The sequence below is a fragment of the Mirounga angustirostris genome, unplaced genomic scaffold (genome assembly GCF_029215605.1).
Source record: "Mirounga angustirostris isolate CCGP_5_RB_7025 unplaced genomic scaffold, mMirAng1.0.hap1 SCAF_12, whole genome shotgun sequence".
NCBI classification, from domain to species: Eukaryota; Metazoa; Chordata; class Mammalia; order Carnivora; family Phocidae; genus Mirounga; species Mirounga angustirostris.
In genome coordinates, this window is record NW_026991720.1 from 21,969,589 (window position 1) to 22,039,857 (window position 70,269).

Here is a 70,269-nt window from a genome sequence, read left to right on the forward strand (position 1 = left end):
AAACAACTTAGACCAAAGGACAAAGGGTTATTGTGTTGTTCTCCCATGTAAAAGTAAATTTTGATGAATTTGGTGGGACATTTTGGAGCCAAAGTCAAACTGTGTGTGTGATTGTCTTGTAAAGGTGCTAGGACTTAATTTTCAGATCTGGAATAAGAACAGGTGGCAGCTGATGGCAGGAGTCACAATGGTTTCCATGACAACGGGACTGGATCTTAGTCATCCTCCCATCCTCCACAAAACCTACTGCAGCTTTTCTCATAAGGTGCTTATTAAATATTTGTTAAATGAATGATGAATCACAGAATAGTGTGTGCGCTTTGCAATTAAGGCTGCCGTCCTCTAGCTAGCTAAAAAGCTTTTAAAGCTACAATAATTACTGTACTTACCCATGATATTTTGCATAATTTGCATATTAACTTAACCCGAAAATAATAAACTACAAATTCCCATTCTTGCTGAACCACCCTGTCTCGCATCTTTACCCTATTGTAGAAGTAGCCCAGATGTTTGCTTAAGATGGCCTTAGGAGGGGAGGGTGCCCCCTGTGTCATATACGTGCCTGAACATTAACTAGAAAGACCTGTTTCCCCCTTGAAGTCCCCCTCCACCGCCTTCTGCTCTCCGGCCCTTCCCCCTCCCTGGGCTCCGCGCATCGGCTCCGCGCAGGCGCTAGCCTGCCCTTCCCCCGCGCCCCTCTTCCCGCGCTCCGGCAGCAGCCTGCGGGGCCCTGCCGAGAGCACAAAAGGCCTCGGCAGCTGGCGTCCCCCCGTTGCCTGTGGCAACCATTGAGCGGCGTCTCGCTCTCCCTTGACCTTACAATGAGTAAAAAGGGCCTCCATTGGCTAGCCGGAGAAGGGAGGCCAATCGGAGTAGAGGTTGTAAAGAGGCGGCCGAGAGAGGCTGTGGGGGTAGGAAGCTAGGGTTAGAGGCTGCCGGTGAGGCTAGAAAGCCCGCGTGGTCGGTTGGAGGAAATATGTCTGTCCGGAGGCACATTGGGAATCCTGAGGTGAGGGCCAGGTCCGGATCCGAGAGCCGGAGGGGGCGGGCGCACCGGAAAAGGCTCCACGTGGGCAGGGAAGAGCAGCTAGCGACTTCCGCCGGCCGGAAGGCGGGAAGCGGCCGGCGAGAGGAGGGGTCTGGAGAGCGGCGGGAGGCGGGGCGGGCCTGGGGGTCTCGAGCCGAGGCCGTTATCCGGTGGTGAGAGGCCGCTCTCCCGCACATGCTCGCTGTGGCCTGGCATTTGTCGCCCAGAGGAGCAGCCAAGTGCACGAAGACACAGCCCCTTCCCTCAAAGGGCTTACAGTCTAGGCGTGGCAGTTACACAACATAACGAACATATGCATGAACGCCCCGAACACGAAAGGAGCAAAATCAAAAGGAGCCATCATTTCTGATTATGGGGATACGGGAAGAGTGGGAATAAGCAGATCAAGCCATTTGGAAAGGACGCAAAATATGACCTTAGTTTACCCTCTTCCCTGTAGGACCATTTCCTTTCTTGTCTGTTTCACCCCTAGGGCCCTGCTGCGTTTGTGGCAATTAATTTCAACAAATGTTTATCGGACCCTTACACTGCAGTACGTGCTAGAAATACAACGAGAGTAAGACAAGGCATTTGTCCTTTAATAAATTCAGTCTAGTGAGGGAGACTTTTAAACAGAATTTGAATGCGATGTGGTTGGGGGACAAGTTGAGAGAGCACAGAGGAAAGATTGGACTCAAGGAAGTGAGGGAAGGGTCCTGGAGATGGCCTGAAATGGCAAGGCGGGTAGCCAGGTGAGGAAGCATCTCAAGTAGAGAATAGCATGAGCAAAGATGAGGAGGTGCGAAACGTGGGAGTGGACAGTTCCCTCTGGAGAAGCTGGAGTAAAGCGTGGAAGGGCCTTCTGTGCCTTGCTAAAGTACTTGGCCTTTATACCGAACAGGAGTTGCACATTATTTCGTTTCATGGTGGATGTCTATGTGCTGTGTTGAGGAAAATTGTGAGGCTCTGCAGGAGAGTACCATGATCAAATATAATCTCGACCATGAAGGTGGGGGAGGTAGGTGTGGAGAGTGGCAATTTGTCACATATTTATCTTGCCTGCTGGTCTGAATTTAAGAAGTTTTGAGGAGTTTTAAGTAACCGAGTGATGTGGTCAGATTTGCATTTTAGGCAGAGGGCTGTAGCCACGTTGTGGAGAAAGGAGGAGGCCAGGACTGGAGGTAGGCAGATTGGGTAGGTGGTATTTACGATATAGACCTAAAGGAAGGTCATGGAACGTGGGACAGAAATGAGAAATATTTAGGTAATTAAATCATTAAGACTTCATGATTAGCTTTGAGAAATGAGATTGGAATGGATGACTTAGTTTCCCAGCTTGGGCTACTCATCAGTGCCCATGTCATTAATGAGATCAGGAATGTGGGAGAAAGAGGAGTATAGGGGGATAGGAGCTGGGATGCTCTGTGTGGTCATACATTTGTGTCCTAGAGGAAGATGTCCAACTTTCTTGTGTTGATGGAGCATATTGTCCAGTAATTTCTTGAAACAGAGTGCATGAGAAATAACTTTTTTATTTATATCTAAAATGTTAGGCATGTCTGAAAATGCTGTTATTCTGCCTTCACATTTATTTCCCTGCAAGTTGGGTGGAGTATAGAATTCTTGGTTGGAAACCATCAGCGTTTTGAAAACATTGCATTATAGTTTTCTAGCATCCAGTGTTGCCGTGAAGTCCAAAGCCATGCTGTACCTTTGTACTTGACTTGATTTTTCCTTTTTAGAAGCTTGTAGAATCTTCTCTATGTTACCAGTGTTGTGTTTCACAAAGATATTCCTTGCTATGGGTCTCTTTTCACTCATTTTGGTGGGTACCAGAAATGCATGTCTTTCTATTCTGTGAAATTTTGTTGAATTATTTTGTTGTTAACTTCTCCTTCCTATTTTCTCCATCCTCTTTTTCTTGAATTCATTATTTTCATGTTGCTTCTATAAGACTGGTTCTCTAATTTTCTTAAACTTTATTTCCTGTTTTCCACATCTTTGTCTTCTTGCTCTCTTTCGGAGATTTGTTTATCTTCTAATCCTATTTAATTTCTGCTGTTGTGTTTTTAATTCTTTTTTTTTTAAGATTTTATTTATTTGCGAGAGAGAGAGAGAGAGAGAGTGAGAGAGAGAGTGCACGAGAGGGGGTAGGGTCAGAGGGAGAAGCAGGATTCCCACTGAGCAGGGAGCCTGATCCGGGACTCCATCCTGGGACTCCAGGATCATGACCTGAGCCGAAGGCAGTTGCTTAACCAACTGAGCCACCCAGGCGCCCCTGTGTTTTTAATTCTTAAGACCTCTGTTTTGGACTCTGATGTCCTTTTAAAAAAACATTTTATTTTGATGGGGCACCTGGGTGGCTCAGTTGTTAAGCGTCTACCTTCAGTTCAGGTCATGATCCCAGGGTCCTGGAATCGAGCCCCGCATCAGGCTCCCTGCTCTGCGGGAAGCCTGCTTCTCCCTCTCCCACTCTCCCTGCTTGTGTACCCTCTCTTGCTGTGTCTGTCTCTGTCAAATAAATAAATAAAATCTTAAAAAAAAAAAATAGACATTTTATTTTGAAATAACTGTAGATTCACAGGAAGTTGCAAAAATAGTAGTCCCATGTACCTTCACCCAGTTTCCCCCATTGATTATATTTTATGTAAGTATAATACAATATCAAAGCCATAAATTTGTACAGATTGACATTTGTAAAATGTGTGTATAATTCTAGGCTATTTTTTCACATGTGTAGATTTAATATAATCAAGATTGCATGTGTTTAGATTTATAATCAAAATACAGAACTATTCCATCACCAGAAATATCTCCCTCATACTACCCCTTCCTAGTCATTTCCACTTTCCTCTGCCTCACCATCCTAACCCCTGGCAATCACTAATGTGTTCTCCGTTTCTGTAATTTTGTCATTTGGAAATGTTACATAAATGGAATCACATGATATGTGACCTTTTGAGATTGGCTTTTTTCACTCGGAATAATGTCCTTGAGACACATTCAAGTTGTTGCCTATAGCAATAGTTCATTCCTTTTATTGCTGATTAGTATTCTGCGGTATGTATGTATAACAGTTTGTTTAACCATTCAACTATTATAGGCTATTTTGGTTGTTTTCAGTTTGAGGCTATTATGAATAAAGATATGAACTTTTGGGTACAGCTGTTTGTATGGATGTTAATTTTCATTTCTCTGGGATAGATGCCTGGGGGTGTAGTTGCTGGGTTGTATGTGAGCTTACATTTAGTTTTTTAGAAACTGCCAAACTATTTTCCAGAGTGTACCATTTTAGATTCTCATTACCAGTGGATGAGAGATGAGTTTTTGCACATTCTTGGCAACATCTGGTATTGTCAGTATTTTTATTTTAGTTGAGTTTTTTTGGTTTTTGTGGGGTTTTTTTTGTGTTTGTTTTTAGAGAGGGAGTGAGGAGGGGGGAGGGAGGGGCAGAGGTAGAGGAAGAGAGAATCTCAAGCAGGCTCCACGCCCAGCACAGAGCCCAATGTGGGGCTTGATCTGATGACCCTGGGATCATGACCCGAGCCAGAATCAAGAGTTGGACGCTAACTGACTGAGCCACCCAGACGCCCCTATTTTAGTTGTTTTAATAGGTACACTGTGACATCTCATAATGGTCTGAACTTGTATTTCCCCAATGGATACCGAGGTTGAACATCTTAAATTTTTTCATGTGCTTATTTGCCATACATATATCCTCTTAAAAAAATATCTCTTTGTATCTTTTGCCTAATTTCTAATTGGATTTTTTTACTGTTGTTTTGTGTGTTTGCTTGTGACTGTGTAAATATTGATTATTGCCAAAGCAGTGATCATTACAGTTACATTTTCTTTCTTATTACTTTCTGTTTTCCTTGGAGTTCCTATCTACCTTTATTTTTATTCTATACTATTTCTAAATTTTTATAAACAATGTAGGAAAATTTTCCTACATCACTATTTATCATTTGTTTCCAGTTATCTTTTCCAAAATGTTCTCTGTGCATTTGTGTGTGTGTATGTGCGCACTTGTATGTGTCGAGAGAGTTTTATTTTGTGGTTTTCTTTTACCCAAATGTTATAACATTATATATATGGCTTTTTGGTTTGCTCTTTGTACTTAACACTAAGTCTTGGAGATCTTTCCATGTCAGACAAATATAGGTCAACTTAATTCTTTTCTTTTTAAGGGTAGCAAGTATTGTTGTTGTTTTTTTTAAAGATTTTATTTATTTATTTGAGAGAGAGAATGAGATAGAGGGAGCATGAGTGGGGGGAGGGTCAGAGGGAGAAGCAGACTCCCTGCTGAGCAGGGAGCCCGATGCGGGACTCGATCCCAGGACTCCAGGATCATGACCTGAGCCAAAGGCAGTCGCTTAACCAACTGAGCCACCCAGGCACCCTAATTCTTTTCTTTTAACTCTTACATAAGTACTTGGTCTGGTTGTAGAGCAAAAGGTTTTTTTTAATTTTTGTTACTTGTTAAATTTTAATGTTTTTACTAACAGCATTATGAGATATAATTCACCCATCTAAAGTATACAATTCAGTGGTTTTAATATATCACAGAGTTGTGCAATCATCACTAATTTTCATTACACCGAAAAGAACATTTTCATTACACCAAAAAAATTCTGTAACCTTTGGCTGTCATTCCCCAATTTTCCCATTGTCTCCCCTATCTAGTCTTGACAATCACTAATCTACTTTGTCTCTATATTTGCCTGTTGTCTACATTTCATATAAATGAGTCATGCAAAATGTGGTCTTTTGTGACTGGCTTCTTTAATTAACTTAGAATAATGTTTTAAATTATAATGTTATATCATGTCTTCGTACTTCATTCCTTTCTACTGCTGAATGATATTCCTTGACATAGACATACATATTTTATTTGTTCTTTCTGATGGACATTTGGGTTGTTTCTACTTTGGTGGTATAATGAATGATGCTACTATGAATATTCATGGACAAGTTTTTGTGTATGTGTGTTTTCGTTTCTCTAATGATAGTTTTTTGAAATATTTTTTTCCCCTGCATAGTCTATTTCCTTCCTATTGCTATTTTTCTTTTTATTTTGTTGGAGATTAGTATTAGCTAACTCAGGCTGCCATAACAAAATGTCACAGACTGGGTTGCTTAAACAACAAATTTATTTCTGGCAGGCAGTTTTGGAGTACTGGAAAGTTCAAGATCAAGGTGCTGGCCAGTTTAGTTTCTGGTGAGAGGTCTCTCTTGCCTTGCAGATGGCTGCCTTCTCATTGTGTATTTCTAGATTTCTTTCTGTGTGTACTTGTAAAGAGGGGGAAGCTCTTTGGTGTCTCTTTTTGTAAGGACACTAATCCTATTACACTTGTGCCCCACCCTTATGATCTTCTTTAACCTTAATTACCTCCTAAAGGCCCTGTCTCCAAATACAGTTACACTGGAGATTAGGGCTTTGTGTGCCCCCAAAATTCACAGCAATGTTCTGAGGCTTCTTTTAATCCTAAATTATTAATTTATGTTTTTGAGTTAGAAACTTAAACAGGTGATTGGGATCTGTGTATCTGAGAGGGGCTTGCTGATGGTGAGCCTAATTACAGGAAGATCTCACTGGGCCATGATTTGGGCGACTATCCTCCCAAATCTACACCTTCAGCTCTTTTCTCTTAGGCTGGTGATTTTCCTCAGAGAATTCCCTCATTCTCCTGAGAGTAAAAGCCTAGCTGAATTCCTGGAGGAATTAGGGCTAGGAGCTAAATCTCAATATTAGTTTGCATCATTCACTTAATGCCCCTATTTTCAGTAATGATATCTCTACCTTTCTCTGTCTAAAGACCTCCCAGTCCAGAAATCCTTCTCAGGGAATAAATCTATAGATAGCTACCGTGGTGGGGGAAGGGCAGTCACCCAGTAGCACACAGGGGACAGGGATTTGGAGATCAAGTTGCTTCTCATCAGCCTTCAAACAATCTTCCTTATTTCAGCCACTCCTTTTGCTCCCCACTCCTGGAGGTGCTTGAGGCTGTCAATTCCTAAGCCTTTTAAGAATTGTTCTTGGCTTTCCCTTGAGTCAGTCAAGTCATTTTCACTGTTGATCTGCTTTCTAGAATTCAAAAATCTATTGCTGTCACTTCTCCCGCTCTCTCTGGTTTTTTGAACTCTATGTCCTTAAAATAGAAGACAAAATTGAGGTTTTGGAAGGAAGTGATTTTAAATGCATGTGTTCAATATGCTATCTTCACCCAGTAGATCATGATCGGTAATTATTTTATTTGTAATCTATAATTATTTGCTTATTTCTGGCATACTTACAAGAACATAAACTAGGGTCCTTGTATGTATTGTCCCACTGCCTGGCATGCAGTAAACATCTGTTGAATGAGTAAATGAATATATGCCTGAGCTGGGAGGAAAAGTCAGGCCATAGTTCCCTACTTGGATATCAAGCATATAAATGGAATTAAACCTAAGTGTGTGGCTCTCAGAGAACCTGTAGATTGAGAAGATGGAATCCTGGGGAACACAGTGTTTAAGCAGCTGACAGAAATGATCCATGTGTCATTGGAGAATCGGGGAGAGAGAGATCACTAAAGGCAAGGGAGTGGAAACTGAAGAAGGTGGGGCTGTATGACACTGTCAAAAGGTACAGAAAGGTGAAGTGAGTTAAAGAATGGAAAGTCACCATTATATTCAGCAATTAGGGGATTGCTGATGTTGGCGAGCTGCCACAGGAACCATACTAGAATGGTGGGGACAGTAGCCATGTTGCAGTGGATTGAGGAGTAAAGTGCAGATACCCGGAAGGCATTCCAATTATATATTAGAAAATATATTCCAGTTATATATTGATTCATTGCGAATCACCTCATGTTTAGTGACTTAAAATAATAGTCATTTTATTATGATCTCTATGGTTCTGAAGGTTGGCCAGGCTCCATTAGGTGCTGCTTATTTGGCATCTCATGTGGTTTTGCAGGCAGACAGAAGCTGGGGCTAGAGTGATCTTGAAGGCTTCTTCAAGGCCATTGATACAGCCTGTTGGCAAGTACCTCAGCGGGGGCCGTCAGCCATACCACCTACAAATGGCCTTTTCCATGTGGCTTGGCCTTCCTCACAACATGGTAGCTGAGTCCCAAAAACAAGTGTCCCAGGAGAACCAGGTGGAAGCTGTATTGCCCTTTATGATCTAGCCTCAGAAGTCATAAGGCAGCATTTCCATCCAGATTCAAGCAAGGGGAGGAGTTTCAACATCACAGCGTAAATGAGATGGGAGATTCTCTTGCAAACATCTTGAAAAATACAGTCCGCCATAGGTAGTAGCTGCTAGCGAAGCAGGGGCTGCTACATGTGCATACAGGGTCAAGGTTGGTGTTTGAGATCAGTAGAATTGGACCAGATTAAAATTGCCATTTAAAAAAAAAAATGTTCTCCTTTCAAAGACCTATGTTAAATGTAAGATTGCCTTAAATGAGATTCTTTTCAAGATTGAATTCATTTCCGGGGCGCCTGGGTGGCTCAGTTGGTTAAGCGACTGCCTTCGGCTCAGGTCATGACCCTGGAGTCCCAGGATCGAGTCCCGCATCAGGCTCCCTGCTCGGCGGGGAGTCTGCTTCTCCCTCTGACCCTTCTCCCTCTCATGCTCTCTGTCTCTCATTCTCTCTGTCTCAAATAAATAAATAAAATCTTTAAAAAAAAAAAAAGATTGAATTCATTTCCTTCATTTTATGGACCTCCTGTCTATACAAAGGAGATAAGTAGGGAAATTCTGAACAAAACGGCATAATGGTATTTTTAAAAATCCTTTAAATGTAAATCTTATTATATATGTTACAGTTGAAATACAACCAACCTTGGGAGTTTCATTTTGAGAGAGGTGGGAAGTCAGAAAAGCACATTCATGTTTGAACAATTTGAGATTCAGACTATCTCATTCATTTTTTAGTGATTTGCTTTCAGAAAAATCCCATTGTTGACTTCTCATTCTTCTCCCCTCTCCGACATCCATGTATTCAATAAAGCCCGGTCTTACTTTGCATATGTTAGTAATCTGCCAAAATACTCTTGCAATGATACGGCTCACAGCTCAGTATTTTTGTTACCTTCTGTTGTCCTCATGGCCTCCTCCAGACCCTCAGTGTACATTCAGTCTTCTCTACTTGGAGCCTACGTGTCCATGTCCTACCGTACAGCACAGGATTTCATATCACCCCCGGTGTATGAATGCTCCCTATGCTTCAGATTCCTAGAGCATCCCTTGGTGCCGGCGTGCGCACCGTGTGCTGCTCAGGGCCCAGAGCCATCTTCATCCTTTAGGCTGTCCTTACTGCTCACACTGGTGGGAGGCCCTGCAGCAGGTAGAGAGATCCAAGAGGTTGAGCCATGTCCCAAGCGCAGGAAGGGAGGAGAGTGATTCGTACAAAGTGCTGCCATAGTCTGGGCAGGAAAGAGATTTCCATCTGCCCGGGGCCTTCACAGTAGTCTTCTCGGAAGGTATGTCTGTGCTGGGTCTTGAAAGCCGAGTAGAAATGAAGTCGCTGGGATGTCATGGGTAGACAGGGAGGACATTATCTTTGGACCCTTTCTAGGGATGTAAACCCTCAAATGGTCTTTGACATTTTTCATTGCTCACTGATAATACCACAGACATGAACCTTCTCAGCCTCCTCCCTCCTCCTGATAAACTTCATCATGACCACCTATCTGATATCTTTACCTTAAATACATAACCAAAGCTGAACCTTCCACCTGGGCTCTGGGCCTCATCCTCTCCCACTCCCTCCTTTCCATACCTTCCTGCTTCATTTCCAACGCCTCCTATCTAGCCTCTAAACATCCTCAAATCTCTCCTTTCTTCCAAAACAAAACAAAGCAACAACAAAAACTAATTCCTTCGCAACTCTCAAGGAAAAAAAAAGGCCATCTGGCTACTATCTTCTTTCCTCCCTCCCCGTCTCATACAACCTGCTGTTTTTGCTTCTGCTTCTGTCAATTTACTGTAACCTCATCCACCAGGGTCGTCAACAGTGTCCTGCTTTGTTCAATCCAAACTTACTTTGTTATTCTCTTACTTGACCTGCATTCTTGCTCACTTGTTCATGTTTGACCTCTTGTTCTCAGACTTGACAGCATTGATCACTGTTGACCACTCCCTTCTTCCTGAAACTCTTCTTTAATTTTCATTACCCACTTTCTTTTGGCCTCTCGTGAATCTCATGCACAGTGCTTTTCTCTACCTGACCTTAAGTGCTGGGGTTTTTTCTTCTCCGTCTTACACAATCTCTGATGGTGATTTTGTCCAACAACCCCCAGATCTTATTTCTGCAACCCCAGATTTCTCTCCTGATCTCAGACCCAAACAGCCAGCTTACCACTTCCATTTTGGACAACCCGCAGATACCGCATACTCAACATGCCTCAATGTGAAAAACATTATGTTTTTCAACTGATGCTTCCTCCTTAAGTCCCTTTTTTGGGGAATGATATCACTGTCCTCCCCTTGTTCTACCAGTCAGTTTTCAATCATATTGATTTTACATCTTTAAAGATTTCTTAAAACTGTCTCTTCTTCCTCATGTCTACTGTCACTTCCTTAGCACCACAGATGTTTCTTAGCACAACTGCCTCTTAACTGATCTTCGTGCCTCCATCCTTGACAATGATCCTATTAGTTCTCCAGAATGCTGCCAAAGTGAGCTTTCTAAAATGGAAAGATAATCCCATCACTTCTCCTTAAACTTTCTTCGATGACTCCCCAATCATCTGCACTAGGGTTTCTCAACTTCGGCACTATTGACATTTGGGGCCAGCTCATTCTTTGCTGTGGGGGACTTCCCTGTCATTGTAGGATGTTTCGCAGCATCCCCACCCTCTACTCACTGGATACCAGTAGCATCCCCACCACCACCACCCAGTTCTGACAACCTAGAATATCTGCAGACACTGACAGTCGTCTCCGGGAGCAGGGGGAGCAAAATTGCCATCTACAGGAAAAAAATCCTGGTTTCTTAGTGTGGATACAAGGCCCTTTAGGAACTGCCCTCCCTGCCTCTTCAGCCTCATCTGACCCCATGATGCCCTCTATGCTTCAGGTCTACCCAGAAACCCCGCCGCTTCCACCCATTACTCCTTTAGTCTGACTAATTCTCTTGGCCATCAGATTTCGGCCCAGAAGTCAGTGCTCAGGACATAGTTCTTGACTCTTTTACTCAGGATCAGGTCCCGATCCCACAATCTCCTGTTGCACTCCCTGCTTCCCTCTCCTTTTCATCATGTAGTGTGGTATCTCTTTGTTGGCTTGTCTTCCTTCCCAGCACCACCAAGAACTGGATGGCTGTGTGTCCTCGGCAGAGCGGCTCACTCCTCCAGTAAATGTTGCCCGAATGGTTAGTGCTCAATAAGGCTTTGTTGAATGAATGAATAGTCCTCGAAACAGCTTCTTTTCTCAGCTCTTTCACTTTCCACCATTCCATCCTGTTTATGTAATTGAAAAAAGCCAGTTGGTCAGTAGGTCAAGAAACAGTCACCCCCAAAGCAAGAATTTTAAGGAAAAAAGTATGGCAGTTCCATAAAATCTATGGTAGTCTGCTTAGAGTGAAGCACCAAGTTTTACGTTGTGGTTGGCACTAGAAGGTCAGGAACAAGGAGTGGGTCCAAAAGGGGAAAATGGAAAAGAGACACTACATTTTTCTACTTGCAGCATATGGATTTCTCATTAGTCTCTGTAAGGGAAAACCGGGGGCAGGAAGGGCCCAGCGACTGCAGCTGTCCACACTCTCTCCCCCCATCATTCTGCTGCCACCACACCTGGTCCCCAGAGACATCCTCACTTCTTAGCTATGTTGGCTTAGGTATGGACAAATCCCCTTGGTTCAGCAGAGACTAGCCTGGAGTTTTTCAAAAGACACTTTGCTAGGAAACTAGTGGAAAACAAAACAAAACAAAAGTAAAAACAGGAAATAGCATATAGAAATTATGAAAATACAGAGTACAAAAAAAAATTAAAATCCCTTAGCCTAAGATAACGGAATTCTACTATTAGCTTTTCTTGACTCAGTTTACCAGATGCATGTTTTCCCTGTTTTTTTTGTTTGCATTTTTGGGTTTTTTAGATTTGATTTGCTATGATATTGTCTTCCTCTGGGGGATCTTATTCTAAAGTTCCCCTTTTCAGTCTTTAAATATTTCCCTTCTCTCACTGAAGAATCTTCTGTCTTCATCTAGGAAGGAGTTGGAATTGATGTTAGAGTCGATTTCTCTTAAAGACAGCAGGTTACTGGACAGATGGAGACCGGAGTTTTCCAGTCTTTCTCTAGGAATGAAATAGCTCAGGGTTTCCACACACATACACACACACATCTGAGGCCCAATGCTAAGTATTCACTTGCCTGGAGTGAAATGGAAAACACAGACAATGTCACGAGTTTTTTAATAACACTAAAGGACCAATCTTTTTATTCTGGGATTTTTTTTTCTTCCTTACTTTTTAGGTATTAAAATGGCAGGTGCTAGTTATGAGGTTTTGTGCTTTTTTTTTTAATGTCCTTTCTTGGCAAAATTAAAAGTTGTTTTTTCTCTATAGGTGCCCCCAGTTTTAAAAAATTCTTCCTGGTCTCTGAAATCTAAAACTCTGGCCAGCAGGACATGCTGTAGTTAACTGTGTTTTCAAGGGCAAATGATACGGGTTTTAAAGTTTGGTGTTCTCCACCTGATTTTTTTTTCTTCTTCTTTCTTTCAGCCAGTAGAGCAAATGACTCTTAATCTCGGGGTCCTGAGTTCAAGCCCCACATTGGGTATAGAGATTAGTTAATAAATAAATAAAAAGAGTTTTTGAAAATAATAATAAAGTTTGGTGTTCTCTTCCAAGGAACCAGGTAATTACTATAAGATACTCTGCACTCTATATTTTTTTAAAGATTTTATTTATTTATTTGTCAGAGAAGGAGCTCAGCAGGCAGAGGGAGAAGCAGGTTCCCTGCTGAGCAGGGAGCCTGATGATGTGGGGCTCAATCCCAGGACCCTGGGATCATGACCAGAGCCGAAGGCAGACGCTTAACTGACTGAGCCACCCAGATGCTGCTATACTTTGCATTCTAGATACTCACTTGTTGACTCCATATCAGTAAATGTGCCTACCACATACTAGGTCCTGGGTGAATACAGATATGCATAAGTCATTGTCCCTGCCTTCGAGGAAATCTAGAGAAGCAGCTCGGGGTGTAAACAATAGTATAGGGTAGTCTGGGAGCCAGGGAGAAGAAATGCCTGATTCCACCTCGGACAGCTTACAGAGAAAGTAAGGTTCTGCCCAAGGACAAGTCAAGGAAAGGCATTCTAGGCAGACGCTTGCTAAGCCTTGGAGACTTGAGTGAGCGCAGCAAGTTAGGGAAGCGCTCAGGCAACGTCAACATGGGAACGTGTGTGAGGGACGGGAGATGAAGCCAGAAATGTATTGGCCAGTTTTAATTTCATATTCTACAGCTGCCTATGACTGAGCATATGATGTTCATCCTTGTAGGCCAGAAAAGGCCTGAGCAAGAAAGCTGTATCTTGAAATGTCAATTCACCAGCCTTCCCTCACTTGAATGGCTTTCGCCAATGCCCCTGAAACTTAATATGTGTAAATGTCTTGTGCTTGGACTTAAGAGTTCACTCCCTGAGTACAGGACAAGGAGACCTGACATAGCCATTTTTTGATGACCACAAATTCACCCTGGGCCTGTGATGAGCCTCGGCTGCCCCGAGAGCAGATGCCATCATGGTGACATCTGTGGGGCCTCAGACTCCAGGCAAGCAGCAGGGGAGGACTGCCAAACCGGGTCCTGGCCCGGCGGCATCTGGGCATGGTGCTCAGGTCTGGGTCCAAGTGCTACTTTTCAGGGCAGATGTGGATAAAATCTAGAGCGTGTCCAAAGGAGATGGCCTAGAAATTGTTGTGCAAAGAGTAAAACTAAAAAGAAGGGTGAGAGAGCTGTCTTTAGTTATTTTCACAGATTTCTTGAGGCAGGGGTGTGGGGGGGGCGTGTCTTATTCTGGGTTGTCACAGTGGATTGGATGGAACTTAGAGGGAGACTAATTTGGCTCAATGTCAGAAATAATTTTTTAAGAGTTTTTTTTTCCCCCGAATTACAGTGTGCTATGATTTTATTTTGACAAAAAATGAAAATATTTTGACAGAAACAAGATAACCATCTTCACCTGTGGAAATGCTGACGAGTCCTCGATTGAGGGGACAGTTGGGCCTCTAGAGCGCCTTCCTTCTTTAAACTGGATGAAATTTTAGCATCTGTTCTATTTTTTAAATATCTGATTCTTTCCCACCTTTGTTGCCCTTATTTTTACATTAACTCAATTAATTGTGAATTTTCTTATTTTTTAGTATCTGACCAAAAGAATACCACAAAATCCAAGGTATCAGCATATCAAGTCAAGACTGGATACTGGTGAGTAAATATTAGAAAATTAAAACTTAAAAAAAAAAAAAAGATCCAGTAACGAATTACTGGCAAGAAGCAGGCTGTGACGCCTGCTGTCAATCAAAGCTCAAAGTTTCTCTGTTCTCACCCCCTGGCCTTCCAGGCTCAGGCTTTATCTTTGAAAGCTTTTTTTTTTTTTTTTCAGATTATCAGTAAAAGTTTCCATTTACATAACTTAGCTTCTTCTAAATCGAGAAACTGATGAAAACCTTGTTCAATAAGTTAAAAGGCTGAGGCTAAATAAATATCCGGGGGTGGGGGAGTGGACCTCTCTTTTGGAGCATCTTAAATATATTCCTTTAAACTCTGAGTAATAGATAATATTTGTACACATTTGTTCAATTCAGTATTTGCAGAGTGCCAACTACATGCAAAGTTATGGACTAGGGGACGTAGAAAGATGAGTGTGAATTGTGACTTTTGCAGTCAAAGAGCTTATTTTCAAGTGCAGGCAGACAGACCTGAATGAGTAACTAAAATATCAGAGAAAACTCAATTCGTGCTTCAGTTCAGGTAAAATGAAATTTAAGAGGCGCATTGCTTATTTCCAAGCTCTTAACATTCTTCAGTGTCATGATGCAGACCACTCCCCAGGTCCCTAGTGGATCTGCAGGCCTGTGAGATTTTGATTTCTTATTCGTTTCGTTTTTCAACCGTTTAAGGTCTGCTGTGGCGAATCCATTCTATTGAGATGGTTTTGCTAGTGGATTGGGGCACCACATGCCTTTGGTAATGCTGAACTTGCCACCAGTAACCTGAGGACAACTGAGGAGATACAGACGAGATACTGACTTGGTTTAAATCTCATTCATTTTGTCTTTCTTTCCTCCAGTCTCCTTCGAAATTACTGTCTTCCATTATGCAAGTTTGCTCATATAAAATGAACTTCAATGGAATGTTTTAAATGAACCACCTTTGCAGATACAATTTCTTGGGACCTTTCTTTCAAACATTTCCAAGCTGTACAGATATTTATCCTTGCAAATATCCTGTTTGATGGGAGGTAGAAAATTTTATCTCCGTTTTTGAGGAGGAGGAAATTGTGGCAGAGATTGTGTGATTTATTTGAAGTTCAATAAAAGGAGACAGAACGAGGATTTGAATGCAGGGTGAAGAAGTCGATGATGCATCAAGAGACCTGGTGTGAAGCCTGGCCACTGTCTCTTTGGCCAGCTGTCCCAGCTTTTCCCCCAGCCTCATTCCTTCTACCACAAATGCCTTCAACTCCTCCATCTCTATCCCCCCCACCCCAACTGCACCTGTGACCCACTCTCTGGAATAAGCTATTCTGTGAAGGAAGCACTTTGATTAAAAATGCCATATATTTTTTCGAGGGGTCCGGATAACATTTAAAAGACAACTATAAAGGAATGCATTTCTCTTAGAACCTTCTTAAAATGAAAATTTTTAAGAGCTGAGGTTTATTTCAGATACATAGATTTGTCTGTATCTTCATAGGTTTTTCTCCTGGAAATTGAATTGGGATTTGTGAACAAAAACCCATTTCTTTCCCTTCCATTCCTCAATTCATAACCAAAATTTGACTTAATAATAAATAGTACCTGAAATTAATTTCAATTTTTTTAAATTGAGATACTTCAGTCTGCTTTTTATAATTCATAGTAATTGCCTATAGCCTTTTATATCCTCAGAGTTTTAAACTAATGTTTTCCTAATTAAACTTTTTATTTTGAAGTAATTGTAGATTCACAATTTTAAGAAACCATACAGAGAGATTCCGTGTACCCTTTACCCAGTTTCCCGTAGTAACATCTTATGGAAACTATACAGTATCATAACCATGGTTCTGACATTGATACATACAAGTCTAGATAGAGAACATTTCCAGCACGCAAGGATACCTCATGTTGTCCTTTTAGAGGCATATCCACTTTCTACCCTCACCCTCTCCTTAACCCCTGACAACCACTGATCTGTTCTTCAATTCTATAATTTTGTCATTTCACTGATGCTATATAAGTGGAATCATACAATATGCAACTTTTTTTGAATTGGCTTTGCACTCAGCATAATTCTCTGGAGATTCATTCAGGTTGTTACATTTGTTAGTTGATACCTTTTTATTTACTGAGTAGTAGTCCATGGTATGGAAGTGCCACAGTTTGACCATTTATCTGTTGAAGGACATCTGGATTGTTTCCACTTGTTAACTATTACAAATACAGGTGCTATAAACATTCATGTTTTGATTTTTGTTTGAGTCCAAGCCTTCATTTCTCCCAGATAAACGCCCAGAAGTGCAATTACTGGGTCATATGATAGTTGCATTTGCAGTTTTTTGAGAACTGCCAAACTGTTTTCCAGAGTAGCTAGACCATTTTACATTACTACCAGCAATGCATGAATGCTCCAGTTTCCCCACATCCTCACAGGCATTTGGTGGTGTCGCCATTTTTCATTTTAGCCATTCGGATAGATGAGTAGTGGCATCTCACTGCAGTTTTGATGTGTGTTTCCCTGATGGCTAACGATGTTGAACAGGTCTTTGTGTACTTATTTGCCATCTGTATATCTGACTCAGTGAAGTATCCCTTCATGTCTTATGCCTATGTTCTAATTGGATTGTTTGCTCTCTAACTTGAGTGTGGAGTGTTGCTTATACATTCTAGCTACCATTCCTTTGTTGGATGCATGGTTTGCAAATATTTTCTCCAGTCTGTAGCTTGTCTTTTCATTCTCCTGACAGGGTCTTTTGAAAAGCCTATGTTTTTAATTGTGGTGAAGTCCAGTGTATCAGTGTTTCTTTTCTGGATCATGCTTTTGCTGTTAAGTCTAGGAACTCTTTGCCGAGACCAGACCCAGAAATTTTCTATCAAGGTTTTTTCCTAAAAGTTTTATTTTACATTTAAGTCAACAATGCACTTCGATAAATAAATTTAAAAATTAAGGGAAAAAAGGGGGGCACCTGGGTGGCTCAGTCGGTTAAGCATCTGCCTTTGGCTCAGGTCATGATCCCAGAGTCCTGGGATCAAGCCCCATGTCGGGCTCCCTGCTCAGCGGAGAGTCTGCTTCTCCCTCTCCCTCTGCTGCTCCCCCTCTGCTCCTGCTTTTACTCTCTCTCAAATAAATAAATAATAAAAATATCAAAAAAAAAAAAGAGAAAATAATACATTTTGAGGTAATTTCTGTACAAGATATGCAGCTTAGATCAGAGTTAACTTTTTGCTTATGCAGCTTAGATCAGAGTTAACTCTTTGCTTATGGATGTCCAGTTGCTCTAGCACCATTTGTTAAGAGCCTTCCTTTCCTCTACTGAATTTTGCACATTCACCTTTGTCAAAAAACAGTTTGGCATATTTATGTGGATCCATTTCTGGGTTCTCTCTTCTGTTCCATTGATCTATGTGTCTATCCCTCTGCCAATATCTCACAGGCTTGATTAAAATTGGTTAGACTGATTACTCCCACTTTATTTTTCCTTACACATTATTTTAGCTATTCCAATTCCTTTGGAATCCATGTAATTTTAGAATAATCTCATTTACATTTATGAAAAAAGCATTGCTCTGATTTTGATAGGTGTTGCACTGAACCCATATATCAATTTAGGAAAAATTGACATCTTTACTATGTCGAGTTTTCCAATCCATTACTATAGTACAGTAGTCCCCTCTACCCCGCATCTGGGATTTCACTTTCCAGTTTCAATTACCCACGGTCTGGAAGCAGACACTCCTCCTCCTGATGTATCTCAGAAGGTCGAAAGTAGTTTCATGCTACATCACAATGCCTATGTCATTCACCTCACTTCTCATCACGCAGTCATTTTATTATCTCACATCATCACAAGAAGAAGGGTAGAAGATGTTTTGAGAAACAGAGAGACCGCTTTCACATAACTTTTATTGTAGTATGTATCATAATTGTTCTTTTTTATTATTAGTTATTGTTGTTAATCTCTTACTGTGCCTAATTTATAAATTAAACTTTATCATAGGTATGTATGTTTAGGAAAAACACAGTACATACAGGGTTTGGTACTATCTGTGGTTGCAGGTGTCCATGGGGGGGATCTTGGAATATATATCCCCTGAGGATAAAGGGGGGGACCATTGTATGTCTCTCCATGTGTTTAGATCTTCTTTGGGTTTCTTTCATTAACACTGTATAGTTTGCTGCATAAGTGTCCTGTACATGTTTTGTTAGATTTACACCTAAGTATTTCATTTTTTGTTTAGCAATGGTAAATGGTATTGTCTTTTTAATTTTGGTGTCATCGTGTTCATTGCTAATGTATAGAAATACAGCTGATTTTTGTATGTTTCTCCTGAATCCTAGGACTTTGCTAGATTCACTTATTAAGTACAAGAGGAGTTTGTTTGTTTGTTGGGGGTTTTGGTTGTGGGTTTTTTTTTGTTTTTTTTTTTTGTAGATTCCTTGGGCTTTTCTCATAGATTCCTTGGGCTTTTCTCTGTAGACAGCAATGTCATTTACAGAAAAGAAGTTTTATTTATTCCTTTCCAGTCCGTATATGTCTTTTATTTCCTTTTATTGCCTTATATTGCACTGGCTAGGACTTCCAGAACTATGTCAAATAAGAGCGATAAGAGTGAATATCCTTGCCTTTTCCCTGATCTTAGGGGGAACACATTCAGTCTTTCATCATCAAGTACAAGGTTAGCTGTACCTGATTGAGGAAGTTTCCTCCTATTCCTGTTTTTCCGAGAATTTTCCATCATGAATAACTGTTGAATTTTAACAAATGGTTTCACTGCATCGATTGATATAATTATATGATTTTGTCTTTAGCTGGTTAATATGGTGGATTACCTTGATTTGCAAATATTGTACTATTGCTGCATCTGTGGACTAAACCTCACTTAGTCATGGTGTGTAACTCTTGTTATATATTGCTCAATTCTATTTATTATTGGGCTAAAGATTTTTGCGTTTATATTAATGAGGTAGATTGGTTTGTAATTTTTTTTGTGGGGGGGGAGGGGGACTGTCTTTGTCTAGTTTTAGTAGCAGGGTAACACCAGCATCATAAAATGAGTTGGAAAGTATTTCCTCTTGTTCTGTTTTCGGGAAGATGTTGTGTATTATGAATTATACACTTTAAAACGGTGACTTTTAGGGGCGCCTGGGTGGCTCAGTCGGTTAAGCGTCTGCCTTCGGCTCAGGCCATGATCCCAGGTCCTGGGATTGAGCCCCATGTCAGGCTCTCTGCTCAGCGGGGAGTCTGCCCCTCCCCCTGCTCATGCTCTCTCTCTCAATTAAATAAATAAAATCTTTTAAAAATACCTTTAAAAATGCATTGATGTTCATTTTATTGCTCAGGATATGGTCTCTCTTGGCATATATTCCATAGGCACTTGAAAAAATGTACATATGTGTATTTTTGCTTTCTATATTCTTCTTTCCTGAGGTTTCAAGGTTCATTCTTTTCCTTTTCCTTTCTTTTTTTTTTTTAATACTTTTTTTTAAAGATTTTATTTTATGTAATCTCTACACCCAATGTGGGGCTCAAACTCACAACCCCAAGATCAAGAGTCACACACTCCACTGACTGAGTCAGCCCAGTGCCCCTACTTTTCCTTTTTGATTAGAGAACTTTCTTTAGCCATTCTTTAGGGTAGGTCTGCTGGTAAGGCCTACCCTAAAGAACCCTACCCTAAAGGTAAAACCTCTGAGTTTCCCTTCATCTGCAAAATGTCTTGATTTCCTTTCGTTCCTGAAGGGTATTTTCTCTGAGTGTGGGAGCCGAGGTTGACAATTACTTCCTTTAAGCACTTCAGCAATATTGTTCCACTTTCTTCTGGATGCCGTGATTTCTGATGAAGAATCTGCTATCAGTTGAACTGTTTTTCCCATATAGGTAAGGTGTCATTTTTTTCTCTTGCTGCTTTCAAGGTTCTTTTTTTCTTTAGTTTTCAGAAGTTTGATTATGATGTATCTTGATATGGGTTTCTTTGGGTTTATCTTGTTTGGCATTCACTGGGCTTCTATGTACATCTATAGATTTATGTTTCTTGTCAAATGGGGGAAGTCTTCAGCCATTATACCTTTGAGTACTTTCCCATCCCCACCTCCTTGATCCTCTTTCTGGTGCTTTGATGTCACCTCATCATAGCCCAGCAAGGATAGAAATCAAGCCCGCACGCCCCCTCCCCCTCCCCAACCTTTGCTGACAGGTGAGGGTGATGTTTGGTTGGAGTAAAGCAGTTATTGTCTGATAGTTTTCTGGCTTGCTAGGCTGCCCCTTCCCTAGGCCTTTGGGTGGGGACAGCAGGCTTTTGTTAGGGATTTTTTTTTCCCTCTCTCTCCATTGGTGTTTCTGGATCCTGGCTTCTTTAGCTCCAAGTCTAAGATATATGAGGCAAACAAACAGACAGACAGACAGATAACACAAAAAGCCAAGTAACCCAACTATCATGCCATTTCTTGGGTCCTGAGGTCCCCAGTCTGCCTTCTTCTCTCTAACCTATCAAGTCTTCTTTTCTATTTTATAAATAATGTCCAGGGTTTTGGGTTTTTTTAATCAATTTTTTTTTATAATTGATGTTATTTTCTTAAATTGAGATATAATTTACATACCATAAAATTCACACTGTTAACCTTTTAAGCGGTTCAGAAGTTTTTAGTACATTCACAAAGTTGTGACACCATCATCATTCTAATTGCAGAACATTTTTGTCATCCCAAAAAGAAAGCCAATATCCAAGAGCAATCACTTCCCATTCCTTACTTTTTCCAGTCCCTGATAACCACTAATCTGCTTTCTGTATCTGTGAGTTTGCCTATTCTGCACATTTCACATAAAAGGAATCATGTAATATGTGGCCTTTTGTGTCTGGCTTCTTTCACTTAGCATATGGGTTGAAGATCTGTCTATGTTGCAACATGTATCAATACTTCATTATTTTTTACTGCCAAATAATATTCTATTGTATAAATATATTCTACATTTTGTTTATCCACTCGTCAATTAATGGACATTTGGGTTGTTTATACTTTTTGGCCATAATGCTGCTATAAACATTAATGTACAAATTTTTGTGTGAATATATGCTTTTAATTCTCTTGGTTATATACCTAGGAGTCACATAGGACTGTATGTGGTAACTCTGTGTTTAATTTTTTGAGGAATTGCCAAACTGTTTTCCAAAGCAGCTGCACTACTTTGCATTCTCACCAGTAATGTAGGAGGGCTCTTTTTCTCCACATCCTTGATGATGCTTGTTACTGTCCATCATTTTGATTATAGTCATCTTTGCAGATATGAAGTGGTATCGCATTGTGGTTTTGATTTGCATTTTCCTAATGACTAATGATGTTGAGCACCTTTTTATGTGCTTATTGGCATTTGTGTATCTCCTATAGAGAAATACCTATTCAAATCACTGGCCTAGTTTGTACTTGTTTTTTTTTTTTCCTATTGCTGTGTTATAAGAGTTCTTTTACATATACTGGATACTAGACCCTTATCAGAAATATGATTTGCAAATACTTTCTCCCATTTTGTAGGTTGTTCAGTGTTTTTGTTGTACTTAGCTGGAGGAGTAAAATACATCTACTTCATCTTCTTGGAGTAAGAAGTCTCCCAAACTAGTTTTATAATAGCTTTTGGAAGGGCCAAAGTGTACTTCATTGCTTAAAACTATTTTAAAGTCAGTGTGGGGCTATCCTAGTGTTCGATTTTTTTTGTTGTTTCAAACTTAGAAATTATTTTAAAGTCAATCTCAGGGGAGGATTTTTTTTTTAAAGATTTTATTTATTTATTTGACAGAGAGAGACAAAGTGAGAGAGGGAACAGAAGCAGGGGAAGTGGGAGAGGGAGGAGCAGGCTTCCCGCCGAGCAGGGAGCCCGATGCGGGGCTCGATCCCAGGACCCTGGGACCATGACCTGAGCTGAAGGCAGACGCTTAACGACTGAGCCACCCAGGAGCCCCAATTTCAGGGGAGGATTTTAATGTTTTTTTTTTTTTTTCTATGCATTTTTGTGACTTCTCTCCCCGTGTATTCAGAGAACATTTCCACTTGTGCCACGGCTGGTTGGTTATGTGCCACGATACATGTCCTGTTAGCTCTCTGGGTAGCCATTGGGGCCTGGGGCAGCCAGCATTTACACCAGCGTTTTGTTCAAATATTATCATTTATATGTGTGCCAACAGGTGCAAAGGGTGAGGAGTCCTGGTTAAGAGAGCAGAAGAGTAACCTTATAGCCCCGTGAGAGTAAGGAGCCCCTGTCTATGGTATGTTTTTAAGCTCTGCAGTCAGAGCAGTGAAAATAAGCACAGGTATGAGTGAGCATTCCTCATTTCTAGGCTAAATAGATGGGTCTTTAATCTTTTCTTACCAAACAGTGAGCAATTCAGAGTTAATCACAAGAAATCAAGAATTGCGTGGTATCTCCAGTCTTCACCCAAATCACCTCTTGAGTTCCTCAAAGACTGCTGTCTTCTTCCTGGGTAAAGATTATTTTTTATTTCTATGCTTCTGACTCTACTTCTCCTATAAACTCAAACACTGCTATATAGCCACAGCTAGAAATACCAGAATCATTTTGAACTTCAAATATTTCTTTTGTTCCATAGGTGCCTGGGTGTCTCTTACCAGCTCCCCAGCCTTGCCAGACTGTGCCATGAATGGATTATGCTTCTGACGAAATCCCTGACGGCGTTTTGTTGGGTCTCCACCGCAGGGTTCTTGTGTATTCTCAAGCACCCTCTCTGGGTTTCCCTTCCACTGCACCACAGGCTGATGAAGGGACACTTTCCAAACCACAGGGCTCTCCCTTTGTCAGTGTCCTACACTCTTTCATCGCCTGCATTAGCCTCTCATTTCAATCTCTATCCAATCTAATTTCAAATGTCCAGTTTTCTAAAATTCTGTAGATTTTTCTCCACTGCGTCTCTTCTAGCCTTACTTTTAATTTTTTAAAAATTCACATTACTCGTTATCTCCACACAAACTAGTCATGTCCTTTTTTCTTCTTTAGTCTCTACTTTGTCTGAATATTTGCTAATAGCCTTGATCTTAAGCACTCAAACTCATTACCAGACTAGGTACTCTTCACTTTTATTTGGTATTTAATTCTGTTTTTTATGTCAAAGGAAGAAATGTATGTAAAAGCCTTTTATAAACCAGAAAGCACTATACACTCATATAACTTATTGAGATTAACAAAAGACCACTGTGCCGCTTTTCATGCTTTCTGCTCCTTCTGAGCCAAAAGAACTTCTCCGTAGAGGAGGGAAATATTGAAGAAAAATAAAGCAATGGAGTTGTCTCTTAGCAACTGAGTTCGTGCCTTATAAATCTTGCCCACTTTGGATTACTGCTGCTCAAAATCACTTGCTTTCCTTACTGACTCAGTGCGAATAATGTTATTAAATTATAGGAAAACAAAGGGAAAAAATCTAACGAACGAGTCACTCCATTTATCGATTGTTCTCTCTCTTGCATAGCACTATTGATAGAGTTGGGTTGTCTCTTTCTCTTGATTCTAATCGCACAACTTTTATATATATATAAGTATATATATATATCTTTTTTGCAATTTAAATTATAAACTAAGTAGAAGCTAAATACCACCTTACACATTTCAAGGTTACCCGAGTCTTGAAATAATATGGATGTTACATAGGTAGTATATAACATATACTATAATAATAATCAAGTTGTGCATAGCTTAAAGAAAATCAGGTGTCCAAAAACTCAAGCCAAATTGGGGCATGATAATTTGTGTTATAAAATAATTCATTATAAGGATTCTTCAGGTAGTAGATCTTCATAGTATATTTCACTTAGCAAATAATTCCAAGTACCTTTTATGCTAGACAATGGAAGAGATGTGTGTGTGTGTGTGTGTGTGTGTGTCTGTGTAAATAGTCTTTGGCTTTCAGTATCAGAAGGTAGATAAGACTTGCACACAAATAAGGCGGTATAATGATAAATGCCTTGTGAGTGCTGAGCTGAGTGCTGTAGAAGTTCAGAGGAGGGAAAGGTCACTTCCAGCTGGGTGAGCTATTATGATTATATGGACAAGATGACATGTTAGAGAACAGAAGACCAACGGAGAGTTTGTCAAGTTTAGTAATTAAGGCAAGATTGAAGAGGCAGGTAAGACGTTGGCGCCTTTAGCTCTAGAACAAGGAGTTTAAACTTTAGTCAGGAAGCAATGGGGAGCCACTGACATTTTTTTTTTTTTTAATCAAAGTCTTGTCTCGGAAAATTTATCTAGCAGTAATGTGTAATTTCAGTTAAAAAAAAAAACTGGTTTGCTGATAGTCTTTTAAGCTCCTTTTGTATGAAACAAAGCTGCATTTATAAATAAGCCAATTATAGAATTGATTCATTTCTAGTCTTTTTAAAAGGTAGTCAAAAGCCTATTTTCAGATGCAATTAGATCCAGTAAGATAAGCTGCGTAGTTAAGATGTAAGCGTTCTATGAAGTGGGGTACAATACTACATTTCATATTTTCTAAAATCATTTTTAAGGATCTTTTGTGTCAGCTATTCCTAGTGTCTTTCTCCAGCTGCAACAATGCAGAAATCCTCCATTTTCTCTTTTTCCCCCCTGCTTCGATAGAATGAATGTCTATAATGAAAAGACCTTCTTATCGGTCGCCCTCTCAGATTTGTGCTTAATTTTGCCAAGTATTTGTATACCTCTGCAAAGGACTGCACTTGCCTGCCTTCTCCTTTAGTGGGAGAAACAGACAGTAGGAGCGCCGGCCTACCTCACAGGGTTGGTGTGAGGCCCTGCTGGTACAAAGATGAAGTGCTGTGTAAATACTCGGAAAATGCTGATAATTGATTAATTGAGAAATGGCCTTCAGACACTTTGCTAGTGGAAACCGCTCTAGATTGGAAATGCGATGTTTTTAATAATAAAGACCATATAATATGGCTGGCTATTGTCTTCCTTGTGTGGTGTGCCTCGGGGAATTTAGAGCGCAACGTGGGTCCCACCTGCTACTATTAGGGAAGTCACACTTCCTACATATTTACCTCACGGTGAAATCGTGTTTTTAAAACAGCACAACGAGTATGTTTTTGTGAGCCATATTACAAACCAGGAGGTTGGGAACATTCAGCCCGGCTTAGTTACTAATTCGCTGAACAAATCGGTGATCCTTTTTGTACCTTAGCTTTCTGACGAGACTGCCCAAAGCTGCCCCGCCAAAAGAAGCTAACTGCTGGGTCAGCAACACGCAAATGTAGGGGATTCAGGAACACTTGTAACCAAAAGCTATCATGTAAAAGAGCTTCAGAATAAGACGGCAGGACACCGAAGAGCAAGCACAATGTTTGCCCTGTCTTCTTCCCCCACTGAATTGACCAGTGGGTTCCCGCCTGAGGTCAGAGTTGCAGGGGAGAAGGGTGTGCATTGAGGAAGAATTCGTGGTTCCCACTCCGGAGATCCGGTCACATCTCAGGTCACTTCCAGCCTGAAGAACCTAGAAAAGATCATATTTGATTCTACTCTTGGTCTGTGGTGCTATTTGGACCTCTTAGCCATTTTCAGTGTCTCTCCTGAGAAGGCTCAGGCCTTTCAGCCTCCCTGACTGCTGTCATGTCTCTCTGAGCTTTTGGAAGGCCACAGTCTGGCTCTAGGGCTATACTGTTTCCCGCTGTCTCATCCTGATCCAGAGAGTGTGTGTCTTCAGGTGGAAAAAAATAAATTTTTTTGACTCTGGAATTTTATTCCCTGATGAATTCATAAGTAAAGATATAATAATAACGTGATGTAAGTTGTTTTTTTGAAAATGTATTTTGGGTTTCAGAGCAAGAATTTTCTCTCTCTACTTCTGACCTAAAACATGAAGAAAAGCTCGGGCTAGTCCTGAAAAAACATCAGTTCATGCCATTAATTGGAAGCATTTCTTTTATCTGAATTTGGGACTGAATCTGACTAGCTCCTCCCAAGGCTTAAAGGTTAGGAGCACAATTTTAGAAATGAGAAAGTTTGAAACAGTTTTCCCCTTTTTTGCTGTATCTTTCGAATGCCAGGCAGAGCTTGCCATGCTGAATCAAAGTGAAGCATGCCCAGTAAAAAATAATAGCCCGTGGCTTGGGAACTAGACCTTAGTTCGTTCAGAAACCAAAAGGATCCTGGCCCCGTTTTAGTGTATGGAAACTCTCCAAACCACCTTGGCTAGCCCCTGGTATTGTAGAACCAGGCTGCAGAACACGAGGGCTTGGTGCTCTCCGCACTGGTGGGAATCCATGGTGAATACTAGCGCACAGACTGTGTGGTCTAGGTCAGGCTGCAGCATCAGCACGAACAGTTGAAGGCCAAGTCCAGGAAAGCGAGGGAAACCACAAAGACTAAGCAGAGAGCAAGGGCTTGCTTGGGTAGCCACAGCGGCACATTTTAGACATTCAGAGATCATTGCTTCTTTCTTTCTCCTTGGCACATCTTCCCCACAGAAAGATTATGGGGGAATAAAAGGAGGAGGAAAGCCTTGACTCAAAAAGAAAAAAAAAAAAAAAGATTATATAAAGTGATCATCTGTATGGCCTGGGGCTTCCTAGTGTTTATTGGGTATGTACGCTTTCAATACATTTGGCCAATACTTTCCCCTTGATTCCTCATCGTTTAATGAGGCTGTATAATCCAAAAGAGTGTTAATGAGGCCCATTTACCTACTATGATTCCGTAAGAATCAGATAGGAAGGCTTGGGGAATACTTGTACTCCATTCTGTTTTTACAGTATTAACTCATTTTCTTCCATTAAAAGCCTATCGTATTTTCTTTTTAGGTAACAGTATGACTAAATACATTGAGAAGCTAGAAGAGATCAAAAAAAGTGAGTAACACTATTGATGGTTTGGGAAAATAGAGCACTGAAGTTCTAGAAGTTGGTTATTAACAACCTTAGCCCCATCCTACAGCTGACAGGCACGGAGATCTGTGGGAGGCGGGCGAGCCTGGCAGGTGCCGAGGAGGATGTGGGAAACACCATGTACCATCCCAGCCAGCTGCTGAGGTTGTTGCCTGAGGGCCGAGTTCTGCCCGACTGACATCCCACCGGAGATGTTAGTGTTGAAATGCAGAATGAGCTCTCTAGTTAGGCAGCGAGAGTCCGAGCTTCTGGTTTCATTGCACTGCAGTCTCCACGACCTTTTTCAAGGTCATGATCTTTCCTACCTTCTTCGTTCTCTCTATGCCCGAGATAGGAATAATATTATCTCTTCTTTCATAACCTCCTTTTGCATATAAATTAATCAGTTATTCATGAAAGACATTGAGAGGTAAGAGAGAGCGAGCTTAAAGTGGTGCTATGCCTTATGAATTCATTGCAGTCTGCTTTCCTTTAATTAAAAATCATATTTCATGCATGTCCTTTTTACAAACTACTCTGCTTCAAAGATAAGCTACTAGTCACCGAGTGTGTCACCCTTGCACAAAATCATAATTTTTCAACCTGTGTCCAAAATGGCTGGAAAGCGTACACACCAAGGCCAGAATTAAAGAAGTAGGAACATCTATTTCCTAAGATGGATTTGTTCATCTCCTCAGGAGAGGAACCCAGTGCCAGGGGAGTAGTTAGCTAATGGTAGTAAAGAGGCGCTCTGATGGTTCGTAGTTCAGAACTTCACTCTGGTAATACACATCCTTCAGGAAGAGAATATTACAAACCCAGAATAAACCAGAACTTCTGTTTTTATAACACAGGCCTTTGAATTTAAATGATAATGTTTCTGCTTCTTTTGAATTGCCGCGGTATTAAGAAACCCCAGCCAATAGTGTGGACTCAGGAACAGCTTTATGCTGACTCTTGATAGTTGCCGTGTTCAGCTATAAAGGTTAATGTTATAGACGTTTGTTTTTTCATGGGTAATGTCACACCATCCTTTTCTTCTTTGATCCTTTATATCAGATTTTGTACTTTTATTATATTTTACATTACATAAGTATATATTCGTTAAGTATATATTACCATTTTAAACTGTTTGAAAAAAATCTCATTTACTCACCCATGCTTCACTGTTGTTGTCCTTAGTTCATGCACAGCAGGTAAAATTCAGCTGGCTTGCTTCTGGTTGGGCTTGCAATCTCCTTTTGCCTCCTATCCATTCGTAGCTTAATGTAAGCTCAAATGTCCACACCAAGATTTGTCCCCTGAAAATGTCCCGTTCCACCCAGATTGCTGAACCCTGTTTAAAACATTTCTTAAAAGCACAATGTGGTTTCTCTAATATCTAAATTCTAAATGGAGCTGGTCTCCCCCCCCCTCCACCGTTCCCGCCCCCCCCCCCCCCCCCCCCCCGCCAATATCTCTAGAATAGAGTCCTTGAAAATGTTTGCTTCCCTCTTTAGAAGTTTTGGACTTCCTTTTAGGAAGACAGGAGGTTCCTCTCACCTTGTTTCACACACTTTGTGCTGATTCCCTGACTAGAATTATTTCAGATTCTGATTTGAGATATACACTTTGGAAGCTATTTCCTGTTTTCTGTTGTAGATGTTCTTTTGGGTCAAAAGGGAGGAGAATATTGCCTTGTTTCGTGACATCCTAGACCCATCACTTTTCGTGGGTTACCTTAGATGCCATGTCTTTCTGTGAAATCACAAACCTTGTTCTGTTACTTCCTTTGATTTGTCTTCCACTGTGAGCCCAACTTCCCTTTGCTAGTAACGCGTTTTAACAGTACCCTGAAAACGCAGAATTCCTTTGTAATCTGAATATTCTTTCTACTCTGTCTCGGGAAAATAGACACTGTGTCTATTGACTGCTCACAAAGCCTATTCTTGGCTTCTGGTGGTTAGATGACACTAGCTGGACCCAGTGTGAAGCATCCTAGATAGTCAGGTCTCTGTCCTTCCAGTAACTCGAGAGAGGCATTCTGAGACTCCAGACTTACCAGAGAAGCAGAACTTGATAACGTATCTGAAACTAGGATTTTTTTGTCTCCATCCCGGAGTTTGGGAGAAGCGACCGTAGCAGAAGCTCCATCCTTAAAGCTCTGTTCGCACTTGCAAGGACAGAACGACAGAGCTTTCCAAGTCAGCCTTTTTTTATAAGCTTTAAAACTTACTAGTAAAACATCTAGTTTGATCTTTTATCTCTGAGTAATAATGTCAGAAAGTCCTACCGATGGCTCTCCTTCTAAACAAGAACCAGGTATGTAGAGTTCAGGCTCAAATGTGCAGCGGGATGCCCAGCACCTGTGAGAGGATGCTAGAAATGCCAATCTGTAGAACATAGTAGAGCCTGTTTTTCGTTAGAGATCATTTCTACTTAGTCAAAGGGGATTTGAATGTGTACCTTTTGTACTGGGAATGTGAAGAAGTGGAGAAATATTTGAAACTATGCAGCTATACCAAAAGAATATCAATGGAGAAATGTCACAGTGCAAGCTACTTGAAAGCTGTTGACTCTTTTTATTGGCTGATTTATTGCCATTGTGATTTATATAAATGACTTTTGGTGGGCAGATTGGTGGCAATTGAGAGGAGACTGTGGTTATTCAGCTGTACTTTTGAAAGCTTCTGCCCAGCCTCTTGGGTCTGCATCCTGGCAGGTCTTAGAAGTTCCTTTGCATTTAGGTTTGTTACCTTGTTGTACCCAGAAGAAGCTATTCTGAGAATTTTCTAGAAGTAATGGTTAGTTATTAGCCAGATGGCTCTCTTTGAGACATGGAGAACAGAGAAGCTTGACTTCACTGTAACAGGAGTCTTGATAGAGTGACGCAAGTCTAGTTTTTAAAGTACTATTACTTCCTGACTCTGAGTCCTAAGGTGTTTGGTCAACCAAGCTAACGTTATCCTCCAAAGGATTCGTTCTGTGTTGGTTTTTGGAAAATTCGTGGAAATGATTAGGAACACCAGGTAAATACTTTTAAATACCTTTAATCCTTTCCTTTGTTGCTAGGATTCTCGGTTTCTGCGACTTCTATGCTGTGAAGGCCTTAGTAATTATCCTCCTAACCTTTAGTAATTCGGAAATAATGAGGAAGTACTTAAGGAATCATGGGCGCCAATATAAAAATGTAGAAGTGAAGGGAGGCGTAAGGGTGGGTGGGAGTTCGATGCTGAAAACTCAGAATTGGCAGTCATCTTCAGGAAATTTTAAGGAAGCTAACTTTTAGCATGTCTCTGTGGGACAGATACTAGGTCATGTGAGACTGGCTAAATTTTAAGACTGGTCAATGTGATATCAAGAACTGTTAATAACAAACAGGCGTAGGGGCGCCTGGGTGGCTCAGTCGTTAAGCGTCTGCCTTCGGCTCAGGTCATGATCCCAGGGTCCTGGGATCGAGTCCTATATCGTGTTCCGTGCTTGGCGGGAAGTCTGCTTCTCCCTCTCCCACTCTCCCTGCTTGGGTTCCCTCTCTCGCTGTCTCTCTCTCTCTGTTAAAAAATAAACAAAAAATCTTTAAAAAAAAAATAAAATAACAAACAGGCGTAGAAGTGCCCCCATTTGAGTTGTGTCTCAGGACTGTCGAGATAGCACTGAATAAATATTGATGTTTCAGAATGATTTTTTTGTAATTGTGGTAAAGAAAAAAAAACACATATAACATCACATTTACCATCTTCACCATTTTTAAACGTGACACTGCTGCACAACAGATCTCGGGAACTTTTTCATCTTGGAACACTGAGTAGGTGGATTTTTACTGAAGTGAAGTTGTGGAGAAACTGATAGAATAGATTATCAGGACCAGGCCTAACTTTATGCCCAGCATGGTACCCGGGGGGGCGGGGTGGGGGGAAGTGTCCTATGTCTCCAGCATAATTTGTAACCTCAGGAACAGAACCGGTCTCCCTTCAGGGCAGAGTTAGAATAATAGGGTGTGAATGTCCTACCACCTGTTTGACCTGGGGCAACTGAGCTTCTCTGGGTCTCTGTCCTCATTTGCAAAATGCAGACATTTATTCCCTGCTTTGTTCTGAAAAGGATTTAAAGTGGCTTACAAAAATGGTGGTCAAAAGAAAGACAGCAGAGTAAAAGGGAAAAAGGGTAAGCAGACAGAATAAATGCAAGGGGTAAAGTCACAAGACACAAAAGAATGGCTTGTAAATTCAACTTTAGGTTTCCTACCAGCCAAAGCAAGGGGTGGGGGGGGAAGGGGAATAAAGAGGTGATAAGAATGTGTGGCACACTTAATTTTGACCATACCATGAGGATTGTATATGAGATAATATATGGAAAAGCATATAAATCACTTGAAAATTATACCACATAACTTGACGACTAGAAAGAATGAGTACCTCTAAGAAAGAAAAATATACCTAGAAAATTATTTGTCCTATCCTGCTTTTCAGATTATAGATACAAAAAGGATGAGCTTTTCAAGAGACTAAAAGTTACAACTTTTGCCCAGCTGGTAAGTTGAACGATCCTCCATTGGAGCAAAGACTCTAATTTGTGCTGGTTTATGTGAGTATTTCTAAATTCCACGGCTAAGTAATGTTTGCAGAAGGGTTTCTTCTGATTCTTTACGTTTCACCTATGGGAAGATTGATGCGTGGTGTGTGTGCTCATTCAAGGGTAGTATGAACAGTCTTCTTTGATAAAGTAAAGTGTACATTCCACCTTTAACTCATCACACGGTTTAGGTTTTATTTTTTTCCTTTCATGCTTTAATATTTAGAATCTAGAATTCTGGTCTCTGGATTGTTTGGACATTTTTCTCCGTGAAACCAGGTGATTGCCATGGGCTATTTTGTTACTTTGGGAAAGTCACTTTCTTCTTTCATTTGAAAATTAGGGGCAAAGTGTCTCTCTGGCCCCCAAACATGAGTTCCATTGATGTACCTCAAGGTGGATCTTGGGTCTTAGGAGCTGAACTGTGAAAAGTGCTTTAAAAACTGTTTGTAGGTATACAGTGTTGTGATACATATACTCATAATTATATTTATTTCTTCATTGCATGCAGAATTGTTGATTCAATTCTGTCATTGTAAGTACTGCGTGTTGAGACTGAAATATATATGATTATTTATTCACGTTTCTTATCCTAAATTGTCCTTTTGGTCTTTTAAGTTTATTATGTGATGTTTTAAATGAATCTTTTTTTTTTTCTGGAACTATCATCTGCAGTATGATTACCATTCCCAAAATGAGGAGGCCTGAGATTTAGTCTCCAGTGGGGGACACTGACAGTTCCTTAAACCAAGAGATCTTTGATGTTTCCTCGTCTGTTACAAAAGACAGAACTGCCTCTGTTTAAAGACATACAGGCATCTATACATTTCATTCTTTCTTCTATCAGGTCATCCAAGTTGCTTCCCTATCTGATCAAACACTGGAAGTGACAGCTGAAGAGATTCAAAGGCTAGAAGGTAATGAGAATTGAGGATGTGGGGCAAATAAACGATTGACCACTTGACTGAAGGTACTCACCCTGTCCGCCTTTGCTGTTGTGTTCACAGGGAACTGGGACTTTGATGGATCTATTTGCAATTAGATTGTTACTCTCTGAGAAATGGTACCTGGTGCTTTAATTGTTAATTCTTATTTCTTTTGAAAAGCCATCTGGTTTTCTGGCTCTAACATTTGTAGTTTTAAATGTTTTTGATGTGTTTAATATACTGATTACTTTTTTTCCAACAAATATTTTTAGTGCCTTCTATATAGGCACAGGTCTCAGTATGAGGTGCTAGGAGACTACAAAGATGAGTAACGCCCAGCTCTGCTTGGCCACATGTGCACACACGTATGCGTGTTGGATGAGGAGAGTGAGAACAGAAGCACAAAATCACGAACGTGGCAGAAATTCATGATGGAGGACTAGGGAGAAGCCATCATTTGTTGAATATATATTGCTAAGTACTTCACTCAAGTTTTCTTATTTAATCTTATCAAAAGCTCTAGAAGGTACACTTTAGAGATGAGAAGCCCAAGCCTCAGAGGTTAAATTACTTGCTTAAGGTGAGACAGCCGGTAAGGAATGGGCCCGGGTTACAGATCTACGAGTGTCTGGTAACAACCAGTGCCTTTGCTGTGGGAGTCCTGAGGAAGGAAAGGCACTTTCCAGTTAGAAAACTGAGGTAGGCTTTCTGAGAGCTTTTGAACTGGGCCGGAAAGGAGGGCAGAATCTCACAGGTGCAAGTTAAGGGTGAAGTTCTTGCAACCTGAGCAAAGGCATGCGGAGAATGAGAAGCTCCAAGCGAGTTTGGGGAATGCGTCACCCCGCCTGGCAGCCGGCTGGGGGAGGCATGGGTGCTGGGTCGGAGATAGGGCCAGGAAGATAGGCTTCTAGCTCCAGGTTTCCTTTCTGAAATGCCGAGTCGAAAATAAAGCCCCTTAGTCGTACTGTCATGAAAAGAATACAGAGAGTTAAGGTCTTTATTTTATCCTGAGGTACTCAACCATCAATGTGTGGCTGTTTACTGAAGGGAAATGTGTTCTGTGAAGGTTGATGTAGGCCAGGACTTTGACTTCTGATTTCAAGACAAGTTTCTCAGGAAGTCCGAGCCCTGGTTTTGTGCAACTTAACTGTCATCTCCCTGGACTTGTTTTTGTTGGGGAGGATAAAGAGCACCTGACAAAGACAGGAATTTATCTTCGACAGATACCTCTCATGGCAGAGAAATAAGGGCTCTTTGTAACAGAGATAATTGAGTCTTCTCATAGAAGTACTCCCAATTTTAACCTGGTTATATAAGTACCTGGATTTGGTCCTTTAATTCATTGCAGTTGCAGCACCGGAACATATGGGCACATGCAATTTTCTCTTCTGAGATGAATTTGCACAGCAAAATAGGCTCTTATAAAGTAGGACACCATAATGTGTGAGTAATATTAGTGTTTTTCTAGTGCTCTACACAGAATAATAACTCACTCAGGAATGCCTGTAGAACAGATTGTATGCATATTGGCTATTTTTGAAGGAATAAAAAATCTCCTTTTGTAATGTTTACTGTTTTTTCCTGACTTAAAAGTGTATTTCTAGAAAATTAGAAAACTGCAAAAAATACATATAAGGAAAATTAAAATAATAATCCCTGCTAACATTTTGCTCTGTTTTCCCCCCTACCTAACTGCCCACCCAAATCCGTATTCTTTGTGTATACTTTTGAATTGTGCTGTTTCAGATTAACATTTTATCATGCATACTATCCTATGTCATTAAATGGACTTCAAAAGCTGAATTGTGAAGGTTGTGTTGTCATATAATGCCTGTCCTGTGGCTATACCATAATTTAATTATTCTCTTATTGGACATTACGGTTTTTCTAATTTTTCAATTTTATAAAACAATACTCTAATGTAAATACATAAACGTTTGTGTGCGTCTGATTATTCCCTGAAGATAAATTGCTGCAGATGGTTGAAGGGTGGAACCATTTTAAGATGCTCAATGCTGATTCCACATTATCTCCAGAATGGTTCTTCCTGTTTGCATTCCCAACAAATAAGTGAGAAGACCTGTTTCTCTTCATCCTAGGCAATGCTGAGTAATTATCATTTTTGCAAACGTTTGCCAATTTGATAGATCAAAGTGGTATCTAATAATTTTCCTTTGAATCTCTCTGATCATGAAATTGAGCTTTGTGTATCTGTCTGTTTATTGGTCATACCTATTTGTTCTGAGAACATTCCATGTCCTTCCCCAGTTTTTTTCCCTCATGGAACGTTCATCTTTTACTGATTTGTAAAAGCTCTGTGTATTAGGATATCTTTAAACATTGGAAACCAGTACAGCCTTGAAAATGAATGAGAAAAAGCTTTACTTAATGATTTGGAACAGTTTTCAAGCTGTATCATTAAGTAAAAATAAAACAACAAAACAAAAAACCAAAGTGTAGAGCAGTATGAGTGGCATTCTCCTGATATGTTAAAAGGGGAAGAAATAAAATAGATGCAAAAGTCTGTAGTTGTTTTATTTCTGGAAAAAGACATAAATCTGTGAAGGTAGTTCCCTTGGGAGAGGAGGCCTGAGGGCCTACGGGTCTGCAGTGGGAAGGGACTTCCTTTCTGTATTAATAGTTTTATCTTGTTTGCATTTTTACCTTGTGCACAGGATCTTTTTTCAATTAAAGCACTAGTTAATTAAAAAATGCTTTGTGAATTAAGTATATTAACCTTTCCTCATGCATCTAGGTCATAGATATTTTTCCTAATTTGTTACTCACCTTTTAACTTTCTTCATGTTGGTTTTTGACATACACAAGGTTTGCATTTTTACGAGATTTTATCTATTAGCCTTTCATGTTGTGTTTTCTTTTATTGCCTTAGGCTCATAAAATCCAAAATAAGATAAACTATTCACCTATATTTTCTTCTATTAGCTTGCTTGGTGGTTTTGTTTTTTGTTTGTTTGTTTTCCTACATCAATCTCTTTGTTAATATTTTGGTATATGATGTGAGGGGGTTTTCTAAATTCGATTTTTCTAGATAGTTGGCACAATATCCCACCACCATGTATTCACTCGTTCTCCCTTTACCCACTGGTTTGTGATGTTACCTTTAACATTTATGTTAGCTTTTTATATATATTCTGGGATTTGTTTCTGTGTTCTCATATACTGTTGTTCTGGTTTGTGGTTCAGCATTGTTTTGATCATTTTACCTTTGCAATATATGTTACTATTCGCTAAGGCATATTCTCTAAATTACCCATATGTATGTATGTGTGTCTGTGTGTGTGTATATAAATATACAATATGTATATACATATATAATATTTTATATATGTATATACATATATATATAAAAAATTTTTTCATTCTCATCTTTAAAATCCTTTTAAGCTTTCCAGAAATCCCATTGGGATTGGTTTAGGGCTAAAAATTAAGTTTGGAAAGGATTAACATCATTTCACTTTTAGTCACCCAGTCAGGAATGTGAAAGTACATCACTGTCTTCATTCGGGTTGTCTTTAATGTCTCTTAAGTAAAATTTTTATAAGACCTATAAAGGATGTAAGTTTTTACAGGCCCTTTACATGTCTTAATAGGCTTATTTTCGAGGAGAGCATATCTTATATTTGCAGTTGTTACTGTAAATGAGATGCTCGTCATATTCCTTTCTAATTGGCATATAAGAAAAGTAGTTTGTTAGTATTTCTTTTTTTAAGCTAAACACGTACTTATTTCCCTTATTCTCATAGGATTCTTCTGAAGTTTCTAGGTATTATATATCATATGCAAAATAAATGTTAGTATCCTCTTTAATAACTAAGCCTCTTATTTCTATTTCTTCTCTCATTGTACTAGTTAGAATAGCAAATTCCCAGACTTTTTGGTACAGTCTCCCTCCGCACTCTTAAATTGAGGACCTCAAAGAATTTTGGTTTATGTGCATTATACCTATTAATATTTAGGATATTAAAAATTTTAACTGAGAACTTAAAAATATTTATTTACTGTTTCATTTACAAATAGTGATACTGAACCCATTGCAAACATAAATAACATTTTTATGCAAAATAGCTGTATTTCCAAAACAAAAAGTTTACTGAGCATGGCATTGTTTTACTTTTTTTTTTTTTTTTAAGTCTCGATGTCTGATTTCATAGTAGACAGCTGATTCTCATGGCTTCTGCATTCAATCTGTTGCAATATGCTCTTTGGGTTGAAGTACATGAAGGAAATCTAGCCTCACACGGACCTGTAGTTGAAAAAGGGAGACTCTTTTAATAACCCTTCCAGATAATTGTGGATACATATCTTTGATACCATACTAAAACTTGACGACTGGTAGCTTCTTAAAGGTTAGTTGTAATGTGGAATCTGAAACCATATCAATGCATGTTTAGTACTCTGTTCCATTAAACCCACTGGTCTGTCTTGCACTTTGAATTAATCTTCTTACCCATGCATGATTTTATAACATCATTCAATGGTCATTTGGAAAAGATTGATTCATGGAGTTATGAAGATCTTCCAAACATTGACAAATTTCATTCATTACACAATATCCACAAAAAAATCATATTTATTAATCTCACCACCTATCTTAATCAGAAAAGTCATTAAGTACAGGGAGGCAGTCAAACTGATGGAGAACACGGTTTCCAAAATTCTGATTTTTGGTCAAAATTGAATCTTTACACCAATACCATCAGTTGTTTTCCTTGAAATGACAGTTCGCTTAGATCATTTTTGAGAAAATATCTGCCACATGCACAAGTCTAAGTAACTATAATTTTTCTGTCAGTTTTCCTTCCAAGTAAAAATGGTGTTCAGGGCAAAAGCAGCCCTAATCACACTAATACTTTGCCTTGAGACAACCATGCTATCTCGGGGTGGAGCCGACTTGCTATATGCGTACTCCCTATTTCATCACACAGAATATTCAAAAGGTGTGTACTTAAAGATGAGATTTAATAGAATTATGATTATGGCTCCATTGGGGACTTTTTTAAAACATGACTGCCATATTTATTTCTCGAGCACGTACATATTGGTGAAAAATATGAAGCTCACTAATAAAACTCGGTGCCTCTGCCCCACTGTTGCTCAGGTGCTCACAGGTTTAGCCCCCATTGCTTTGGCACCATTCGTGCAAATATGAACATAGTAGAAGAGACCTTGCGGGTCCCCCTGACAGGGTCTCGGGGACTCCTGGGGTCCTAGGTGGTAGAACTTCCAGGACAATTTAATAATTGTGATAGGATTTCCTTGTCTTGACCTAATTTCAGTGGGACTGCCGTGAATAAACTCGGAGGTCAACTTTACTTATTTATCCCTCTGCAAATCTTAGACAATGACTCTTCGACGACTTCAGAGCCCGACGGGGAAATCGGTGCCAGGACCAACGGGAAGGGGAGCCCCGGGGAACAGTCGCCAAGCCCCATGCAGTTCATAACGAGCGCGGGAGCCGGGGACTCCAGTCGCTCCACTCTGCAGAGGTACGCTCATCGGATCTATGTTTTCCCTGCATTTTACTTCATACTCCTTTGGATACCAGTTTCGGTGATTTAATCACCGGAGAAACAGACTGGCCGTAGTCAAGTCCCACATTTTCACCCCAGCCCTTCTAATTTTCTCTTGATATGAATGCCACCGCCTGACTCTTTTCACAGCATCTTAGTGAAGGTAAGAGTATATTGATAGGAGAGCATTAATTTTCACTCCTCAATTCCATCCTTCTCAGCCTTCCTGGATTCAGGTTTGCTATTAGGACTTAGCTTTACAACTACTATCTTTTGATTCCCACTCCTGCCCCCTCTTCTGTCTACTGCAGCTTATAATTACCCTGTCTGCAATCAGAAGACAAATAGAGTGCCAGTCGCCGTGCTCTGATATTAACGCAGGTGCAAAGGAGCACGAAAGCAGCCTTTGGAGTGAGTTCTCAAACTGCACGGGACTGGTCCTTCTTTCTGCGAAGACTATGATGCAACGCTTTCTCGCAGATATTAGGTGTTGATTATAAGATGGGGCTGATTTTTGGCGCACGACCATGCCTTCTACTGGCGAAACAGTTGTACCAGGGAAACTAGTTCTGCAAGGGAACGAATTGCTATCATCAGTACCACTGTTATTTTTTTTAAGATTTTATTTATTTATCTGAGAGAGAGAGAGCATGCGTGCCCACGCATGAGTGGGGGAGGGGCGGGAGAGAGGGAGAAGCAGGCTCCCCACTGAGCAGGGAGCCCGATGCGGGGCTCGATCCCAGGACCCTGAGATCATGACCTGAGCCAAAGGCAGATGCTTAAGCGACTGAGCCCCCCAGGCGCCCCCAGTACCGCTCTTGTTTTTTTATAACTACTTTACGCAAGAACTCTAAAATTGGAATTAGCGACACAGACCAATAAGACTTCCATTGAGGATGCAGTTTCATAGGAAATAGATTTTCTTCTTCTCCTGTGCACTCTGTGGCATCTAGTTACAGCATTTATCGGGTCTAAGTGCAGGATTGGATTTGCCGCGCTGGGAGAGGAGCCATCACGCCATACTCGTGTGTGGTCGGGCACACACGTCTTCAGAGTTGCCTGGGAAAGGCGTCCTCTTATTCCACTACAGATATTTCACTCCTTGCCATTTGTTCATAACAGCCACTCCTCTTAAGCCTTTGATTCATATTTTTTACCACATTTTGTCTGTAATCTTAATATGGTGACCAGTTTTATGAACTTAGAAACAGAACTGTCAATAGGAAGCTCATTCATTTAATCCTAGTGTTTCCTCTGTCTCATTATATGAATGCCACCAAATCTAAAAGCCTCTTCAACCTCAACACTGTCACCTATAAACCGGGAGTAAGTACAGATAACTATTGAAAACATTAAGATTCAAAATACGTATCGGCTAGGTCGCTGTGTAAGTAGATGAGATACATTAATCGATGTTGGTTTATGTTACATCTAATGTACATAGAAAGCCTTCATTTTTCCTGTCCTACCAACCCGATTCTTGCCCCTTTTGGTCTGCTTTCTTACACTCCTCACAATTCCCTTAGATGAACTGCTGGCCTCTTTCTTTCTCTGAACGCTGCCCTTGTTGCTGGAGGTGGCATGTGCCCTACGGTTTGTGCCCCCTCAGCCATGCTAATGACCTAACATGCATTCTCTGAAGGTGCGTATGGATGGACACGTGGGTCCCTTCCTCAGGGTCCAGCGTGACAGAATGGGAATCCACACGGTCGGGCATTCAGAGGCAGAACTGAGATACCATATCCATTTTCCTTTTTCTTTGAAGTGTCCTTTGAAAAGACACTGAGCCCTCCCTGGTTGTTCTGAAGAAACACATTTGACCTTGAAGCCCCTCACCCCTGACTAGTTTCCGCCGACCTACTTTTCACTTGCAGTGTCATCAGTGGTGTTGGGGAACTGGACCTAGACAAAGGGCTAGTGAAGAAAGCAGAGCCCAACACCAAAGACAAACCTTATCCTGACTGCCCCTTCCTGCTACTAGATGTGCGAGACAGAGATTCCTACCAGCAGTGCCACGTCATTGGAGGTAAGAGAGCGAAGGCGTTCTCGTGTCTCACTCCCAAGAACAGAGCCCGTCTGGAGTCTAGGCAGGCTTGAGCCCCATCCCAGGGTCAGCAGTTAAGGAAATTTTTTGTTAGCTGGATCCATCATGGGAATCTGGAAGTTGGCTCTGCCGTAATGCTCTGAGACAGGCTGGTGACATTCTCGGATGGCTCTGGGGCCCGGGGCTAAATGTCCGAAATGGTGACATGAAGCTTCCTGTTGTGTTCAGTGTCCTTTGCTCTGCTCTCAAAAAAGTATTTAGGTTTATGGCTCGTTGATTTTGCAAGTATGGTTCTTTGAGCTTTTAGACTTTAAACCAGCCAGGAATTTGGGGCCAAGTTGTACTGAGAGCTACAAACATCCTAAGCTTTTTCTTCTCTTTGCAGCTTATAGTTACCCAATTGCAACTCTGTCTAGAACGATGAACCCTTATTCAAATGACATTCTTGAATATGTATCCTTTGTTGCATTTTAAGGAGTTGGGTGGTTTGAGGACTGTAAGAGTCAAACTTATCATGAATCATGCTCCTAGGAAAAAAAGCTGGGTAAGGACCTTTGATATTAATTAGCTTACTTAGCATATTTTAGAATTTGGATTCTTAGCTGTTGCTGAGTATCCTGACCATCTTGGCAGATGCTTCCAAGCCATCCTGCAGTGGGCCAAAAAACATTAGGTTAAAGGCTGTGATCTGTTGAGAGTTAGTCCTAAGACCTTTTTTCCCCCCAGAAAACTTGCCCAAGTAAAACCTAAGAGTAAATTTTTTCCTTTCTGTTTTAAATTTTTTCTTCTTAAAATCTTACTTTCTTTTTTGGCTCATAAAAATTACACAAATAGAAAATAATTTAAGCACTGAAAAATATAAAAAAGATTGATAATCACACAATTGAACAACTCTGATTATGTTTTTTGCATATTTTGTTTCCAGTTGTCTTCTCTGTATTCTTTTCTAACAAAGTAGAAATCATACTGTAGATATAATTTAGTATTTTGATTTTTCCTCCGTACATAGTACAGTGTACTTCTCCATGCTAACACAAGCTCTTTGTAAACTCCATTTTTGATGCAGTACTTACCTCATCTTACTATATACTATACTATGATTTACTTTTTTTTTTTTTAAGATTTTATTTATTTATTTGAGACAGAGAGAGAGAATGAGAGAGAGAGCACATGAGAGGGGGGAGGGTCAGAGGGAGAAGCAGATCCCCTGCCGAGCAGGGAGCCCGATGCGGGACTCGATCCAGGGACTCCAGGATCATGACCTGAGCCGAAGGCAGTCGCTCAACCGACTGAGCCACCCAGGCACCCGACTATGATTTACTTTTTTAAAAACTCTTTCTCTCAAATGGGCCTTTAGGTGGGTCTCCTTTTTTTTACTATCATAAATAAGGCTGCAGTGGACACATAGGACAGAGAGGTTTTCTATGTCCTCACCTGTGAAATGGAGATTGTCAGACCTTTCAGGGCCGTGAGGATAAAAGAGCTAAAGGGTATAAGGTGTGGAGCTAGTAGTGATAATCTTGGACCACAGTGATAATCCATTTATAAAAAAAAAGAATACCAGCTCAGGAAGGTGAACCTAGACCGTTCCTTGTTCCCTGGGAGTTTCTCAGTAGTTCCAGTGCGGGCGAACCTTAACTCCTGTGACTCTTAGAAAAATGCCCACGGCAAGGTCATCATTCTGTACGACGATGACGAGAGGCTGGCCAGCCAGGCGGCCACCACCATGTGCGAGCGGGGGTTTGAAAACCTCTTCATGCTTTCCGGAGGTGAGTGGGCTGTACTCTGCTTGGGACTGAAAACGCAGGTATCTGGACTCCCAACCCTTCAACCCCTCCCCTATCACCCTTTTCCTGTCCACGTTCAGAATTTAGAATCCTGGAAGGAGAGAGAACCGTGCTGGCTGCAAGGGGTCAGGAGTTCTGTGAAACTTCCGTTAGCTCCATCAGCACATGTTTTTAATTCCTGAAATAACGCTGTTGCTTTCAGGCTCTGTGAGAAAGCCTTACTGCTGAAGACTGGAGCAAAAGGATTTCTGGTGTAATTCTCAGAATCCCGCCTAACCACCGACATTTTCTGGTGTAATTTGCTTCATGGTGAAGCAATTAAGATGTCACGTCCTTGTGTTGGCTCGGACTGGAAGGCCAAAGATTAGGAGACATGCAGCCACCTTTCCAGGTCTTGCCTTCGCCTCACCATGTTAACGCTGCTTTTTCTGATGCTCTTCCACACCTAGGTCTAAAAGTCTTAGCTCAGAAATTCCCAGAAGGACTGATTACCGGTTCCCTGCCAGCCTCTTGCCAGCAGGCCCTTCCTCCTGGCTCTGCCCGGAAACGATCCAGCCCCAAAGTGCCGCCCCCACCAGCTGAGAATAAATGGAGATTTACCCCAGAAGATTTAAAAAAGATAGAATATTACCTGGAAGAGGATCAGGGTCCTGCGGACAATCCCAGTAAGATATTTTGACCTTTAGAGATCACGTTTTCTGTAGAGCTTTGAAAATGACCTCATCGTATGAAAAGTTTGATCTCATATTCGAGTCTTAAAATATCTGTAGGGGATGGGGAGTGTAAGGGTGCTGTGGGGGGAGGGGTGGAGGCAAGGGGTAGTGATCCCAGGTTGTGGGGAGAATTAGACGTTGCATATAGACAGAGAAGGAGAAAGGATTTATGAGTCAGATAACATACGTATTTCAGGCAGAGTGGAGGGGCTCAGCTTGGGCACTAGGATTCCCTCTCTGATGGGTTTTGTTTCCCTCTCTGGCTTCTGGGCACCTCGAAACCCTGCCCAACCTTCCCTTGAGCACACTACTTTCTCTTATCTTTCCCCTAATCCCTCCTGTACCCATTTCTACCAAGAAGGAATGAAGGCCAGGCTAGGTTGGTTGGGGATAATGGAGAGGAAGAAAACAAAAAAAGGTCACTGGGCTTCCTTTCGTCCCTGCCCCTTCCCCATCTTCAAGTTGATCTCAAGGATGAAGAGTAGGTTTTAGCCTAAAGTAGACACTGAATAGGACTTCATTAGCTTAAAAGTGGTTGTACCCTAAGACTTCATTAACTTAAAAGTATACTTGGCAGATTGTGCCCAGAGTCATTCTTGCAGCTCTGCTCCCTGCTTTCTTGCTCCCTTCAGGCCGGCTGAGCCAAGTGAATGCCGCTGGAAGAGACTCCAAGGTTCCAGGCGCCCGCAGCAGTCAGAACCTGCCCACCGGGGGCCCTGCTGGCCCCCCAAACCCCCGCTCGCTCAGCAGCGGCCACCTGCAAGGCAAGCCCTGGAAGTAAAAACTTTGCCCGTCTTAGTCAAATAAATACTTCTTCTCCTTTCGGAACCCCTGAGCAGTTCCCAAGTTGGTCATTTTCAGAAACTGCCGCAGAGGAAAGACCCTGCCATGTGTGACAGGCCCTCTGCCCTCTGCCCGGGGCCAGCTCCTCGCCTGCATCCAGCTCGGAGGGAGTTTTACAAAAACCAGAGGCATGACAGGCTCTAGTGTCCTCCCTATTGTTTACAGAATATTTCAGTTTCTGAAACTGAGTAGGAAAAAAGAGTCTAATTTTTTAGGCCCCTTTTTCTTTCAAATAAGGTCCAGCTTGTATTGGGTCATGTCCTGCATTGTTTTGTAAATTCTTCAGCCCCATCTGGTATGTTCTTCCCAGCCACTTCTTTCTCACTCACTGGTCTTGATTTCATTAAGGTTCTCCAGGTGGGCTTTGCAGCAGCCGTCCGGGGGGGGGGGGTGCTTCTTACCTCTCAGCACCCCCCGGGCGTGGGCCCACTGGCTGAGGAGCTGTCTGCCCAGCGCCCGCCGCAGGCTCTGTCGTGATTGGGAGGCTGGCACCTGGAGCTGTGCTCGGTTTTAAGGTTTGGTAGAGCCACCCTCGCGCTCCCTGAGTGTTCCTCCTCACCGGATGTTTTCCTGGAACCAGCCCCGTGACGATGTGCACTCAGCTGCCTTCACCCCGGGGCCTGTGTTAAGGGCCACTGACGCACCTCCCTGCCCACCCCGACCTGCCCCTCATTGGTGGTCGGTTTCTCCTTCGTAAGTTTCCACTCCCCAGCTCGGGGAGTCCATCTTCGATGGATAGAAATTATGGCCACTTGAAAAAGCAGCTTCAGTTGGGCAACCTCAGGCACACAAGGTGAGGACAGCTCCGCTGTCCTTTGTCAGGGCTGACAGCCCCTTTAAGCCCTAGCTTAAAAATACAGTATTAGTCTAATTGAGTAATTAGTGCAATTTCCTGCTTACTTTTCATTCTCATGACTGAGCTGTGATTAGGAGGTTGTGATTATAGATTCTGGTTTGGGCCAGAATTTTGAATCAGCATTAATTGAATTGCTAGGTGACTGACATTCATTCCATTTAATTGGGGGAACAAAAGACCTCAGGTAAGGATGAGGGACTCCGAAATCATCAGGCAAAGGGAGAGAGCCTTGTTAATTTTTATGGTCTGTGATCTGTAGCTGTGATAAGGGACCAAGGAATAAATTGTGCTCTTTGTCATGGCAACCAGCTTCTGAAAAGCCAACTGAAAATTGCCTATCCTTAGGTGGTTCCTGCTGCTGGGTAAGATTTGCCTTACCAGGACTATTTTCTCACCACCAAAAAAAAAAGAAAGAAAAGAAAAAGTACCGCAGTATTTCTAGCGGGGAGGGGGGGGGGCGGCGGGGGGCGGCTGTGTTTGTAAGAGAAATAAAGGTAATAAATATTTCATAGAGACATATGGAAAAATAATTTTCAGATTCAGCCCAGTTCTGTTTTAGTGTGTTTATTCTTCTCTACTTGATTTCCAAAGTGCAACATATTCCGATGCTTTAGAAATCAAACAAACCAGGGACATTGTTCAGATGTCAAGCCGTGCCCAATTTTCCACAAGATTCAAGAATCTTGTATAAAATGCAGCCAACATACACATCGCTTTAATGAGGAGCCTGTCATGTTTCCCCATAAATTTATTGCCTGAGAACTTAGTTCAGCCTTTTGCTAATGCCAGAATGCTCTGGCTTTTTATTTTCTTTACGGCATAGATTTTAAAAAATGCAAATTTTTCCACACTCAACTTTCCCCTAGCATGGACAAGATTTTCGGCCATTTATGACACATATACATTTCCAAGGGGAAAAAAAAAATCTCTCTCTGTAACAAAGTTCTGTTTATGCCATTTTAAAGTTGACTAGTCAGGAGTTTCAATTTCCCCACTCAATTCTACTTTGAAAGTAATGGTAGTCCCCCTTTGTTCCTACTCTGCATTCCGATCACCAAACACTCCTAGAGTGTTAGAACCTACTGTATATATATATATACACACATATATATATATGGAAAGTCACTGTAGCCAAACCTGTTAGAATCGCTGTGCATTTAGCTGAGACATCTGGCAGGTTGAATACATTTATGTGTGTTTCTCCATAGTGCTTTGCCTGTTGGTAAGGATTTTAAATCACTGCTCCTCAAAGACCTGTTCTGATTCTGCTCTTTGTGTGTTAAATGTCCACTCGCAGACAGGTTTTAACATGCTCGAGTTATTGCTTCGAACATTCTACTTTGCTAGTTTCTTCATTGGATTAACTGACATGTATTATTTAAGTGATCAGTGGAACTTTGTGCAATTATGAATGCTGAAGATTAAAGTACATAGTTATTAATTTGTTGTTTGCTATTCATGTGCTGAGATCTGCCAACTTCTCTCTTCCTCTCTGTTGAGATGATCTGGGGGAGCCACGAGACTGAGGTGATTTGAAAGCATACCTCTTTTCGCGGCATCTCCCAAGAAGGCACATATTCTTTGTTTTTTGGGTTTTTTTTAAGATGTTATTTATTTATTTGACAAGGAGAGACACAGTGAGAGAGGGAACACAAGCAGGGGGAGTGGGAGAGGGAGAAGCAGGCCTCCCACGGAGCAGGGAGCCCGGCCCCCATCCCAGGACCCTGGGATCATGACCTGAGCCGAAGGCAGACGCCCAACGACTGAGCCACCCAGGCGCCCCCGACACATATTCTTTGTGTAAAGAAAATCAGGACATCATTCCAACCAGGATAAGGGAGCTTTCTAGACGGAAGCCCTGGGTTTCTCCTATGCTCAGGCAGGGACTGATTGTTCCTGAAGCACCTCACAGCAGGACTTCCTTGTCAGTGTTCCGGGGGAGGTGGAGGGGGGGTTGACGGCTGCCCTTGTCTGGGAACGTGTGACCCCTCCCCGCCCCCTACAATGGCAGGTGCTTTAATGATGTACAATTGCAGCCCCACCTGAGCAGCGGTGATGGCCAAAGTCTCAATAATGTTTCCATGCTTTAAAGAGGTGTGTCTTCTTTAGGGAAGAAAGGAGAAAAGCAAAGAAGCAAGAAAAGAAGTGAGGGGCAGTGGGGAGGGAAGGGAGCTACATTACTCAGTCGAAAATGAAAAGCACATCTTGGGCTGTAATAATGCCAGGTTTAATCTATTGAAAGGTATAGAATTTTGCAAATGGCCTAAAAGTAATTTTATTTTTTACCTTTAGTAGAACACCAGAATCAGCACAGTCGTATTGGACTTGGTGTAAATCAGAATTATAAGAGAACAAATAGCCGTGTTCATTAGTTGCTGAGGGATTTTTTTTTTCCTGTGGAGCTACCGAGATTATACAAAAATTCTTAAGACTCTAGGCCACTCACCGAGAAAACCGAACAAAACAAAAACCTTCTTTTCCCTAATTCTCTGATGGAATATCAGTGAAATCAGAGTCCTAGGCTAGGAAGAAAGATGTAGGTAATTTTTCTTGTGCTGGTTTTGGTTTCTGTCATGTTACATATTGGTTATAGATTCTGTCTTTATGTCATCCGACATTTTGGTAGAGGGGGGGTGTAATTAATTTCTGTCCACCTGGATTTACATCCACGACTCCCTTCTTGCCATACCCCGATGATTATCACAGAGAACCTTCCTTTCCCCGGTCACAGAATGTTGTCAGTGTCTTTCATGTGCGTTTAGATTCATCACAATTCTTTCAAAGACACAATTCCCATAATACTTTTCTTTTTTTTTTACAAGAAGCATTGGAAACATAGGTAATAATTCATCCTTTTAATTGTGGGTGCATGATGATATGCTTATATGCAGGTCAACTGATTTTTTTATTAACAAATGTATTTTTTCCTATAAAAAAAAAAAAAAACAGGAACTGAGACACCCTGTGCTTCCAGAGTGCTCAGAATACATTTGGGTAGTAATACCTTCCTGAAATTGTGGTAACTATTGACGTTGTCATTGTGGTGTCCTTAAATTCATACATGGGTCAGTGATAGCACGGAAAATGTAAGAATGGAAATTTGTCAGCATTGAATTCTGACAAAACAGGATTCAGTGCGTGATTTCATGTGTGTTTATAAAACTATATTTGTCACGCCGCGATCCCCTGACGGTCTCACTCTCTGATGCTGATCCTCCTTTGTTCCAAACGTAGAAGCAAATGCTCTTCGCCTGTGTAACATCTTGAGGCATCTGGTAAAACGCGTGGCAAACAGAGGCCACTTACTTATTAAATGCTCCTGACTGATGGACTGCCTTTTTTAAAGGATGCAAATACGTCTTCTAGTCGACATTATTTTGACTATAAGCTCCCAGAGGGTGAAAATCACCAGCGATAGGACAGTGACCTTTCGTAAGCGCGCGTGACTAAGTGAACTGAAGCTGTCAAGACTGCAATCCGGGATGCAGTGCCCGTGACGCTCGCCGCTCAATGCTGGCCTGCCGTCCTGGAGACCCCGGCAAGCTCGTTATCTTTGGTCCCTGTGTACATCCTGCTTTTGTGCGAGAGGCATTCACAAGCCTGCGATTTTTAGATTACCCGCTGCAGGGGGCACCCTGGGAGCTGTTAGGGGCGTTATTATTTCCCCGGCTGTCTGCAGTCTGCCACGCCTCAGGCTCCAAGGAGCCTTCAGAATTCACCGAACACAGGTTGTACGCCATCCCCATCTGAGAGTGGGTCCTTTTTCTCTTTTGTTTCAAATCTTGAAGCTCTCCGGAGAGTGATCCTAGCAAACGTGTGAAGAGCTTACTCTGTGTTAGGCAGTGTTCCTAGACTCTTCCGGATGTGTTCTCACAGCGGTCCCATGGGATGGGTGCCCCATTTTCAGGTGAGGAGACTGAGGAGCAGGTGGAAATTAGGCAACTCGCCTGGAGCCCCTGAGCCACTGAGCTAATTGAGAAGCCGGGAGCCGGCCTGAGAACCGCGGCTTCCGATCAAGTTCATCCTCCGCTCTGCTCTGTGCCTCCCACACCGGCTGGGCGCAGCCACGCTCTCCCTTGGTGACGCCCCCCGATTTACCAACTCGAATGTAACTTTCCCTCGGGTGCTGGCCTCCCCTCTGTCCTCCTCGGTCTGCAAGAAAGGCGACAGGAATTCAGAGACTGCCCATCTGCTCCCGGGGGCATGTATTTCCACAGATCCACTGTCTGGGTCTCTCGACCTGTCCTGAGGGCAGGTGCGCCAGGCTTTCTGAGATTTGTTCTGTGTCCGAATGAACACGAATGAGGTCTCCCTGAAGGAATGGGAGTTACCGACTTCTAACCTGACTGTTGGAAAAGAAGTAGGCTGTTTTTGTACATTGAACTGTTCATTTAATAAACCATATTGATAGGATTTGTCTCCCGTCTCTCCTGTCCTTTGGGGTGATGTCTCTGATTCAGGCTGAGACATAAATTGCGTGAACCGGCTCCTGGCCACAGGCCTGGGTCTCACGGGAGGGAGCAGGGGCAAGCCTCTGCCTCCGTCCATGTCCATGGAGTAAGTGCTCCCCTGCAGTCTCCCCACGATGTAGCAGAATGCCACTCCTGTGGTGGAGCAGGACGCTTTGCATTTTCTTCTTTGCGTCTGGCCATAAACATTTGGCAGTCTCTGTCTCTGCGGTTGTTAGGTGATGCTCGCAATGTGAGTTGCCAAATTAGTGCAGATCCTGAAAGCTTTGGGGAAAATTCATTACCCTGTGACAGTTTTTCAGATTTGACGGGTCCTCTGTGCCTCTTTCTCAGAGTTCTTCCTTCACGTGGCCACTTTGAATGTGATGGCTGGCCATATCAGTTTCCTGTAAGTAGCATCTGGGTCTGAGTATGTTCGCAGAATGATGTTTCTGTCCTTAGGGTCCTTCTGCAGCCTCAAACCCACCTGGCCCCACTTGCCCTTGCAAAACACTCACTGAGATGATGAATACCACTGCACTGGATGAGGGACCAGTGAGGTCATATCTGGATTGTATTCAGTGACATTTCAAATTTAACTTCAAGCCAAAACCAGAAAGCTACACGTACATATCTGAGTGTTAATTCAAGAGGCCACCCGAAGGATTCTCACGGACCACCAATGGCCCACAGGCCACATTGAGAACCATATATGATGGTGTAAGAAAAAAGCCAAATGAGTTCATTTAAAGATAAAGATTTTTGAAAAGCCCTGGAGAATAGGCATTAGCATAATCAATTCCCCAGATTGCTACAGGAACCGAATGTGAGCAGAAAGGGCTCTTGGGGATTTTCGTCTGAGCTATGGCAGAATGCGTAGGGAAGAGCTCCCAACTGGGAGCGGGAGAAACACCTTCCCTGGGTAGCAACACTACTGCTTCCAGCTCTATCTGGAGTGTAAATTTTTCCGAAGATAAGATACATTGTTCTGGGCAAGATGGTGAAATAGGATGCCAGAGCAGAAGAGATGAGTTGAGGCAAATCATAAAAAAGAATCTGGCACAAATTAAGATGGGCATGAAATGTTTGATGTTGATATTAAGTTGATTCCAGATTATACTTTACCCACAGGTTATCTGGTGTGTTTGAAATCGTTGTGTTCTTTCCTGATTCTACAAGCTTATTGCAAGAAATTCAGAAAAGAGGGAAAACCACCACCGCCGCCACCCAGGGGGACCTCGATTATTACTGGGGAATGTATCCTTCCTGGCATAGTATGTGTATGCGTGTTTCAAACAAAAATGAGATTCATACTCGACATACTAATTTGCAACCAACTTCTTGTTTTTTTAAACAACTGTATGGAAGTATAAATTCCATACTCTAAAATCCACATTTTTAAGTGTACAATTCAGTGATGCTCAGCAAATTTACAGAGTTGTGCAACCATTACCACAATCCTGTTTTAGAACATTTTCATTATGTGGCTGGCCTCTTTCACTTAGTATTTTGTGACCCAGTTCCCCATGTCAACACGGTCTGCACTGGCCTCAAGATAGTCCGTTGTTTAAACATGTCATATGGGTATCAATACTGGTACCTAGGTAGTTCTTTTCCTTTTTATTTAATTTTGTATTATTACAGCCTTGTACATACATATCTTTGAACTTGTCTGAATATTTTTATAAAATAAATTTCTCCAAGTGCACTTTCTGGGTTAAAGCAACAATACATTTGAAATTTTGATTTATATTGCACCCCCCCTCCCCGCTGCCGCCCCCGGGAAGGTGGCATAAATCTATCTTCACACCAGTAGTATATGACAGGTCTTATTTCTTCATACCCTTGATAACACTGAGTTGTCAGTCTTTTTTTCCTTTGTCAATCTGATGGGAGAAAAATGATTCCTTTGCTTTTCTTTAATGTACAAAAAAATCACTCAGAGGATCAGTATCTCTCATACATTTATTGGCTTTTTCTGTTTCTTCTTTTGGGAATTGCTTATTTTTCTTTGGAAATGGTAGTCCTTTTTATTTAACCCCTTTTACTTATAAGAACTCTTTTCCCCTCAAGGTTTTTAATACTTTTTCATGTATGCTGCACTATTTTCTAAAATTATCATTTCCCTTTTTGCTTTATATTTTTATCTATAAAGTAAAATTTTTACCCACAGATTTGTAAAAATATGTATCTGCCAATAAGACGGAAACCCCGTCCTACACTTGGAAATACAAAAAAAAAAAAAAAAAAAGTATTAACAAGTTCCATGTCTCCATTTAACAAGTATTTATTAAGTGCCTACTATGTGCCGTGTATTTGGCCAACCAATAGGGATTACGTGTTGAAAAAACAATGCAATCTCTGCCCTCATGGAATTTTCATTCTGGGGTTCGTTCCTTATCTTGTCAGGTGTCTTAAGACTCTTACTTGCTCAGAGCCTCACTTCCTAAACTACAACTCAGGGAATTCAAAATAACTCACAAGCCTACACTGTACAGATTACAAAATTCATGAGTTCGTTCGCTAGCAAAAGTAGAGAACATTCACTCAACATATTTATTGGGCATCTATACGTCAACTACTGTTGGTGGTTTTGGAGATTGAATGCCAAACAAAGTGGTGCCTGCTATCCGGAAGCACAATTATTTTAAATTAAGCAATTCTACCCTTGAAGTCTAAGTAATCTGATTTTGTAAGATATAGTGTCCTTGCAAACTTAACAAAATAAAAAAATAAGATCAGCTTTTTACTTGTCCAAACTGAGCCATCAAAATGGGTTTCAGCTTATCTACACAGATTGAATGGAAGTGTTTCCCAAAAGATAACTTGAAGGGAGTGTTATAAAATCTTTAGGTCATTTTTCTGTAAAGACTGGAATACTGGGGCGCCTGGGTGGCTCAGTCAGTTAAACCGCTGCCTTCGGCTCAGGTCATGATCTCAGGGTCCTGGGATCGAGCCCCGCGTCGGGCTCTGCGCTCAGTCTGCTTCTCCCTCTTCCTCCGCTCTTCCCTCCAGTCGCGCACGCGCATGTGTGCCCGTGCTCTCGCTCTCTCTCTCAAATAAAGAAAATCTTAAAAAAAGATAAGACTGAAACACCATTTTACCTTGCCTCATAAACCTACATATATGTAAGTTTATATATACTGTATGTATAGTCTGCCTCATACTTTTTGTTTTCTGGAATGTTTGGTAGCAAAACAAACAAAAATAGAGCATTTGACCTGTGGAAAAGATAAGACTTTTACGTCCTTGGAGCTGGAGGTGCTGCAACACCTCGCCTGGCTCACACAGGGAAAGCTGCCATCTTTTCCCCCCAGCTTCCCTCTTTGGGGAGCTACCAATCCACCCTCGCTCCCTTCCAGCGATTGCTGTGAGAATAACCCCCACATTTGCTCCACATTTGCATCTGAAGAGATTTGGAAGAAACACCGGGTAGATTCTTGCTTTGAAAAAAAGCTGAGGGGCGCCTGGGTGGCTCAGTCGTTAAGCGTCTGCCTTCGGCTCAGGTCATGATCCCAGGGTCCTGGGATCGAGCCCCTCATCGGGCTCCCTGCTCTGCAGGGAGCCTGCTTCTCCCTCTCCCACTCCCCCTGCTTGTGTTCCCTCTCTCGCTGTGTCTCTCTCTGTCAAATAAATAAAATCTTTAAAAAAAAAAAAAAAAGCTGAGATGCCCAGTGTATCGTGGGGCTAGCGCTCCGTGCCATGTCACAGCCATCAGAACCGCCGAGCCGCAGGAGGAAAGCCGGTGAGTTTTAGGAGCTCTGGAGAGTATCAGAGGGAGAGCCTTATATTTGAGAAATTTTGCAAATGGCAAGGGAGTGGTGGTGGGTAAAACAGGAGAGGAAGTGGAGACCATGTGTCGAAGGATGCTAGAAAGGATGTGGCATATGAAAATAAGGCCCCTTCTGTCCCTAAAAGCAAAGTCTCCGTGATGTACTACAGTTAATAAAATGTCCTGGGATTGGTGTTTGTTCTTTATCTCCAGGAAATTTTTCCCTGAACCCGGTTGTTTTCTTCCGACTTAGTTAAATTTGCTCTGCCTGGCTGCGATGTCTACTTGGGACAGCAGCGGCCACCGGGATTAGCCTCGGCCATGCTCAGAGTCCTTGCCTCTGTGGATAAACGGCCCCAACTAGCTCCACCGCGGCGCAGGCCGAACTCCTCCCCCCGCAGGTGTCGGCATGTGGTAGCAGCTGCGGCGGCCGCCGGCCACTCAGGTGTGAACGAACCGCCGCACCGATGAGCCGAGCGCGGGCTGCTCTGATTAAGACCGAGCCACTTGGATCCAACTTCAGAGGACCTCGGAATGCAGGGGAATTTAGGGGTCATCTAGTCCAGCCACCCACACATTCCCAGGGAGGCCTGCAGGAACTAAACCACTTCTGCCCCGGCTTGCAAAGGCAGACGCCCTCGTCCGTGCCAGCCCCCAGGTTCTGTTCCATGGACACTCAGACTTTATTCGGTTGCCTGGGTGGGGCCAGAGAGGAGGAAGAGGAGGGCGCAGAAGGGCCAGTTCAGTAGGGGTGATTGAGGGTGTGCTGCATGATGGCGCGAAGCGCCAGCCACGTCTCGTGGGCCGTGGGGACGATCTGGGAGGCCGGCAGCAGGAAGCCATAGCGCCCCGTGTCCCGGAGCTCGAAGGTGAAGGAGTACTTGATGCCTTGGCTGTAGCTCCAGTCAATGGTGTTTCCACTGGCTTGGTCTGGGGTGGGAGCAGACGCCAGAGAGCAAAGGTCAATCACTCTTGACACATTAATGTGGACCGGGCCGATGGTCCGAAACCCCGAGCCTCATGCGGGGTTCACGGGAGGCCGCGCCTGCTGAGGGCCCACTGTTGGGCAAGCAGCCTGGCTTCCTCCCAGGAAGCTCCCCCAAAAGGTCTCCGCTCAAGAGGCCCAGAGAGAGGGACCAGCCGTGGTTCTCCTATCAAAGGGGGGATGCAAGAACGGTCTGGCAATTGCGAAAGCCCCACTGAAAACCGCCTCCCTCCAACAGCTGCTTTGGTCAGACCTCCAAATATACCAGAGTTACCCACTTGAGTAACCAGGATTTGTCCCCTGGGGCTCTCTCTGGTCTGCAGGAGAAAGTGCAAAGGGCCAGAGGCAAAGTAAAAGCCCCTTGGCTGTCTTTTTGGAAGAAACTTGGCCCAGATTTGCAGTTCACAGTGGATAACAAGTTGCTTTTGACTTGGGCCGGCATGCAGGAGGCGGCTGCGTATCAGAAGGTCATTTGACAACGTTGAATGAAGCAGAAAACTTTGATGCAGTTTGAAACTACTTCCAAACCAGGCCTGGGATCCAAAAGCAAGGCCAGCCGTAGCTAAGACTGTGGCCCACTCACCTACTAACACCAGGCACTCTGGGCACGAGCTACGTGAGGGGCGTGTGCAGACCTCCCACCTCTGTCCCTGTCCCCTGCCTCTTGTCAGCCGGCAAACCTGTTGCATTCCTCAGGGCCCTATGGTATCTGTCCCCACCCCACTAGTCCCCTATGACCCTGTGCACTCTCCCCCCCGCCTGCCGTCACGTGGGGCTCCATGTTGTTTTGCCATTTCCCCAACACGCCAGTCCAGATCACACGGTAGGGCCTTTGTTCTAGAAGGTTCCTCTGCCCAGAAGGCTCTTCCCCAGACAGATAGCCTCTTGGCTCCCTTCCTCGTTTTCCTTCAATACTTGCCCAAATAGCACCAACTCACTGAGGCCTACCCTTCTACCCACCTCCCCAACTTCCATGCCCAGTATCCCTGATTCCATTTACCCTGTTCTAGTTTTTCTTTTCCTCCCTAATTTTCATCACCTAACATACTGTATCATTTACTTATTCATGTTTATCGTCACTCCCCCCGACTAGAATGTATGGTTCCTGATCTTTGCTTATTCCCAACCGTCTCCCAAGCACAGACGACAAGGCCTGATGCATAGTAGGTGCTTAGCAAACATTTGCTGACTGAATTCTGTTTGGATGTAGCAGTGCTCCTCCCAGCAGCATTGCAGGTACAAGTAAGCTGGGGATAGAGAGGATCCATTCTCTAAGCGAAAGGCACAGAGGAGGAGTATTTTTTTAAGTTGAATTTCTTGGTCATACAGAAATGCCAGCAGAACCCTCCACCGCCTGCATAAAGCTGGACTTAACCTAAGACAAGGGGACAAAAGTTCTCAGAGGAGCCGATATGTTTTGTCTGAAGGTACCAAAGAAGGCAGAGTTCATGTCAGAAATGGGCCCCGCTGCCCACCGAGGCACGGCCGAGAACTGTTCTCCTCGCCCAGGCTCCCAGACCAAGGCACCCCTGGGCACCTCCCCCAGGAGGGACACTACCCCAGGCGGGAAACACCAGCTAAGCTTCCTCCCGGGGCCGCTGCGGAGACCATGCCCCCACTTACAAATTGTTTTGATGATGCTGCCATACTGGAACTTGGTCCCATACAGAGAGGAGAGGGCTGTCACAGCAGACTCGGCCACCTGGTCCTGGAGAAAATGCCGAGCGGAACCACCTGTTACGGGCAGCAACAGCAGGCCCCCCAGAACAGCAGGGCCAGTGTCGCCCAAAGTCCAGCTGGGAAGTAGCCCAGCAGAGAGCGGGAGTTCAGCGACCCCGTGGTCCTCCAGCCCCACGGGATGTCTGGCTGGCACTTCGGTCACTGCCCTTTGGTCGCCCTGCAGCCCCAAGCGGAGCTTGCGGTACCAGCTCCAAGTCTAGCCCTGCCCCTTGCTCTGTCATGTGACAGGAGTGACTCGACCCATGCGGGCCTCAGTTTCCCAGGCAGAAATGGAGGCTAGTCTGCCTTGCAGGTCTTCCTAAGCCATCAGGGCTCCGTGGGAGAAAGGGGTGCTAGGCACCGCAGGGCAAGTGGGGGGTGGGCACCTACCAGCTCAGCCTGGTCAGGGGCCACCTCTGCTTTGTAGCCATAGGGATACAGGAGGAGCTGGGAGTAGCTGTGGATAGAGATGAAGGCCTTGATGTTCCCGTGGTTCTTCACAAAGTCCACGATGGACTTGACCTCCACTTCGGAATTGGCAAACTTGCCGCGGTAAGTTTCCATGCATGGGTTGCTGCTGGCTCCAGGCACTGCGGGAGAGGAAGAAGGATCGTTGGCAGCGTGGCTTCTAGAGCCTCAAGTTCTTCGCATGGAAGGGGGGGTGAGGTGGAATGCAGGAGGGCTCAGCCCCACCCTGGGATTAAGGAAAGGCCAAAGGCCTTTTATAACCTGGGGGTCCTGCCTCCCTCCCCAGCCAGGCGTAGGCAACATGGATGGACGTGCCCCAGGAGGGTCTCAAGCAAGACCCATTCTTTTTTTTCTTTTTTTTTTTTTAAGATCTTATTTATTTGACAGAGAGAGAGAGAAAGCGCAAGCAGGGGGAGCAGCAGGGGGAGAGGGAGAAGCAGGCTCCCCGCTGAGCAGGGAGCCCGATATGACCTACACGGGGCTCGCTCCCAGGACCCCGGGATCATGACCCGAGCCAAAGGCAGATGCTTAACCGACTGAGCCACCCAGGCGTCCCCAAGACCCATTCTTGTAGTGAAGGGACCACAGAGGGAAGGAGCTGAAGTTACCCTCGAAAACCCCTACACAGATTTCAGACCTTAATTCCATTGCGGGGAGATTTGTTTTTAGACATGGCACAAGAAAACCTCGCTAAGAGCCCGAGGAGACACTGACAGCCCCCCACCCTGCCCTCGCCACTGCGGCAGGAAAGGGGAGGGGGCAATGGGACACAGGAAGGGAAGAAGCCACTCTGGGTTTCCCATCCCTGCTTCCAAATCACACTGGGCCTTACTCCCAAAGCCAGCATCCCAGTTCCGGTTGGGGTCCGCTCCAACACAGGAGGAGCCCTCCGTGAGGGACCGAGTCTTGCGCCACATGCGATTCTGGGGAAGGAATCAGACACTTGTCTGTCACCATGCCGGGCTGGCGTCCAGAGCCCACAGACAGTAGGGTGGGCTGTGAGCGGCCCTAACCAACACGAAGCACCCCATCTGTAACACTGGGGTGGACATAGCAGGGGTCAGAAACCACTTTCAACTGGTTGTCAGGAAGGTCTGCAAAGGAGGCTCTTGGTTGAAGGAGAACAGAGGCAACAGTATCTGGCGTTTGGCCAGAGGGTCCTACCAGTGGAAATGAAGGCACCAGGTGCCTCCACAACCCCCCACCGCCCCACCCCCCACCCCCGCCACACACACTAGATTAGTAGCATGCTGTACCTGCCATAAAAGTAACATAAAGCTAGGAAATAAGGTCCAGGGCAGTGGGTCTCCCCCGGGGACAATACCCAGACATTTGGCAATGTCTGAAGACATTTTTGGCTCTCTCAAGGGAGGGGTTGCTCCTGGCATTTCCTGAGTATTAGGTCAGGATGTTGCTAAACACTCTGCATGCACAGGACAGTCCCCCCCCCCCAAAAAAAGAATTCTCTGCCCCAAATGTCAAGAATGCCAAGGATGAGAACCCTGGTCTAGGAAGACAGGTCTATTTGCCCCTCCCTTGACTTCTGGGGGTTGAGATTAGGGGTGAGTAGCTCATGGGGCTCAGAGGCCCAGAGGCCCACCCTGTTTCCTCCGAAGAATGGGAGAAGGCCTGTACCTTGTTGTGGGTGAAGGCAAAACCATCAGGGTTAGTGACAATCTCCAGGAAGATGTCCATGGAGTCAAGAATGGCAGTGAGCGTGGAGTCCTGGCCATAGTCCTGTGTGATCTGGTGGGGAATTAGGGGACAGACAGGCGGAGGGGGTCAGGCCAGCCGTCCGCCATGCTGAGGCAGTGAGCACCTGCTTCCTCTGCATCACCGCTTCTGGGTGAACGGGGGAGGCCAGGGCTCCTATGGGCCTTGACCACCAGCCCCACCAGGCAAGAGCCCTGCTCACCGCCCCAGGCTTACCCTCTTTGCAAACCAGACCCCGCTGGCCTGGGTGACCCACTCCCGGGAATGGATGCCGGTGTCGATCCAGATGGCAGGACGGCTGTTTCCCCCAGTGCTGAACTGGAAGAGAAGAACAGGGAGATCCAGCTAGAATCCTGTCTTGGCTCCTTGAAGGGGAGCCTACCCCGGCCCAGAGGCCTTCTTCTCCCTGGGTATGTCAGGTTGAGGCTCTGTTTGTGGGGCTATCACTCAGGTGAGGTGGGGGTGGGGGGTGTCTGGACAGGAATCCAGAAGAACGTGGCCTCCAGCCTTCATACCGGTCTTGGGGCAAATGGGCCTCAGCCAGAACTCTGGGCCCTGCCCTCTTCTGCTGCCCATACACAGTTCCCTGTGGGCCATCACAAATAAAACATTTTCTCTGGACTCCACCGACTCTGGAATACTTCCCACAATGTGACACTTGATTGGAAATACCTGGGTCACTTAAAAAGTTAAGAATTGTGGGCGCCTGGGTGGCTCAGTTGGTTAAGCGACTGCCTTCAGCTCGGGTCATGGTCCCGGAGTCCTGGGATCGAGTCCCACATCGGGCTCCAGGCTCGGCGGGGAGCCTGCTTCTCCCTCTGACCCTCTCTCCTCTCATGCTGTTTCTCTCTCTCTCTCTCTCAAATAAATAAATAAATAAAATCTTTAAAAAAAAGAATTGTGTGTGTACAGGTATGCATACAGCTGGACCAGCGTAGAGATTCTGTCCCTCCCCAGTGTCAGCATGGGGCGCACACGTCACGGTGTGTTCTCTGCGACCCTGGGCTCGCCCGCGAGGCCTGACACACACAGGTGGCTGCCCGTTCTCCCATACGGGCCCGGTACGTTCTCACGCAGGTGCCCGTTACCTTCAGCACGTAGATGGGACGCCCTTCGTAGCTGTTGCCAATCTGGAGCTTGCTGACGAGCTGCGGGTGCTCAGCCACCAGGATATCCATGAAGCCATAGATCTGAGAAGGGAGAGAAGGGGAGGCTGGCTGGAGTGGCTGCCAGGCACCCGGATGCCTCCCGGGGCAGCTCCATTCGCCCTCCGGCTGCAAGCACTGAGATTCAGGGGAGCCACGACCCCGGCCCCCCCGGGCCGCCAGGAGACACGGCAGGTGCCCCGCACACCCAGGTCGGCCGCATTCTGCCAGCCTGAGGCAGAGCTTAGTGCTCGCGCGGCGTGACCCCAGGGGTCCCTCACCTCCTCCAGGGTGTGGTAGGTGGCGTAGTTAAAGGTGTCCGTGGAGCGGGCCCCGGTCCGGAAGGCGAACATCTGCTCCTGCTCCTCGTCCAGCAGGGCCTGCACATCCTCAATCATGGTCGTGTACCCGATGCCATGGGCCTCCAGGAAGATTTTGACAGCCTGGGTGCTGGGGAAGGGCACTCGGACGTCGATGGGGGAGCCAGGCTGGGCAGGGCCCCGCCAGAAGTCCAGCTGGGGAGGACGAGAACAGGCACTGTCCCCGCGAGCTGGGAAGGGGCCAGCCCGGGAGGGGGTGTTAGGCCAGAGTGTCCCCTACAACCGTGGCTGTGGCATGGCTGTTAGGGGCAGGGGACGAAGGGGAAACCGTGGCCATTGGACAGAGTCCACTGTGGTCAGGGAAATGGCCCAGGAAGCACCGTGGAGGAGCTTCAAGAAAGCAAAGGGGAGAGAGCTGTGCCGGAAAGGAGGCCCCCCCTTTGCTCAGATGCTCGAGGGCAGCAAGATTCTGGGACTGGGGGAGGTGGGGGTTAAATCATTTCTTAACAGGGATCAGTCCCCTGGGTCCTTTCTGGGTGGCTGAGGAGAGAGGGCCTAGGCCCCAGGTGGCCCCAGGGAAGGGTGGCATCCTGGGGTGGGTCCGGCTAGCCTGAGAGGAACCCTAAGCCTCGGGGACGACTCCCCACTTCTTCGGACCTGCAGGTGCTCCAGGTCCTCCAGCTCCTTCACCTTCTGTACCTGGGCTTCATCGGTAGCAGAGATTCGGAGCACCTGGTGCCTGGGCAGAGAGGGAGGGGAGATGAAGGGTCTGAGCAACTCTGATTGGCCTTTCACGCTCCCCAGGTGGGAGGAGAGTGGCATGGAGGGGCCCGGAATCCCCAGGCTGGGCCTCTATCCTCTGGCTGAGCAGGAGGAATCATGAGGGGTCTTAGCAAGGGGAGGTCTAGGCTCCTTGGAACCTTCTGGACCCAACTGAGATCCCCATCCCAGTTTAGACTCTATTTCTCTCTCCAAAGCCAGCCAGGCTTCCTCCCACCTCCTCTCCTAAAAACTCCTTCAAGCTTGGATTTCTCCGGGGCTTGGGATGGCCCCTGGTCAGCCTGCCTCCCAGCGTGTACTAGTCTGCGCCTCTCTGGAGTCTTCCCACAAGTCAGCCTGTCTGTTGCCTCCAGATGCTGGCCAGCGGCTGAGTCCTCCTCTCTCCTGTGTGAGCACCCCCTTCTCGCCATCCTCTTACCCCGTAAAGTCCTCTTTGCCAAGCACAGCCCCTAGCAACACACTGAAAATCAGCACCCGCCTCATCCTGCAGCTAATTGGGAACATCAACTGAGGCTGAGAGAAGGTCCTGGGGCCTTTTAAACTCTCCCAGGTCAGAGGTCTTCTGGCCATGCCCCAGGGTCGTCCTCCCCCTTGCACCTGGGCCCCGTCCCACGGGGAGGGAGGACGGGAGTCCCGAGCTCTGACACCTTCTTACCCTCCCTGATAAAGTGGCAGGGAACAGGGCACCTGGGGAGATAAGCCAGGCCTCAAGCCCTTGGCCGTGAAGTGCCCGCCTGAGCCTGAGGGTCGGCTGGGGCCCGAGGCCTTCCAGCTGGGCCCCGGCTCGCCCACAGCCCCGGGTACCTGCCCCTGGGCTTCAGTCCTGTTTGCTGACCGGGCAGTGGACTCCGGAGCGGCCACGCCAACTGGAGCCTCAAGTCAGCTAGGACTCTCCGCCCCCATCCCGCTCCTGCACCTGCTGGCTCGGTCCAGGGCTGCCCCTCCCCGGTGCCAGGCACATCCCCCTCTTGGGTACAGCCCCACTCCTCCCGGCCTCAGTGGTCTCGTGGGAGTCAGACCACAGCAGCAGCAGCTGGGGCAGGAACCCGACTCCCGCCAGTGTTTCCCCCCACCCCCGCCGCTATGGGGCTCAGGATCAGGGCTGCCCTTGATGGGAACTATAACCAGATGTCATTGGAGTAGAAAGCATGGTGGTGGGAACCAGGGCCAGACCCCTGTTGGAACTGCACAGCGTCCAGGAGAAAGTGGAACTCGCAAGGGGGAATTCACTCTGGCTCTGGATGCTGATCTCACTGCAGAAACATCTCACACAAATCCGCCCTAATCCACAGGGGCCCCCAGGGGCTACCCAGCACCATCTGGGGGCCCTGCTCTATGTCAGGGCCTCAGGCTTGGACACTGACAACAGCCAAGGTGGCCCTTTCTGGTTTCCATCTGTTCCCTCTGCCTCCCTATCCCACCCCCTACCTGGGCGACCCTCCTATGCCAGGACAGAGGGATCCCATTCTATTGACCCCCCACTCTCTCCTGAGCTTAGCTCTGAGAAGACGATAGAACATTGAAACCATCCTCAACAGATACGGGGTCTCCATGAAGACTGTTTCTTTCCTCTCCAGCAGCCTTGCCTGATGTCCAGGCCCCAGATAAGACCCACTCCCTCCCTGAAGCTTCTTCTGGCTTCTTTCTCAAGTATCTGCCCCGTCTCTCCTCAAAGGAGGAAAGCAGGGAGGAGAGGAGTTTGGGCAGGAGAAGCGCAGACAGGAGCCGTTCTGAGAACATTTCGGCCAGGCTGACACAAAATCTTTGAGCCCGTGCTGCAAGTCAGGGGAGTCCTGCATCCCCCAGAAACACCAGTCCCTGGCTGGGGGCAGCCTGTGGGAAGTGTGGCCTCATCACAACAATTCAGGTCCCCACTGACTTGTCCCTGATCTCAGAGAGCCCACGGTCTCATGCAAAAGACGGAAGTAACCAACCAACGTTTCGGTTCTCCAACAGGTCTTACAAGAAGCCGTCACCAGGACAGGATGAGATGATCAAAGGACTTGCTGGGGATGCATTCCTCACTGCGGGATACCTGAGTGGGGCGTTTTCTCTACCGTGCATGAGAAGTGGATTCCAGGGAAGACTTTACCAAGAAGGCGACATTTGACCTGAGTCTCAATGATGGGATTTTACTAGGCACAGAAAGAAATGGGTGTTCATTACACTAGGCAGTGCTTGAACACAAACTCACATTTACTCCCCCTTAATATGTGTCTCCCCAGAGAGACTATAAGTTTCCTCAGACCAGGAACTGTTTCTTAGCCATCCCTCATATTCTCCCTCAACTCTTAGGGCCCTGCAGTGTTCTCGAGCTCTCAAATCTGTCCCCCAGCAAGAAAAAAGGTTTTGTAGAGCCTTTCTTCAGTTTGCATTATGAAAACAATATTTCTTTTTGTATTTCTAAATCCAAAGCTGTCTTATAAGTTTGACTCTGTTTCACACATACTACACATGTTGGGGGGTGTTAGCTAATTCTTAGGCCTTCTGTGAATTCCTTCCGGAAAAGCCCAGTGGAGGAAGGGGGATGGGGGGGGGACAGCCCCACCAAGTGGGCCTCTCGAAGCCTCCAGCCAGCAACCTAAGGTGATCAAGAGTCATGTAATCTATTTTCTTGCAAGGCTGGGAAAGATTAATTAATGCTGCAAGCTAAAATTAGGGCCAGCACTGTCAGGAAGCTGAGAACACAATGGGAGAGGACTTCGGGTCTCCGGTGGAGGCTAGGCCTAATTCCCTGGGTCCCTCCAAAGCACCTCAGGAAGCTGAAAATTGCCTCTTGGTAAAGACCAATTTGCTAGAATGGAACCTGGAGCAGAAGGCCACAGCGTTGCCTTTCCCCGGGGTCTTCTTTCACATTGGTCCAAAGCAAGGGCAAAGATGAAGGCCTTTAAGCAGAAAACTGGGGGGTGTATGCAGAGCATTAAGACCCCTATTAGCATGAGAAAGAAGCTACCAGCCTGGCATCCAGATTCAAGGAAAGGTCACAGGCCAGAGGCCTGAATGTAAACAGAGGAAGGCCTGCTGTAGCCACATGGAGTAGAGTCCAGTGTCCCTCCCTTCTTCCTTGCTGAACAAACCAAGATTCCGTGCAGGTATCACCCCTCAGGAAAGTCACCTTATCCCCAGCTCAGGGATAAATTCCAAGATTGGCTTAAGACAACTGAGGAATCCCACTGTCTTTTACAAGTGATTGATTTAGGGGTAGGCATTTGACCCAGTTTGGCCAATAAGAAGTGAAGGGAAGCCAGCAAGGAAGCTTCTAGAAAATGTTTTTCCACTCTTGAGAAGGAGACACCCTTCCCTGGATATTGTCAAGTCTGTTGCCCCACCTTTGGACTAAACAATATCAAAGAATATATATTTCCTTTTTATTAACTGTAAAAAGCACTGAGGCTGAGGCGCCTGGGTGGCTCAGTTGGTTAAGCGACTGCCTTCGGCTCAGGTCATGATCCTGGAGTCCTGGGATCGAGTCCCACATCGGGCTCCCTGCTCAGCGGGGAGTCTGCTTCTCCCTCTGACCCTCCTCCCTCTCATGCTCTCTGTCTCTCATTCTCTCTCTCACAAATAAATAAAAATCTTAAAAAAAAAAAAAAAAGCACTGAGGCTGTAAAAAGCATTCTAAGTGATGCACCTACTATTTTATTATGTTTTTAAAGATTTTATTTATTTATTTGAGAGAGAGAGAGAGAGAGAGAAAGCTCGCGCAAGTGGCAGGGGAAGAGCAAAAGGAGAGGGACAAGCAGACTCCGCACTGAGCATAGAGCCCGATGTGAGGCTCCATCCCACAACCCCGAGATCATGATCTGAGCCGAAATCAAGAGTCAGACTCCCAACCGACTGAGCCATCCTAGCGCCCCTTTACTGAACTTTTAAAGTGCTCGTGTTGTCAGAGGACAATACAATTTTAGCCTAGGAGAGACTTTATGTGAAATGGAAAAGTGCATCCTTCCCCCTCTGGGCAGACATAGTCCCTCATCCTCTCAGCAGAATGCTTTTGTGCAGTGTACACACTGGACAACTATTCATGGCAACCCTGTTGCCAGAGAGTGCCCAAGCGTGGTAAACAGAAGCTCTAAGACAATGCTTAAAGATCCCCAAACTAAAACGTAGAAAATGGTTTGTTAAAAAGACAGGAGAATCAGTCCATGTCCATATTAGGGATCAAAGGAGGACTGTGGACAAGGGATATCCTTGCAAATAGCACAAACAGGCACAGTCAAAATGGCCGAATGCAGTAGCTGGATGAGATTTCGGCTGTCTTGCTTTGGCAAGTGTGTTTAAGGCTGTAGGGGATACAGTTGTGTGCATGGGAAGAGAAGTCTATGAGAACCTGAGGCAGTTAAGTGGTGGACTGTAATGGACATCTCTCATTTTCCCTGCCCAGCATCCTCCTCCTTCTGGTAACAGCACCTCTGTCTTCCCCTAGGGACCACCCTTCCCAACTCTGAGGCCAGGCGATTCAGGTGGGTCTAGCCACCCCACCCTCACCACAGCTCTAGAGATGAGCCAACTAATTCCATTTTCTCCCCCTCCAGCTTCATCAAGTTGGCTTTCTGTCTCACATGCCTGAAGAAAGTACACAGCTAACACAGACATTCTCTAACTTCAGAAGAGAGCAAAACGGGAGAGGGAATGCTGTCCAAAAGTAGATTGCCACAAACCCATTATTTAACTCGGGGAGGTCACCGCACATCCCTGAGCCTCAGTTTCCTTATCTATGAAATGAGGGAGTAGGACAGAAGGATCTCTGGGGTCCCTTCCAGCTGTAACACTTTATGATTCTAAGACATTTGTATTTTTTACCCCCCAAAAAATCACAGCCTGGTGACAGGTCTGGGCAGAGTAGAGAGAGCCTTCCCAGGTTTGTGGGCAGATCGGAGTAGAGCCAGAGGGGCCCTGGGACTTGCGATGGGTGAGTGTTCCCAGGACAGTGCGGGTCGAGAGGGCCACCGCCTGCTGATGCTGTGGTGGGAGGTCGCAGGCCGTGGGGGCTTCGTGGAAGGCTGGGAGGAGGAGGCCCTGACAGCAGCCTCCTTGAGCTTTGCTTTCATAACTGAGTGCCCAGTAGAAGCTATTTGTTTGTTTCCCTGGAAGCTGCAGAATTATCACTTTAAAGTGGCTGGTGGTGCTTGTGTCCAGAAAGGAGGCAGAATTTGTAACCTGAAGAGAGAAACACTCCAGTGGGTCTTTAGGAAATGTCAAGTCAGAGCCCAAATCCCAGAACAGAGACGGAAGAGAGAAGATCTAAGCAGGAATGTCCCATAATGTAAAAGAGGAAATGGGGGAGGGGAGAAGCAACGTGGGAACAGGCAGAGGGCCAAGGAGAGTGAAGGCGTAGGGAGGGGTTGTCCCACAGAGGGCCACGAATCAACTCCAAAGCCAGCGTCCGGTCCAAGTGTTTTACTTTCTACGTTGTATTTCCCAAGTACAATTTTGTGAAATGTTCCCGTGCGGTCTTAGCTAGGCTTTGGGGGAATCGAGGGAGGTGGATGGCAGGGCAGGAGTGTGGATGGGGAGCCACAGAGCTTGGCGAAGCTGGTTAGGAGATGGCAAGAGGCCAACTGCAGACCCCGGGGCCAGAGGCGAACGAGGGGCAAGCCAAAAGAACGGATTTGCAGACATGTTATCATTCCCGAGGACGGTCCCAAATACTTGGGGAAGGAGAACACTGGAAGGCCGAACAGGTTAAAGTTGTCCTTCAGGACACCCCCGTCCCCAGAAGAACATGGCTTGCCCCCCCTTCCCCCCTCCAAACTCGAGATGTGGTGTGACTTCACCAGGGTGTGAGGCCCTGGCAGGCCGGCGATCACTGGATTCCCTCAGCCTGTGGTCAGGGGCTGTCTGGGCCATCTTATTTTTCTGAAGAAGCTTTTTTAAATTTAATTTTGTGTTTTTTGGTAAAGTCATTTTCTCTCTGGGCCTGTCTGGGGCAGTCAGAGGGGAGATGGAGGAGGGCGGGAGTGGGGGAGGCAGCTAACGTCTCCTCCCTGGCCTCCCTGGCCTCCCTGGCCCCCGGCCACTTGCCCATCACTCGCAGCCTCTGCCGCCTGCCTGCCCTCACACAGGACTCTTTCAGGTTCCAAACTGCCTGCCTGGTTTGTTTTTTTAAGAAAGCAATAACCGCAACACATTCACTGTGGCTCTTTATAGCTTTCCATATGTATAATCACTCTTTCTCTCTTCAGTTTTTCCAATGTTTTTTTCTTTTAAATAAATGCTCATAAATTTTACTGGTGAAAGGATGAAAAAACATACCTAAAAAGAGCAGTTTGTTGGAAGGGGAAAGGGAAAAAAAAAAAAAAAAACCAAGCAGAATGTAGAAAAACTGAACTCCTATTTAGCATTATATACCTAAGAAATGAAAAACAAAAAAAAAGTTCAGATTTTACGGAAAAGATACTTTCTGTAGTATCTCTAAAACTTGCATGTTTAAGTCTTGAGCTTTTACTTGATACACTTAAACCCCTCCAGCCATCACCTTCCTGGGCTTGCTGAGGAGACCCTTCAGTCAGAGGAGGAAGACCCCTGGCTTTAGTCTTCTCTCAGCCGTTAGGTTCATGTAGGGCCACACAGAAGTTCAATGATCCAGAGACCCCCGGTCTTTATAACTTTAAGAGGAGGGGGTTGGACCAGAAGCTTTTAAAGGACCCTGGAAAGTTCTCTGGCTTGATGGTTAAGTCAGCCAATTTAACTAGAGCAAAGAAACGGATTCAGAGACCCCTTCAGATCTTCTCTCCCTTCAGAGAAGCTGCAGGAGACAGCCGGCTGTCTTTCCAATACCCATTCTCCCCGTTCTCCTTACCAACCGAGCTCTAATTTATTTGGGGCAGCAACATGCTCAGCTATAAGGTGATTTTCCAGCTTCCTTTGCAGCTGAGCATGACTGCCTGACACAACCCCAGCCGACAGAATGTAAGCTGAAGTCCCCGGATGGGCCAGCCAGCTGCGGGCTCACCCCTGCCCTTCCTGCCTGGAACTCAGTCACATGACGGGATGTAGCAATGATGGCAGAGTAGGAAACAGGCCAGGCCAGGGGGGCCTGGGTCCCACGTGCCTCAAGGAGTCACGTTCAGTCAGGTGGGCTGCTCTGCCCACCTCAGGCAACTTAGTACATGAAGAAAATAAAGCCCCGATCTGATTAAGCCTCAGTAGGGTGGGTTTCCGTCACCTGATACTAAACCTAAGTACTAATCTGTATGAGGCCGAGGAGGAGAAACACTCTTTCCACAAATACTGAGTATCTACTGTGCACCTGACAGGAGCTGAGTGAGGCTGAAGAACCCAAACACGGTCCCTACCCTCACAGAGCAGCCAAACTAGTGGCAGAAACAAAACAACAAAGAAGTCAATTAATTATCATTGTAATCACGGAAATACATAAGGCCTTGGAAAAGAGGATAATAGATCCACTTCTAATGGGTGGTTCTAGAAGGACTGGTGAGGAATTTATATTGAAGGGAAAAATTTAAGGAGTGGGCCATTTGGAGGAAGAGTGAGAGGAGAGAATGTTCCAGAAAGAAGGAGCATCTTGTGCAAATGCTTCCAGTTGGGAAGGAACTGAGAGGAGGCTGGTGAGGTTGGGGCTGATGAGCAAGGTGTTCAGGCAAAGTGGGAGAGGTCCCCAGGGCCAGCCATGTAGCATCTTGGGTGGGGCAGGGGGGTGGTTAACTCACTGAAGGATTTTAAAGAGAAAGGTGCCTTTCAAGAAGACCCCCTTCTGCAAAGCAGTTCCAGCTCCAACTTTCATGAATCTATTGGCTGTACACGGGTCTTACCAACATGGCTACGAGAACAAGTTCCTGGCCCTTGGTCCTAAGGGGCTCTGGGCACGACTCAGGGCACGACTGCCACTCCGTTAGCTGGGTGCCCCTTAGCTACTACCCTGAGTCTGAGCTTCTTCATCTGAAAATCCAGACAGTAAGAGTCCTACTTCTTAGAGCTGTGAGGAGGCAATGTGTTGAATCCTGTAATGCACTTGGAACCATGCCTGGCTAGGTGCTAGAAAAGCTTATTATTTTCACTGTTGTTACTGAGAAACCCCTCAGGGTCCAGATACTCCTGCCTCGAGGGCAACGCCTCTCCAGCGTGGCATGAGCATCACCTGGGTCCCATCCCCAGAGATTTGGGTTCAGTAGGTCTGGGGTGGCCTGAGAATTTGTATTTCCAGACTTTGTGTTGATGCCTGTGGTCTCCAGACCACACTGCTTGAGGTGAGGGCCACGGCAGCCCCTTGGGAACATCTTGGAGAAGGATGACCAGCCTCCCGCTGTTGTAACCACCTTCAGCTCTAACGGATAATGGCAGAGGGTGGAGATGCTGAGCCCCAACTTCCCCGGGAAGACTCAAATGTGTTCTTCTGGGAGGCAGGAGAGCAGGTGGTTCTCAGCCTTTAGGGGACCTCACAACTCCTGGGGCAGACGGTAAAAATACAGATTCAGGGGGTACACCCCAATGGAACACAACTACCTTCACATTAAACAACTCCCCATGGACTCTGCTACAGGTGTGGTCACACGTCACACTTGGACAAATGGCGACATGGTAGTTTGGGGAGTTAGACACACCCAAGTTCAAATCTCCCTCAACCACTTCCCATCCATGTGGCCTCATGTGGCCTTTAAAACCTCTCCAAATCATGATCGTGCTTTCCTCGTCTGAAATACAAGCTTATTAATAATGGTAGTATCCGCCCCAAGAGGATGAAATGAAAATATTTGCGCAGAGGGTACAAAAGTTATAATCACAGACTCCAGTGTGCAAGGTATAACTTGCTTTATTTGTCTATAGCTTATGCTAATTCAGCCCGTGGCCTCATATTTCCACTAATAGCAGAAGACGTTAGCTTGGAAATTCTAGCTCGCTCAAATCACTTCCAGCTTAAAAAAAATTTCCGCCTCTCTTGAGGAACTGCGGCCCCAGTGGGGATGCTCTCCTCCCCCGCTGTTGGCTCTTCCCCTGGAGATGATCTGGGTTCTTCAGGTGTTCTTTACCCTGACTTCCTCAGGCCTCCTCATGGCACAGCTGCTCCTGCGCACAGACAGCCCCTGGCCACGGTGCCTCCGTGGCCCCCGGGCTTAGCCTTCTTGCCTCTACCCCAGGCCTCCTCCCCATTTCTTTTTTCAGAGCTCCCAGTAGCTGCACTGCTCAGGTGAACGCGGCCATATGGGTACACCCATGGATACGTTTTAATCAGCTTTCTAGACCCCTTGCTCAGCCCTTGTTCATCTGCTGCTCAGTTGCCATGTTGGACATGGGCCTCACCTAGAGTTTTGATCCCCGCTGATACCCACCTCCCACTGATTCAGCCTCTGTCTTCTTTTACAGGGCGCGTAGAAAGGGGGACTTGTTCTCATTTCCCCCTGCTTTCTTCCATATCTGTGATTTATAGTAAAACCCCGTGTCCTGCAGGGGCCAAATCACGGGTCCCACAACCCTTTTCTTTTGTGACAAAAACAACAAAAGTCTGGCCCTTGCCCGTGGAAGTCTTGTTTTCTGCCTCAGAATTACACAGACCCTTTCAGCTCTTCAGTGGCCTGCTTGCTTCTTCAGAGGACCTGCCTTCCCCTGGGGGCAGGACAGAGAGACCCCTTATCCCTGCTCCCCAGTGGTGGAGGAAGGCAAAGCTGTAAGGAAGCCTCAGGATGGGGTGGGGGCACCTCATTTGTATCTCAAAATATCGTCCCTTTCTCTCCCTTAGATAAAGTGCTTGCTTAGCAAATGCCCGGCCCGGACTCCCTGCTCAGTGCCTGACAAGCATGGTGACCATGGGTGAAGAGAAGGGGGAAAGAGGATTTCCTCTCCCTGGGTGGGTGGCGCTTTGCTGTGCCGGCTCTGACTGGCTTGCGACCCTGCTCCCCAGACCAGGGGAGACCTTGAGGGTGTTCACCTTCCTTTAGCGGGCGAATGGGATCCTCCAAGCCGCGGCCTCGGAGATGTGGCCCTCCCCGCTACACAGCATGGGAATGAAGCAGGCAGAGAAGGAAGCTGCCTGTCCGTACCCACCTCTCCCTCGGGCTGCCGGAGATGCCACCACTGGGGCCCCCCTCCTTCTGATCAGACACTGTGCCTTCCGGATCATCTCAGAATGTAAACGCCAAGGGGACAATCTGTATCCAGTAGCTTCCCAGAGAGTGAGTTATCTGCTCTGGGCCTGGAGGACGCTGCAAGAGGACGAGATACAAGGGCTGCTCGGCCCCTGATCCTCCTGAATTCCTGAGGCCTGAAGAGGCATTTCAAGCCGCCCCTGTCCCCTCAGTGCTGAGCCCGAAGCCCCAGAGGCCCCCAAGCCTGTTCAAACGTGTTGTTTATTTCCTAAGGGGTCAGGGGAAGGGTGTGGGGAGGACGATGTACCACTTGGGTTTCGGGAGGAGCCCAGGCCTTGGGGGAGGG

General features: G+C 44.7%; 3 protein-coding genes across 8 annotated transcripts in view; 1 reads left to right on the plus strand and 2 right to left on the minus strand.

The window, feature by feature from the left end:
- Positions 1-867: 867 nt before the first annotated feature.
- On the plus strand, positions 868-44,952 carry CEP41 (centrosomal protein 41). Of its 4 annotated transcripts, XM_045864263.3 has the most exons (11): positions 868-1,009; positions 14,388-14,451; positions 27,217-27,264; positions 31,728-31,789; positions 32,678-32,747; positions 38,116-38,263; positions 40,162-40,313; positions 40,717-40,784; positions 41,986-42,100; positions 42,568-42,783; positions 43,464-44,952. In XM_045864263.3, the coding sequence occupies exons 1-11, from the start codon at positions 977-979 to the stop codon at positions 43,610-43,612; spliced, it is 1,125 nt and encodes a 374-aa protein (XP_045720219.1). In that variant the 5' UTR covers positions 868-976; the 3' UTR covers positions 43,613-44,952. The 4 variants fall into 4 exon arrangements, with proteins under 4 accessions (XP_045720219.1, XP_064431023.1, XP_064431022.1 ...); XM_064574952.1 differs by lacking the exons at positions 868-1,009; positions 14,388-14,451 and adding an exon at positions 22,628-22,700; XM_064574951.1 differs by lacking the exons at positions 868-1,009; positions 14,388-14,451 and adding an exon at positions 26,281-26,388.
- A 6,252-nt stretch (positions 44,953-51,204) lies between these two features.
- CPA1 (carboxypeptidase A1) overlaps positions 51,205-70,269 on the minus strand; it is a 20,276-nt gene continuing 1,211 nt past the window's right edge. Inside the window, exons 1-10 of one of the 2 annotated variants that reach the window (XM_045864262.3) lie at positions 60,299-60,747; positions 59,758-59,839; positions 59,062-59,295; positions 58,724-58,825; positions 57,852-57,953; positions 57,558-57,668; positions 56,755-56,845; positions 55,845-56,044; positions 55,359-55,443; positions 51,205-53,680 (exon numbers count right to left, since the gene is read on the minus strand). In XM_045864262.3, coding sequence (XP_045720218.1) covers positions 53,493-53,680; positions 55,359-55,443; positions 55,845-56,044; positions 56,755-56,845; positions 57,558-57,668; positions 57,852-57,953; positions 58,724-58,825; positions 59,062-59,295; positions 59,758-59,839; positions 60,299-60,450 — 1,347 coding nt within the window. In that variant the 5' untranslated portion in view covers positions 60,451-60,747 and the 3' untranslated portion in view covers positions 51,205-53,492. Of the gene's footprint in view, positions 53,681-55,358; positions 55,444-55,844; positions 56,045-56,754; positions 56,846-57,557; positions 57,669-57,851; positions 57,954-58,723; positions 58,826-59,061; positions 59,296-59,757; positions 59,840-60,298; positions 60,748-70,269 lie in introns of those variants that run through there. The other variant, XM_045864260.3, reaches the window with a different exon arrangement.
- CPA5 (carboxypeptidase A5) overlaps positions 68,487-70,269 on the minus strand; it is a 23,882-nt gene continuing 22,099 nt past the window's right edge. For both annotated transcript variants that reach the window (XM_064574950.1, XM_064574949.1), the window contains one exon: positions 68,487-70,269. This exon is cut by the window's right edge and continues 221 nt beyond it. Coding sequence is in view for 1 of the 2 variants with exons in the window: in XM_064574949.1 (XP_064431019.1) it covers positions 70,200-70,269 (70 nt within the window). In the remaining variant the exon portion in view is untranslated.

Excerpts from the sequence above, each read along its gene's own strand:
- CEP41 (XM_045864263.3), top strand. The coding sequence starts at position 977 with ATGTCTGTCCGGAGGCACATTGGGAATCCTGAG. Across the intron at positions 31,790-32,677 it reads TTACAACTTTTGCCCAGCTG|GTCATCCAAGTTGCTTCCCT; the intron begins GTAAGTTGAACG and ends TTCTTCTATCAG. Across the intron at positions 40,785-41,985 it reads CAAATGACATTCTTGAATAT|AAAAATGCCCACGGCAAGGT; the intron begins GTATCCTTTGTT and ends TGTGACTCTTAG.